Raw genomic sequence first — 72,089 nt, 5'->3', positions numbered from 1 at the left:
ATCTCTCAGTCAAAATCTCTCATAGTCAAAATCTCTCCGTGTGTATGCACCTTAAAGGTCTTAAAGGTTAGAGTCTAGCCATCATAGATGTACTGTAACCTACCAACATAGTGATTAAGGCAAAAATCAGACTTAGGGTGTGTACACACGGTGAGATAAATCTGTGAGATTTTGACTATATAGTCAAAATCTTATGAAAAGTTAGTGCATATCTCATGGTGCTAGGCAGCTTGCGATACAGATTCGATCCCGATGCTCGCTCCCGTGGGGTCGGTATCGTAAGGCTAGATAGACTGTGCAGGCAAGTCAATCTTGACTATCTAGTGTACAATCTAGTACAAAGTATAGTCAAAATTGGCACTTAGTCAAAATCGTACGTAGACAAAATCTCAACCACAGATAGTCAAAATCTGTACAATCTGTGCTATCTGGGCTCTGGGGGAGTTCAAGGGAAATAGCATAGTCAAAATCGAACATAGCAGGGATCTAACCGTGTGTACACACCTTTAGGGTGTGTACACACGGTGAGATCCTTGCTATGCCTGATTTTCCCTTGCGATTTCCCTTGAACTCCCTGGAGCCCAGCACCACCGATTTTGATTTATTTTTCTTGAGATATGGACTATGTGTGCTTACGATTTTGGCTTATGTGAGATGTCATTGACATGTAAGATGAACTAGATAGTACACCGATCTAGCAAGGATTGACTTGCCTGCACAGTCTATATTTTCTTGCGATACCGACCTGGCGGGACCGCGCATCGGGATCGAATCGGGATCGCAAGGTGACTTTCACCTTGCGATCTGCACTAACTTTTCTAGCGATTTTGACTATATAGTCAAAATCGAAAGAAAATATCTGTCAGAATCCGTTTGGATTTCCCTTTGTGAGAACATATTAGCAGGGACTGATGTTCATGGTACAATAGCAAGTTTATTAAAGCAGTGTACAACTGTAAACAATAAGAATAAACCAGGAATAATTAGAAAACACAAAATGAAAGGGAGAACTGAGGGGACATGGGATGCCAGGAGACTGAGTACATAAAAACTGTGTAGACTGTGGAAACACTTGAGACACTGTGGACTGTGAAGGCACTGTAGCAGGATCACAGGATAGCACTGTGGTAGAGCATGCAACGTAGCAGGATAACAGGATTGCACTGTAGCAGGATCACAGGATAGCACTGTGGTAGAGTATGCAACGTAGCAGGATAACAGGATTGCACTGTAGCAGGATCACAGGATAGCACTGTGATAGAGTATGCAACATAGCAGGATAACAGGATTGCACTGTAGCAGAATCACAGGATAGCACTGTGGTAGAGTATGCAATGTAGCAGGATAACAGGATTGCACTGTAGCAGGATCACAGGAAAGCACTGTGGTAGAGTATGCAACGTAGCAGGATAACAGGATTCCACTGTAGCAGGATCACAGGATAGCACTGTGGTAGAGTATGCAACGTAGCAGGATAACAGGATTGTACTGTAGCAGGATCACAGGATTGCACTGTAACAGGATCAGAGGATAGCACTGTGGTAGAGTATGCAACGTAGCAGGATAACAGAATTGAACTGTAGCAGGATCACAGGATTGCACTGTAACAGGATCAGAGGATAGCACTGTGGTACAGTATGCAACATAGCAGGATAACAGGATTGCACTGTAGCAGGATCACAGGATAGCACTGTGGTAGAGTATGCAACGTAGCAGGATAACAGGATTGCACTGTAGCAGGATCACAGGATAGCACTGTGGTAGAGTATGCAACGTAGCAGGATAACAGGATTGCACTGTAGCAGGATCACAGGATTGCACTGCAACAGGATCAGAGGATAGCACTGTGGTAGACTATGCAACGTAGCAGGATAACAGGATTGCACTGTAGCAGGATCACAGGATTGCACTGTAACAGGATCAGAGGATAGCACTGTGGTAGAGTATGCAACGTAGCAGGATAACAGGATTGCACTGTAGCAGGATCACAGGATAGCACTGTGGTAGAGTATGCAATGTAGCAGGATAACAGGATTGCACTGTAGCAGGATCACAGGATTGCACTGCAACAGGATCAGAGGATAACACTGTGGTAGAGTATGCAACGTAGCAGGATAACAGGATTGCACTGTAGCTGGATCACAGGATAGCACTGTGGTAGAGTGTGCAACATACCAGGCTAACAGGATTGTACTGTAGCAGGATCACAGGATAGCACTGTGGTAGAATATGCAACGTAGCAGGATAACAGGATTGCACTGTAGCTGGATCAGAGGATAGCACTGGGGTAGAACCTGGCAGTTCTATGGATGATTTAGCAGTAGAGACCAGCATAACCAGGACCAGGAACTGAGACAACCTTGACACGATGAACTGGCAACAGGGAGCCTGTGTGGCTGGCCTAAGTAGTGAGTTCAGGTGCTGCTCACAGCTGTGGTAACAGCTAATAATCAAGCTGTAGATACAGAGCAGAGTGCTGAGCACCAGAGCAGAGAGCGCCACCCCAGGCATGGAGGAGAAACGGCATGGATCGTGACAGTACCCCCTCCCTAAGGAGTGGATTCCAGATGCTCAACACATGCCAGAGTCTGAATCAAAAGGTAGAGGGCATATCAGGGTATGCTCATGCTGCCAAGGAAGTCCAACAGAGGCTTTCAACTTAGACTTTCCCTTTTTCTTCTTTCTCCTTTTTGTAGATTTCCCAGCAGGAACAGTAGACTGAAGCTGAAGAAAACCAACAGGTAAGCTGATTGGGGCTGGGCAGCGCTTTGTAGACTCTCGGGCTGGGCAGCACTCTGTAGACTCTCGGGCTGGGCAGCACTCTGTAGACTCTCGGGCTGGGCAGCACTCTGTAGACTCTCGGGCTGGGCAGCACTCTGTAGACTCTCGGGCTGGGCACTCTGAACCCCTCACTGGGGCTGGACACTCTGAAGAACCCCCTCCTGGGGCTGGACACTCTGAAGAACCACCTCCTTGGGCTGGACACTCTGAAGAACCCCCTCCTGGGGCTGGACACTCTGAAGAACCCCCTCCTGGGGCTGGACACTCTGAAGAACCCCCTCCTGGGGCTGGACACTCTGAAGAACCCCCTCCTGGGGCTGGATACTCTGAAGAACCCCCTCCTGGGGCTGGACACTCTGAAGAACCCCCTCTTGGGGCTACAGGCTCAGAAACTCCTCCTGGGGCAACAGGCTCGGAAACTTTAGGTGGAAGACCAGTTTTGAGACAGATGGTATTTAAAGATTGGAGATGCACTCTGCCCCCATTTCTTGGTTTTCGAATGGGACAAGTTAGAATAAAATGTCCTTGACCCCCACAATACAGGCAAAGTTTATTGTCTCTGCGATGCTGGCGTTCTGTTTCTGAGAGGCTAGGTCGAGGGAAACTTTGGAACCTGCCTCTTGTCTGTGGAAGAAAGGTGCCCCTAGCATGCCTAGTCCATGGGTCAGAAGAAAACTCCTTTTCTGGAGCTATTTTACTGGGGTCCACCAGTCTCCCCAGGAATTCAGGTAGAATGCATAGAATACTGGATACTAAAGTCTGTAGCTGGTCTAACTTTTCCTTTAAAATCCCCAGTCGTAATGAATCTAAAGAAGGTGATGGTTTGGGAGCTGTGGGGTTAACGAGCTGTGAGAAAACTCCCTCAGGCAAATTGCAATTATCTTCCCTGTTTGTTTTGGGCCAGTTCATACTGTCAGAATCCGTTTGGATTTCCCTTTGTGAGAACATATTAGCAGGGATTGATGTTCACGGTACAATAGCAAGTTTATTAAAGCAGTGTACAACTGTAAACAATAAGAATAAACCAGGAATAATTAGAAAACACAAAATGAAAGGGAGAACTGAGGGGACATGGGATGCCAGGAGACTGTGAATACACGGGATGCCAGGAGATGGAGTACATGAAAACGGTGTAGACTGTGGAAACACATGAGACACTGTGGACTGTGAAGGCACTGTAGCAGGATCACAGGATAGCACTGTGGTAGAGTATGCAACGGAGCAGGATAACAGGATTGCACTGTAGCAGGATCACAGGATAGCACTGTGGTAGAGCATGCAACGTAGCAGGATAACCGGATTGCACTGTAGCAGGATCACAGGATAGCACTGTGGTAGAGTATGCAACGTAGCAGGATAACAGGATTGCACTGTAGCAGGATCACAGGATAGCACTGTGGTAGAGTATGCAACATAGCAGGATAACAGGATTGCACTGTAGCAGAATCACAGGATAGCACTGTGGTAGAGTATGCAACGTAGCAGGATAACAGGATTGCACTGTAGCAGGATCACAGGATAGCACTGTGGTAGAGTATGCAACGTAGCAGGATAACAGGATTGCACTGTAGCAGGATCACAGGATTGCACTGTAACAGGATCAGAGGATAGCACTGTGGTAGAGTATGCAACGTAGCAGGATAACAGGATTGCACTGTAGCAGGATCACAGGATTGCACTGTAACAGGATCAGAGGATAGCACTGTGGTACAGTATGCAACGTAGCAGGAAAACAGGATTGCACTGTAGCAGGATCACAGGATAGCACTGTGATAGATTATGCAACGTAGCAGGATAACAGGATTGCACTGTAGCAGGATCACAGGATAGCACTGTGGTAGAGTATGCAACGTAGCAGGATAACAGGATTGCACTGTAGCAGGATCACAGGATTGCACTGTAACAGGATCAGAGGATAGCACTGTGGTAGAGTATGCAATGTAGCAGGATAACAGGATTGCACTGTAGCAGGATCACAGGATTGCACTGTAACAGGATCACAGGATAGCACTGTGGTAGAGTATGCAACGTAGCAGGATAACAGGATTGCACTGTAGCAGGATCACAGGATAGCACTGTGGTAGAGTATGCAACGTAGCAGGATAACAAGATTGCACTGTAGCTGGATCACAGGATAGCACTGTGGTAGAGTGTGCAACATACCAGGATAACAGAATTGTACTGTAACAGGATCACAGGATAGCACTGTAGTTGAATATGCAACATAGCAGGATAACAGGATTGCACTGTAGCAGAATCACAGGATAGCACTGTGGTAGAGTATGCAACGTAGCAGGATAACAGGATTGCACTGTAGCAGGATCACAGGAAAGCACTGTGGTAGAGTATGCAACGTAGCAGGATAACAGGATTCCACTGTAGCAGGATCACAGGATAGCACTGTGGTAGAGTATGCAACGTAGCAGGATAACAGGATTGCACTGTAGCAGGATCACAGGATTGCACTGTAACAGGATCAGAGGATAGCACTGTGGTAGAGTATGCGACGTAGCAGGATAACAGGATTGCACTGTAGCAGGATCACTGGATAGCACTGTGGTAGAGTATGCAACGTAGCAGGATAACAGGATTGCACTGTTGCAGGATCACAGGATTGCACTGTAACAGGATCACAGGATAGCACTGTGGTAGAGTATGCAATGTAGCAGGATAACAGGATTGCACTGTAGCAGGATCACAGGATAGCACTGTGGTAGAGTATGCAATGTAGCAGGATAACAGGATTGCACTGTAGCTGGATCACAGGATAGCACTGTGGTAGAGTGTGCAACATACCAGGATAACAGGATTGTACTGTAGCAGGATCACAGGATAGCACTGTGGTAGAGTATGCAACGTAGCAGGATAACAGGATTGCACTGTAGCAGGATCACAGGAAAGCACTGTGGTAGAGTATGCAACGTAGCAGGATAACAGGATTCCACTGTAGCAGGATCACAGGATAGCACTGTGGTAGAGTATGCAACGTAGCAGGATAACAGGATTGCACTGTAGCAGGATCACAGGATTGCACTGTAACAGGATCAGAGGATAGCACTGTGGTAGAGTATGCAACGTAGCAGGATAACAGAATTGCACTGTAGCATGATCACAGGATTGCACTGTAACAGGATCAGAGGATAGCACTGTGGTAGAGTATGCAACGTAGCAGGAAAACAGGATTGCACTGTAGCAGGATCACAGGATTGCACTGTAACAGGATCAGAGGATAGCACTGTGGTACAGTATGCAACGTAGCAGGAAAACAGGATTGCACTGTAGCAGGATCACAGGATAGCACTGTGATAGATTATGCAACGTAGCAGGATAACAGGATTGCACTATAGCAGGATCACAGGATAGCACTGTGGTAGAGTATGCAACGTAGCAGGATAACAGGATTGCACTGTAGCTGGATCACAGGATAGCACTGTGGTAGAGTGTGCAACATACCAGGATAACAGGATTGTACTGTAGCAGTATCACAGGATAGCACTGTGGTAGAATATGCAACGTAGCAGGATAACAGGATTGCACTGTAGCTGGATCAGAGGATAGCACTGGGGTAGAACCTGGCAGTTCTATGGATGATTTAGCAGTAGAGACCAGCATAACCAGGACCAGGCAGGAACTGAGACAACCTTGACACGATGAACTGGCAACAGGGAGCCTGTGTGCCTGGCCTAAGTAGTGAGTTCAGGTGCTGCTCACAGCTGTGGTAACAGCTAATAATCAAGCTGTAGATGCAGAGCAGAGTGCTGAGCACCAGAGCAGAGAGCGCCACCCCAGGCATGGAGGAGAAACGGCATGGATCGTGACAATATCTCACCGTGTGTACACACCCTAACACAGGGATTGACCTTTAAAATGTTATTTAACATCATGTTTGGCCTTAAGGTTGTGTACCAAAATATTTAGATATAAATGGATAAATAGGGCAGGTCATAATGGGAAGGCAAAATGTATGCTTATGTAGGTATGGACTTGGCATCAATATGTTTGTTGCATGTTGTTTTTTTAAAACAAGTTTAGAAAAATATCTATATAAAAAAAAAGACGAATTTAAATTTTACCCCAATCAAACACACACAGACAAAGGCAGCATGACGCCCGCACAACAGATGATATGGAGGAACCTTATGTGCTTAACCTGCAGCCCGGTAGACCCGACCACAACAAGTACGCCACCTATGGCTCTGCCTCCGCCACCAACTACTCCAATACCACAAATGAGCCCAGCCACACCACCGCCACAAAACCCAGAGCAGGCCTACCCAGCTGCTCTCAAGTCTGTCACATTACATGCCCCGAATAAGTTGCACTATGAGCAGACAAAATTCTGAACTCAGCAGAATTGGTACTTGCATGGAACAAATGCGGGCTGACAACAGCCACATGATGCAAACCTTGGCCAGGATTATGGACGACCAAATGAGGCAGCATCAGAACTACCTCAATCTTCTTGAAACAAACAATCGCCTTTGTGAAAGTCTAGGAAGAATCATAAAAAACAACACGGCATCAAACTACCAACTTAATGCCACACTAACCAACCTCAGCCACAATATCTCTAACCTACACACCCAACAAGTGAGCACCAGCTCAGAAACAACAACCCCTTTAAATACACCTATTTCATCCCCAGTAAGAAGATCCAGAAGAAGAGGATCGAATGTCCCTGGCCCAGACTCTGCCGGCTCTAAGGGCCCACAAAACAAACAAAAAAATGTTTTCCACAACAGGTGTTTGTTTCTTAGGGGGGTAAAGATTATCAGGTTGATTAAAAAGCTAATTTTCACTCCAAAAAATATAATAAACATATTTGTTTGAACAAGATTCATCTGATTTGTGTCTGAAATCAATATAGTTATATTGAGTTAATTTAGATTATGTTATTATTGTGAAAATGTGTTACACAACCCCCCCCCCCCCAAAAAAAAATGTCTTTACATAATGGGTGGCCATGAATAGGCCACATACAGAAGTAGCCACCTTTATCTTGAGTGGCTGAGGCGTTTGTCCCGATCGAGCATATGCAGCGTAGGGAGGCGCGCCTAGTCACAGAGAGGCGTACCTAATCGCACGGAGGCAGACAGAGCGTTTGGCGTTACCTTTACGTGTAATACCTGCGATCAGCCACCAGATGTCACTTTTTACAATCACCACTGCGCATGCGTGTGGTCTCCCGTAAAATACAATACTGAAATATATAATAAGGAAGGACTACTTTACTAAGGCGTCTCATTACGCTGCATACAGTAAATACTCATTACGCTGCATTATTTAATACAGTACTGTATATACGACACAGACGCAAATAGTACAGCATACAGTATATGATCCATCTACAATACTTTATGAATACTGTACTGTATGTGAGCGTCCAAGTCCCGCAGACAAAACATAAAACCAGTAGTGTACACTGTCGCAAATGGATGTGTGTTAGAAGTTCACTATTGCCTCTCAAGATTAGGAATTTTGTACAGTATGTTATCGTCCTAATCCCGTAGCCATTACAGCATAATCAAAACCAATGGATTTATACATTTGTCTGCGGCGAAGTGGGGAAGTGTTTCGCTTCCTATACTCAGAGTCCCGGGTTCGATTCCTTAAGTACGAATGCATGTTAGTTTTTTTCAGACACTTTATTATTTTTTTTATTCACATAAACCAGGGCAAAGCTGCATGAGCGGTTCTAATGTTAAGGTTCTATGCTCCGTACAGTACACATACAATTCTGTAGCTGGGCAGACTGAATAGAAATGGCTACCACCTATGACTCCTTGCCCCACAGAGGCCCTAGGCTACGGAGCAAGTAATAGTCCAGATTGTACAGACTATGGGGCAATGCTGAAGGAGCGTCACAATCCCCTAGCTAAAATACACAGTATGCACATTATGGTACACCGGACTCGATCGCATAGCACACTGGCAAAATGGCCGCCGCCCCTGAACCCTTGTGCAGGTTATGGGGCAATGCTGAAGGAGCGTCACAATCCCCTAGCCAAAATACACGGGCGATGGGGATAAGCTACTGTAGGATTGCATACAGTATTACGGTACACCGGACTCAATCGCATAGCACACTGTCAAAATGACCACTACCCCTGAACCCCCACCTCGTGGCAGGCAGCAGTCGGGTATGGAATGAGAAATGGCATAAGTTGTGCAGGCTACGGGGCGATGCTGAAGGAGCGTCACAATCCCCTAGCCAAAATACACAGAGATAAGCGAGGTCTATGCACATTACAGTACTGTACGTTACACCGGGCTCGATCGCATAGCAAACTGACAAAACACAAGTTTTACATAAAGCAGGCCAAAGCTGCAGGAGAGTTTCTACTTTAAAGGTTCTATGCACCGTACGGTACTGTACACATACAATTCTATAGCAGGGCAGACTCAATTGAAATGGCTACCGCCTGTGACCCCTAGCTCCTAGGACGCACTCAGCTATGGAGCAAATAACAGCACAGATTTTGCAGGCTACGGGGCAATGCTGAAGGAGCGTCACAATCCCCTAGCTACAATACACAGGGGCGATAGAGATAATCGAGTGGCTGGAGGGGGGTCCCCTTGATTTAAGGGGTCCCCACTCCTCCAGGGTACCCCGGCCAGGTGTGACTAGTTGGGTATTTAATTCCATGGCCGCAGGGACCGGTATAAAAGTGTCCCCCGGCTGTGCATTATCTGTCCAGCTAGTGGAGCCCAGTGCTGGTTCAAAAAATACGGGGAACCCCTACGCTTTTTTGTCCCCCTTATTTTTTGCACCAGGACCAGGCGCAGAGCCCGGTGCTGGTTCTAAAAAGATGGGGGATCCCGTGTCCATTTTTTCCGTATTCCTGCCGTAATTCGACCGCAATTGCATATACTGTACCCCTTAATGTCACTGCTTACAGTATACAGTATTTAGACATGAGCTTGTGTACAGTATCTGTCATGAGGTGCTTTTTTCACTGACACTATAACTTTTTTCTATTGTAATATACTGTACAGAGGCGGCAAACTAGCCAAACGGGAATAATCAGCTTCTGCTGAATAAAATGAGATGCTACAGTACATGCCTATATTCTGTGAGTGACTGCGGCTCTATGAAATTAAATCAGAAAATGTAAATGTGAAATGCATTACTAATGTGTGGCATTACTGTACTGTATGTGTATAAGGTGTACTACAATATTTTCTGGTGTAACATAAGGAAAGGGCACTACTGCATGGTCTAATGCAGTGGTTCTCAAACTCGGTCCTCAGGACCCCACACAGTGCATGTTTTGCAGGTAAACCAGCAAGTGCACAGGTGTATTAATTACTAACTGACACATTTTAGAAGGTCCATACAGTAGGTGGAGCTAATTTTTTCAATTGTGATTCTGTGAGACCTGCAAAACCTGCACTGTGTGGGGTCCTGAGGACTGAGTTTGAGAACCTGTGGTCTAATGTAAATAAAGATGAATGTGGTGGGGTGTAATGTGAATAAGGGGCAATACTGTTAGGAGTAATGTGGTACTATGATATGATGTAATGAGAATAAGAGACACCACTGCATGATATAATGTGAATAAAGTTGCAGTACTGTGTTGTGTCATTTCATCTTCGGGTATTATTGTGTTACCATGCCCCTTCCCAGCAAGAACATACTGTACACTGTTTTGGGCTGGCACTAAATGTGCACATTGTTCTTATTTAGATTATAGGGGGTAGGAGTGCCAAAATGGGTGATGGTGCTGGGAAAGGGGTGCAGGGTTAGAGGCGGAACTACGTAGCATCTGTGCAAGAGGGCATCAGCCAAAATCTAGCCTAGGGCATCATGTTGGTCAGGTATGGCTCTGATAATACTGTATACTGTACTCTTACTGTACTTTGCATTCAATACAGATACTGTTTGCACACAGGTTTTACATGAATCATTGGCAATGCTGCAGGAGTGTCTCATTAGGCAATCTAAAATATACCACGACTATGGGTGGGGATACAGTAGGGAAGTTCTGTCACCATAAGCTGTCTGCTGTGTATAGCATATTTCCATCTGAGATGCATTTGTGTGTTTGTAATAAGAAAAAAACATTTTACTGTACATTTAGTGGATACAGTATTTCTCCCCCACAATGACGTATCATACTGTACAGGTACCCTCATGTACTGTACCGTACCATACTGTAAAATTGAATATTTATTGGAAAAGCATCAATATTAATGTAAAAAAAAGTATTTATTACAACATCCGATTCCATGTACTGCACTGATCAAAATGTACAGTACTCTTATTCAGGACTTATAAAACTGAAAATAACTGTTCATACACATCAATAACATTACTACTGTATAATATTCTACATTAGTTTATGCAATAATCAGACAAAGGCAATTTTATAATTTTTTTTAATAATGCACCAATTTAAAATTTTAAACAGAAAATACAGTACAGAACTACATATTTGTGGCTTGACCATTTCTTTCGACTACAACAGGTAATACTTTATACAGGTGATTTATATAATTATTACAATGTTCAGGTGTGAGTACTTCTAGCCAAAATTTCTTTATCCCATCCAACAGTTGCTGTTTTGTTGTTGGCTTTGCAACACTCCTAATGTACCTCTTCAATTGAGCCCACACTAATTCGATTGGGTTCATGTCTGGTGATCTATATAAAAATAAAAATAAAGCGTATAGAAAAAATTAATGACATTACAGTAAATAGAGAAAATTAAACATACAATATTGTACTGTTTATTAAACAAAAAAATAAATTTACAGTACTAGAGTGCTATCCAAAATTTTACTTGTACACTGTTGAAAGAATACTCACTCTGGTGGTGTGCGTTCCCAATTCATACCTTTCTCTTCCATAAATTTGGCTGAGGCGGAGTGTTTAGGATCATTGTCTTGGAATATCCTATGGTGAGTTGGGTAATATTTATTCACAAATGGCACCATACATTCCTCTACTATTGTTTCTTGGAAAAATTTCTTATCCATGATCCCTACAGAAATCAAAAAATGTTGTTCATTAATAAGCAACTCCTTTTATTGTGCAGTTACATGTACTCTACAGTACAGCATGTATTTTTACAGAACACAGGCACAGAATAAAGTATAGTACTGTACCTTCGAAAAATAATAGGGGACCAGCTCCTAATCGTGATATGCCTCCCCATACATGGACTTTCAATGGATGCTTTGGGCGTGGTTTTAATGAGATATGGTTACGTTTCCGGAATGACATTCTGGAGAACCGCTCAAGGGCAACAGACGATTCATCTGTGAAAATTACATCATCAAATGTTTCACCACTCTCAATCCATCGCCGTGCCTGTTCCACTCTCTTTTCTTTATTCACATCTCTTATCATTGGAGATATCCTGTGAAGAGCCAAAAATAATGAAATCAGATACAGTTATGAAATTACAGATTTACAGATTACTGTATATACAGTAGACTGTATGTGCAGTATACTGTATTATATACCTACTGTATACATTAAACTGTACATACATTAAGGTACATACAGAGTAATATATATACACATACTGTTCATACACACACACACACACACACACACACACACACACACACACTATACAGTATGTAATCATCACAATAAGCCGGCAATGCTTCATTGCTGTCTCTGAGTGCCTATACAGTAGGTATCTCTTTTGGGATAGAATATATACAGTATATACACACACACATACTGTATATAGTATAAAGTACACACTCTGTATAATGATTTATGGCATTGTTATATCACGTATCAAGGGATTATTAACAGTGCATTTACTGTATGGTTTATACTGCTTTCAGTATTTTACCTTGTTGCGCCAAAGGTCCATCCCATTTTCCGTCGCATCCTTCTGATGCTGGTGGCCGATATGTCCAGGTCATACTTGGAATGGAGAATTCGTTTTATTTGCAAAGCAGTACGCTCATCATCCTCACGAGTTAGTTCCTCCACAATTTGTTGCACTCTCCTACAGTACAATACAGTATGAAAAATATGAATTAATGAACAGCACAATCACAGTTACAATAGATGAAGTTTTTTTTTTATTTCCAAAAAATTGTCTATGGTATAAAGCAAGTCATTTAAACATTACAGTAGTGTACAGTACGTACCATGTGCATTTTGTAGGAAATACAAATCTGGGCGTTGTTCTCTCGAATGCATGATAGCGCACCGTTTCTAAAGTGACTATAATGCCACTTTCCTTGAGCCATGCATGGATCTCTTTGATGGTTTTATTTTCTTTTTTCATGTTGGCGATTATCTTGCTCATCGTTTTGTTGATAGTTACTGGCATGTTGTCCAACTATAATTCCTGTATGGAGAAAAAACATTTGTGAATACTGTAGTCTAAAATTTACACATCTGAAAATGCATAAGAGTTTTATGATAGAAGTTAATACTGTACATGTTTACTATCCAGTACCTGATGTTCAAATTTAAGTATTGTATACTGTCCAGTACTGAAAATACCACTTCAGTGTTATGGACTGCAATTAGTTTCCTGTATGAAACAGATACAGTACAGTAAATAACCCTCCTTGGAAGTGCATGGGCCCTGTGAGACTTACAATAGTGTACAGCATAAGGGTCGACTGACATGATGTACAAGCATTACATACAGTACATATCAGTACTGTATGTAAATTCTTCAATTATTGCCTAACAACAATGCTGCTTACTGTATATTAAATACTGTAGGCCTAGAAATGTGCATCTCAATATAGTAGTTAAAAACACAGGGGCCTATGTGGATAAGCGAGTTCTATGCATACTAAAAATGGCCACCGACCGTGAACCCCCAGCACGTGGCAGCGCTTGGATATGGAGTGAGATACAGTATGGTATACATTTTACAGTCCAGGGGGCAATGCTGAAGGAGCGTCACAATCCCCTAGCTCAATTACACCGGGATAAGCGAGGTCTATGCACATTACGTTATACCGAGCTCGATCGCTGAGCAACCTGACAAAATGGCCGCCGACCGTGAACCCCCAGCACGTGGCAGCGCTCGGATATGGAGTGAGATACAGTATGGTATACATTTTACAGGCCAGGGGGCAATGCTGAAGGAGCGTCACAATCCCCTAGCTCAATTACATTGGGATAAGCGAGGTCTATGCACATTACGTTATACCGAGCTCGATCGCTGAGCAACCTGACAAAATGGCCACCGACCGTGAACCCCCAGCACGTGGCAGCGCTCGGATATGGAGTGATATACAGTATGGTATACATTTTACAGGCCAGGGGGCAATGCTGAAGGAGCGTCACAATCCCCTAGCTCAATTACACCGGGATAAGCGAGGTCTATGTGCCTTAGAGGACTCGGACGCTCGCATTTGTAAAGCACGGTACAGTATTTTCCACCGCCTCCTGCTAGCCTGTTGCCCTTCCCCCCTGGGAGCCTGCACAGATCATGCAAGAGACAGGGAGGGAATTCAGGTCATGTGCAATACACAAACGCCGAATATCTACTGTATACTGTAGTACTGTTTTGCTCACTTAGTAGCGTCAGAATACACTCATTCCTACTCATTGCCGCTGTGCAGTTGCATTTAGCGTAAAGAATCGCTCCTGCAGATGTACTTTGATTTATGTGAAACCTGTGTTCATCCTTCCATTGGATGTATTAGAGAGAAAAAATACTTTTTTTAAATGAATGTCACGGGAACACATAAAAAAAAAAGGTTGGCATTTCCTTCCCATTGGTGTTGGGTTACAGTATGCCGTAGTGGACTCGGGCGCTCATGTAATTGCATTTCAAAGGCACAGTATTTTCCATCGTCTCCCCCTACCCCCATCGCCCTTCCCCCCTGGGAGCCTGCACAGGGAGGGAATTCAGGTCATGTGCAATACACAAACGCTGAAGATCTACAGTACTGTTTTGCTCAGTTAGTAGCGTCAGAATACACTCATTTCATTCACGCTGTTTAGGTGCATTTAGCGTAAAGAATCGCTCCTGCAGATGTACTCTGATTTATATGTAACTTGTGTGCACCTTTCCATTGACTGTCTTACAATGTAAATAAAATAATACAGTGTATTTTTACAATTAAAAAAAAAAAAAAGAAAGAAAGCACATCAGGTCTCGAACCCTGGACCCCCAGCGTGGGAGGTGGGAGCCTTCACCCCTAGCCCACGACGCCTCATGAGAGATTCCCAATTTCATGTGTGAAAGTACTGCACACAGCGCCCGGCCCCCACCCCATTGGTGTTGGTTTATGCCTTAGAGGACTCGGACGCTCGCATTTGTAAAGCACGGTATTTTCCACCGCCTCCTGCTAGCCCTCCATTCCCATTATGCATTAGCGAACTCAGACGCTCATGTACAGTATTTTAAAAGCACGGTGTTTATACATTGTCCTGTACATTCTTCCTTTTACACAATTACTGTAGTTGCGTCTCCATACACATACAGTACATACAGTACTGTAGGTCACCATCTTTTTCCACCGCCTCCCGTTACGCCTACAGTATTGCCAGAGCTGTAGATCAATCCGCCGCTATACTGTACGATCGAAAGTACTGGATTAGTGGAGCATTAGCCACACAGTGGTGGAGATGTGTAATGCATGATGAGTATCTAGATCGCCTCAACGTGCCTACCTGTGGTTAAACTCAGCTATCGCCTTAGCGTGACTAAACGCCCGTCTCGGCAGAGAAACAGTCAAGATAAAGGTGGCTACATCTGTATGCTGAACCTATTCTGGGCAAGACATTACTGTATGCCAGTGACACTCCTGGTTCAGCCACCATAGTGTACAATCTCATTTGCTATGCAATGCACAGAACACAAGTGTGTCTAAATTAAAGAATAATGTGAGTGAGGTCAGTAAAATTATTCTACAATGTGTGTTAAGTCACATTACACATGTATTTTTAGATTTTAACTAGTGATGAGCGGGTTCAGTTTCTCGGGAACCGAACCCCCCCGAACTTCACCCTTTTTACACGGGTCCGAGCAATACTCGGATTCTCCCGTATGGCTCGGTTAACACGAGCGCGCCCGAACGTCATCATCCCGCTGTCGGATTCTCGCGAGATTCGGATTCTATATAAGCAGCCGCGCGTCGCCGCCATTTTCACTCGTGCATTGGGAATGTTAGGGAGAGGACGTGGGTGGCGTCCTCTCCGTTATTGTTGAACTTGATTGTGCATTATTGCTTAATTGTGGGGAGGGCTGGGGAGCAGCTGTATAATATAGGAGGAGTACAGTGCAGAGTTTTGCTGATCAGTGACCACCAGTTATCCGTTCTCTGCCTGAAAAAAACGCTCCATATCTGTGCTCAGTGTGCTGCATATATCTGTGCTCACACTGCTTAATTGTGGGGACTGGGGAGCAGCTGTATTATATAGCAGGAGTACAGTGCAGAGTTTTGCTGACAGTGACCACCAGTATACGTTGTCTGCCTGAAAAACTCGCCATATCTGTGCTCAGTGTGCTGCTTTATTGTGGGGACTGGGGACTACCAGTATAATATTATATAGGATGAGTACAGTGCAGAGTTTTGCTGACCAGTGACCACCAGTATATAATATATAGCATTACGGTACAGTAGGCCACTGCTGTACCTACCTCTGTGTCGTCATTAAGTATACTATCCATCTAAATTCTATACCTGTGGTGCATTTCAGTTGTGCAGTTTGCTGACACAGTGACCACCAGTATACTATATATAGCAGTACGGTACGGAAGGCCACTGCTGTACCTACCTCTGTGTCGTCATTAAGTATACTATCCATCTACATTCTATACCTGTGGTGCATTTTAGTTTTGCAGTTTGCTGACACAGTGACCACCAGTATACTATATATAGCAGTACGGTACGGAAGGCCACTGCTGTACCTACCTCTGTGTCGTCATTAAGTATACTATCCATCTACATTCTATACCTGTGGTGCATTTTAGTTTTGCAGTTTGCTGACACAGTGACCACCAGTATACTATATATAGCAGTACGGTACGGAAGGCCACTGCTGTACCTACCTCTGTGTCGTCATTAAGTATACTATCCATCTACATTCTATACCTGTTGTGCATTTTAGTTTTGCAGTTTGCTGACACAGTGACCACCAGTATACTATATATAGCAGTACGGTACGGAAGGCCACTGCTGTACCTACCCCTGTGTCGTCATTAAGTGTACTATCCATCTACATTCTAAACCTGTGGTGCATATTAGTTTTGCAGTTTGCTGACACAGTGACCACCAGTATACTATATATAGCAGTACGGTACGGAAGACCACTGCTGTACCTACCTCTGTGTCATCATTAAGTATACTATCCATCTACATTCTATACCTGTGGTGCATTTTATCTTTGCAGTTTGATGACACAGTGACCACCAGTATACTATATATAGCAGTACGGTACGGAAGGCCACTGCTGTACCTACCTCTGTGTCGTCATTAAGTATACTATCCATCTACATTCTAAACCTGTGGTGCATATTAGTTTTGCAGTTTGCTGACACAGTGACCACCAGTATACTATATATAGCAGTACGGTACAGAAGACCACTGCTGTACCTACCTCTGTGTCGTCATTAAGTATACTATCCATCTACATTCTATACCTGTGGTGCATTTTAGTTTTGCAGTTTGCTGACACAGTGACCACCGGTATACTATATATAGCAGTACGGTACGGAAGGCCACTGCTGTACCTACCTCTGTGTCGTCATTAAGTATACTATCCATCTACATTCTATCCCTGTGGTGCATTTTAGTTTTGCAGTTTTCTGACACAGTGACCACCAGTATACTATATATAGCAGTACGGTATGGAAGGCCACTGCTGTACCTACCTCTGTGTCGTCATTAAGTATACTATCCATCTACATTCTATACCTGTGGTGCATTTTATCTTTGCAGTTTGCTGACACAGTGACCACCGGTATACTATATATAGCAGTACGGTACGGAAGACCACTGCTGTACCTACCTCTGTGTCGTCATTAAGTATACTATCCATCTACATTCTATACCTGTGGTGCATTTTAGTTTTGCAGTTTGATGACACAGTGACCACCAGTATACTATATATAGCAGTACGGTACGGAAGGCCACTGCTGTACCTACCTCTGTGTCGTCATTAAGTATACTATCCATCTACATTCTATACCTGTGGTGCATTTTAGTTTTGCAGTTTGCTGACACAGTGACCACCAGTATACTATATATAGCAGTACGGTACGGAAGGCCACTGCTGTACCTAGCTCTGTGTCGTCATTAAGTATACTATGCATCTACATTCTATACCTGTGGTGCATTTTAGTTTTGCAGTTTGCTGACACAGTGACCACCAGTATACTATATATAGCAGTACGGTATGGAAGGCCACTGCTGTACCTACCTCTGTGTCGTCATTAAGTATACTATCCATCTACATTCTATACCTGTGGTGCATTTTAGTTTTGCAGTTTGCTGACACAGTGACCACCAGTATACTATATATAGCAGTACGGTACGGAAGGCCACTGCTGTACCTACCTCTGTGTCGTCATTAAGTATACTATCCATCTACATTCTATACCTGTGGTGCATTTTAGTTTTGCAGTTTGCTGACACAGTGACCACCAGTATACTATATATAGCAGTACGGTACGGAAGGCCACTGCTATACCTACCTCTGTGTCGTCATTAAGTATACTATCCATCTAAATTCTATACCTGTGGTGCATTTTAGTTTTGCAGTTTGCTGACACAGTGACCACCAGTATACTATATATAGCAGTACGGTACGGAAGGCCACTGCTGTACCTACCTCTGTGTCGTCATTAAGTATACTATCCATCTACATTCTATACCTGTGGTGCATTTTAGTTTTGCAGTTTGCTGACACAGTGACCACCAGTATACTATATATAGCAGTACGGTACGGAAGACCACTGCTGTACCTACCTCTGTGTCGTCATTAAGTATACTATCCATCTACATTCTATACCTGTGGTGCATTTTAGTTTTGCAGTTTGCTGACACAGTGACCACCAGTATACTATATATAGCAGTACGGTATGGAAGGCCACTGCTGTACCTACCTCTGTGTCGTCATTAAGTATACTATCCATCTACATTCTATACCTGTGGTGCATTTTATCTTTGCAGTTTGCTGACACAGTGACCACCGGTATACTATATATAGCAGTACGGTACGGAAGACCACTGCTGTACCTACCTCTATGTCGTCATTAAGTATACTATCCATCTACATTCTATACCTGTGGTGCATTTTAGTTTTGCAGTTTGCTGACACAGTGACCACCAGTATACTATATATAGCAGTACGGTACGGAAGGCCACTGCTGTACCTACCTCTGTGTCGTCATTAAGTATACTATCCATCTACATTCTATACCTGTGGTGCATTTTAGTTTTGCAGTTTGCTGACACAGTGACCACCAGTATACTATATATAGCAGTACGGTACGGAAGACCACTGCTGTACCTAACTCTGTGTCGTCATTAAGTATACTATCCATCTACATTCTATACCTGTGGTGAATTTTAGTTTTGCAGTTTGATGACACAGTGACCACCAGTATACTATATATAGCAGTACGGTACGGAAGGCCACTGCTGTACCTACCTCTGTGTCGTCATTAAGTATACTATCCATCTACATTCTATACCTGTGGTGCGCCTCTTTTTTTCTTTGCATCATGTGCTGTTTGGGGACAATTTTTTTGAAGTGCCATCCTGTCTGACACTGCAGTGATACTCCTAGATGGGCCAGGTGTTTGTGTGGCCACTTGTGTCGCTTAGCTTAGTCACACAGCGACCTTGGTGCGCCTCTTTTTTTCTTTGCATCATGTGCTGTTTGGGGACAATTTTTTTGAAGTGCCATCCTGTTTGGCACTGCAGTGCCACTCCTAGATGGGCCAGGTGTTTGTGTCGGCCACTTGTGTCGCTTAGCTTAGTCACACAGCGACCTTGGTGCGCCTCTTTTTTTCTTTGCATCATGTGCTGTTTGGGGACAATTTTTTTGAAGTGCCATCCTGTCTGACACTGCAGTGCCACTCCTAGATGGGCCAGGTGTTTGTGTCGGCCACTTGTGTCGCTTAGCTTAGTCACACAGCGACCTTGGTGCGCCTCTTTTTTTCTTTGCATCATGTGCTGTTTGGGGACATTTTTTTTGAAGTGCCATCCTGTCTGACACTGCAGTGCCACTCCTAGATGGGCCAGGTGTTTGTGTTGGCCACTTGTGTCGCTTAGCTTAGTCACACAGCGACCTTGGTGCGCCTCTTTTTTTCTTTGCATCATGTGCTGTTTGGGGACATTTTTTTTGAAGTGCCATCCTGTCTGACACTGCAGTGCCACTCCTAGATGGGCCAGGTGTTTGTGTCGGCCACTTGTGTCGCTTAGCTTAGTCACACAGCGACCTTGGTGCGCCTCTTTTTTTCTTTGCATCATGTGCTGTTTGGGGACAATTTTTTTGAAGTGCCATCCTGTCTGACACTGCAGTGCCACTCCTAGATGGGCCAGGTGTTTGCGTTGGCCACTTGTGTCGCTTAGCTTAGTCACACAGCGACCTTGGTGCGCCTCTTTTTTTCTTTGCATCATGTGCTGTTTGGGGAATATTTTTTTGAAGTGCCATCCTGCCTGACACTGTAGTGCCGCTCCTAGATGGGCCAGGTGTTTGTGTCGGCCACTTGTGTCGCTTAGCTTAGCCATCCAGCGACCTCGGTGCAAATTTTAGGACTAAAAATAATATTGTGAGGTGTGAGGTGTTCAGAATAGACTGGAAATGAGTGGAAATTATGGTTACTGAGGTTAATAATACTATGGGATCAAAATGACCCCCAAATTCTATGATTTAAGCTGTTTTTTAGGGTTTTTTGAAAAAAACACCCGAATCCTTAACACACCCGAATCCGACAAAAAATTTTCAGGGAGGTTTTGCCAAAACGCTTCCGAATCCAAAACACGGCCGTGGAACCGAATCCAAAACCAAAACACAAAACCCGAAAAATGTCCGGTGCACATCACTAATTTTAACTAGAGATGAGCGCCTGAAATTTTTCGGGTTTTGTGTTTTGGTTTTGGGTTCGGTTCCGCGGCCGTGTTTTGGGTTTGAACGCGTTTTGGCAAAACCTCACCGAATTATTTTTGTCGGATTCGGGTGTGTTTTGGATTCGGGTGTTTTTTTCCAAAAACACTAAAAAACAGCTTAAATCATAGAATTTGGGGGTCATTTTGATCCCAAAGTATTATTAACCTCAAAAACCATAATTTACACTCATTTTCAGTCTATTCTGAATACCTCACACCTCACAATATTATTTTTAGTCCTAAAATTTGCACCGAGGTCGCTGTGTGAGTAAGATAAGTGACCCTAGTGGCCGACACAAACACCGGGCCCATCTAGGAGTGGCACTGCAGTGTCACGCAGGATGTCCCTTCCAAAAAACCCTCCTCAAACAGCACATGACGCAAAGAAAAAAAGAGGCGCAATGAGGTAGCTGTGTGAGTAAGATTAGCGACCCTAGTGGCCGACACAAACACCGGGCCCATCTAGGAGTGGCACTGCAGTGTCACGTAGGATGTCCCTTCCAAAAAACCCTCCCCAAACAGCACATGACGCAAAGAAAAAAAGAGGCGCAATGAGGTAGCTGTGTGAGTAAGATTAGCGACCGTAGTGGCCGACACAAACACCGGGCCCATTTAGGAGTGGCACTGCAGTGTCACGTAGGATGTCCCTTCCAAAAAACCCTCCCCAAACAGCACATGACGCAAAGAAAAAGAGATAGTATACTCGTAACTAGTATGTATGTATAAAGAAAGAAAAAAAAACCACGGTTAGGTGGTATATACAATTATGGACGGGCTGCCGAGTGCCGACACAGAGGTAGCCACAGCCGTGAACTACCGCACTGTACTGTGTCTGCTGCTAATATATAGACTGGTTGATAAAGAGATAGTATACTCGTAACTAGTATGTATGTATAAAGAAAGAAAAAAAAACCACGGTTAGGTGGTATATACAATTATGGACGGGCTGCCGAGTGCCGACACAGAGGTAGCCACAGCCGTGAACTACCGCACTGTACTGTGTCTGCTGCTAATATATAGACTGGTTGATAAAGAGATAGTATACTCGTAACTAGTATGTATGTATAAAGAAAGAAAAAAAAACCACGGTTAGGTCACTGGTATATACAATTATGGACGGGCTGCCGAGTGCCGACACAGAGGTAGCCACAGCCGTGAACTACCGCACTGTACTGTGTCTGCTGCTAATATATAGACTGGTTGATAAAGAGATAGTATACTCGTAACTAGTATGTATGTATAAAGAAAGAAAAAAAAACCACGGTTAGGTGGTATATACAATTATGGACGGGCTGCCGAGTGCCGACACAGAGGTAGCCACAGCCGTGAACTACCGCACTGTACTGTGTCTGCTGCTAATATATAGACTGGTTGATAAAGAGATAGTATACTCGTAACTAGTATGTATGTATAAAGAAAGAAAAAAAAACCACGGTTAGGTCACTGGTATATACAATTATGGACGGGCTGCCGAGTGCCGACACAGAGGTAGCCACAGCCGTGAACTACCGCACTGTACTGTGTCTGCTGCTAATATATAGACTGGTTGATAAAGAGATAGTATACTCGTAACTAGTATGTATGTATAAAGAAAGAAAAAAAAACCACGGTTAGGTGGTATATACAATTATGGACGGGCTGCCGAGTGCCGACACAGAGGTAGCCACAGCCGTGAACTACCGCACTGTACTGTGTCTGCTGCTAATATATAGACTGGTTGATAAAGAGATAGTATACTCGTAACTAGTATGTATGTATAAAGAAAGAAAAAAAAACCACGGTTAGGTCACTGGTATATACAATTATGGACGGGCTGCCGAGTGCCGACACAGAGGTAGCCACAGCCGTGAACTACCGCACTGTACTGTGTCTGCTGCTAATATATAGACTGGTTGATAAAGAGATAGTATACTCGTAACTAGTATGTATGTATAAAGAAAGAAAAAAAAACCACGGTTAGGTCACTGGTATATACAATTATGGACGGGCTGCCGAGTGCCGACACAGAGGTAGCCACAGCCGTGAACTACCGCACTGTACTGTGTCTGCTGCTAATATATAGACTGGTTGATAAAGAGATAGTATACTCGTAACTAGTATGTATGTATAAAGAAAGAAAAAAAAACCACGGTTAGGTCACTGGTATATACAATTATGGACGGGCTGCCGAGTGCCGACACAGAGGTAGCCACAGCCGTGAACTACCGCACTGTACTGTGTCTGCTGCTAATATAGACTGGTTGATAAAGAGATAGTATACTACTAATATTATATACTGGTGGTCAGGTCACTGGTCACTAGTCACACTGGCAGTGGCACTCCTGCAGCAAAAGTGTGCACTGTTTAATTTTAATATAATATTATGTACTCCTGGCTCCTGCTATAACCTATAACTGGCACTGCAGTAGTGCTCCCCAGTCTCCCCCACAATTATAAGCTGTGTGAGCTGAGCAGTCAGACAGATATATAATATATATAGATGATGCAGCACACTGGCCTGAGCCTGAGCAGTGCACACAGATATGGTATGTATGTGACTGAGTCACTGTGTGCTGTGTATCGCTTTTTTCAGGCAGAGAACGGATTATAAATAAAAGTGGTGGTCACTGGTCACTATCAGCAAAACTCTGCACTGTACACTACTGAGTACTCCTAATGCTCCCCAAAATTAGTAAATCAAGTGTCTAAACGGAGAGGACGCCAGCCACGTCCTCTCCCTATCAATCTCAATGCACGTGTGAAAATGGCGGCGACGCGCGGCTCCTTATATAGAATCCGAGTCTCGCGATAGAATCCGAGCCTCGCGAGAATCCGACAGCGTCATGATGACGTTCGGGCGCGCTCGGGTTAACCGAGCAAGGCGGGAAGATCCGAGTCGCTCGGACTCGTGAAAAAAAACATGAAGTTCTGGCGGGTTCGGATTCAGAGAAACCGAACCCGCTCATCTCTAATTTTAACAAAGTCTATTTGTGACTAATCAACAATTTTAACTTTTTAAAAAGGTGGCCTGTAAGCTTGGATTCTAAGGTAACTTCAAAATAGGAAAAAAAACTGTGTTCCCTAATGCACACCGAGTGAATAATATTACTATATAATAATCAGATAATACGGAGATCTTAGTTGCGTATATCTGCAGATATAGGGTTAAGCCCCCAGGCCGATCGACAAGGCTTCTCCGTCACTGGGGGTCCCTAATACTAGGTATGGGCCCGGGGCGCAGGACCCCATTACCATGTGGCCTTACACTGGGAATTTAACCCAGATATATATATGTAATTATTTATGGGGTGGGTGTGGGGTGCAGTGGCCCCTGTGTCGGTATGGGTGGGCTGCTGCAGGTCGGCACACCCTAACACTTTATTAACACTTATTATTTTTCCTATCACTTTGTATATATTATTTTAATCACACCACTTACATAGCACTTCTGTGCTTCTTATTAACCCCTATTAATTTTCACCTGTGTGCTGGCCTGGGGTGGCCGGCCTGTGCCGACATTGTGGGGTCCTGCGCCCCGGGCCCATACCTAGTATTAGGGACCCCCAGTGACGGAGAAGCCTTGTCGATCGGCCTGGGGGCTTAACCCTATATCTGCAGATATACGCAACTAAGATCTCCGTATTATCTGATTATTATATAGTAATATTATTCACTCGGTGTGCATTAGGGAACACAGTTTTTTTTCCTACACAGAATTACCCCTCCCCTTTTAGCACCTGAGTGACATTACAATCTGATTGAGCAGCTTCCCACCTTGTGTATTGTATATAGAGAGGCACAAATGGGTCAGCATTAGGAGGGATTGCTGACTCTAGTAGTGCCATAGGGGAAGTCAGGGGTATCCCCAGGTAAGCTGGCTCTCAGATGCTGTAGGTGCCATTACCATGTGGCCTTACACTGGGAATTTAACCCAGATATATATATGTAATTATTTATGGGGTGGGTGTGGGGTGCAGTGGCCCCTGTGTCGGTATGGGTGGGCTGCTGCAGGTCGGCACACCCTAACACTTTATTAACACTTATTATTTTTCCTATCACTTTGTATATATTATTTTAATCACACCACTTACATAGCACTTCTGTGCTTCTTATTAACCCCTATTAATTTTCACCTGTGTGCTGGCCTGGGGTGGCCGGCCTGTGCCGACATTGTGGGGTCCTGCGCCCCGGGCCCATACCTAGTATTAGGGACCCCCAGTGACGGAGAAGCCTTGTCGATCGGCCTGGGGGCTTAACCCTATATCTGCAGATATACGCAACTAAGATCTCCGTATTATCTGATTATTATATAGTAATATTATTCACTCGGTGTGCATTAGGGAACACAGTTTTTTTTCCTACACAGAATTACCCCTCCCCTTTTAGCACCTGAGTGACATTACAATCTGATTGAGCAGCTTCCCACCTTGTGTATTGTATATAGAGAGGCACAAATGGGTCAGCATTAGGAGGGATTGCTGACTCTAGTAGTGCCATAGGGGAAGTCAGGGGTATCCCCAGGTAAGCTGGCTCTCAGATGCTGTAGGTGCCATTACCATGTGGCCTTACACTGGGAATTTAACCCAGATATATATATGTAATTATTTATGGGGTGGGTGTGGGGTGCAGTGGCCCCTGTGTCGGTATGGGTGGGCTGCTGCAGGTCGGCACACCCTAACACTTTATTAACACTTATTATTTTTCCTATCACTTTGTATATATTATTTTAATCACACCACTTACATAGCACTTCTGTGCTTCTTATTAACCCCTATTAATTTTCACCTGTGTGCTGGCCTGGGGTGGCCGGCCTGTGCCGACATTGTGGGGTCCTGCGCCCCGGGCCCATACCTAGTATTAGGGACCCCCAGTGACGGAGAAGCCTTGTCGATCGGCCTGGGGGCTTAACCCTATATCTGCAGATATACGCAACTAAGATCTCCGTATTATCTGATTATTATATAGTAATATTATTCACTCGGTGTGCATTAGGGAACACAGTTTTTTTTCCTACACAGAATTACCCCTCCCCTTTTAGCACCTGAGTGACATTACAATCTGATTGAGCAGCTTCCCACCTTGTGTATTGTATATAGAGAGGCACAAATGGGTCAGCATTAGGAGGGATTGCTGACTCTAGTAGTGCCATAGGGGAAGTCAGGGGTATCCCCAGGTAAGCTGGCTCTCAGATGCTGTAGGTGCCATTACCATGTGGCCTTACACTGGGAATTTAACCCAGATATATATATGTAATTATTTATGGGGTGGGTGTGGGGTGCAGTGGCCCCTGTGTCGGCATGGGTGGGCTGCTGCAGGTCGGCACACCCTAACACTTTATTAACACTTATTATTTTTCCTATCACTTTGTATATATTATTTTAATCACACCACTTACATAGCACTTCTGTGCTTCTTATTAACCCCTATTAATTTTCACCTGTGTGCTGGCCTGGGGTGGCCGGCCTGTGCCGACATTGTGGGGTCCTGCGCCCCGGGCCCATACCTAGTATTAGGGACCCCCAGTGACGGAGAAGCCTTGTCGATCGGCCTGGGGGCTTAACCCTATATCTGCAGATATACGCAACTAAGATCTCCGTATTATCTGATTATTATATAGTAATATTATTCACTCGGTGTGCATTAGGGAACACAGTTTTTTTTCCTACACAGAATTACCCCTCCCCTTTTAGCACCTGAGTGACATTACAATCTGATTGAGCAGCTTCCCACCTTGTGTATTGTATATAGAGAGGCACAAATGGGTCAGCATTAGGAGGGATTGCTGACTCTAGTAGTGCCATAGGGGAAGTCAGGGGTATCCCCAGGTAAGCTGGCTCTCAGATGCTGTAGGTGCCATTACCATGTGGCCTTACACTGGGAATTTAACCCAGATATATATATGTAATTATTTATGGGGTGGGTGTGGGGTGCAGTGGCCCCTGTGTCGGTATGGGTGGGCTGCTGCAGGTCGGCACACCCTAACACTTTATTAACACTTATTATTTTTCCTATCACTTTGTATATATTATTTTAATCACACCACTTACATAGCACTTCTGTGCTTCTTATTAACCCCTATTAATTTTCACCTGTGTGCTGGCCTGGGGTGGCCGGCCTGTGCCGACATTGTGGGGTCCTGCGCCCCGGGCCCATACCTAGTATTAGGGACCCCCAGTGACGGAGAAGCCTTGTCGATCGGCCTGGGGGCTTAACCCTATATCTGCAGATATACGCAACTAAGATCTCCGTATTATCTGATTATTATATAGTAATATTATTCACTCGGTGTGCATTAGGGAACACAGTTTTTTTTCCTACACAGAATTACCCCTCCCCTTTTAGCACCTGAGTGACATTACAATCTGATTGAGCAGCTTCCCACCTTGTGTATTGTAACTTCAAAATAGTCAGGAGTGTGGTCAAGGCTAAGACAGAGTGAGAGTGTGTTTGTTTTTACAGGTTGTAATTCAACATAGAAAAGGACACATACCCGGTTAATGTATATTCTATGTAGTCTGGATGAGCTGTATGGCCTCTTAATAGTTCACATAAACCAAAACGCACTGCGCAACTTACGCAAAGCCTATTCAACCTGGTAACATCGTCAGTTTCATGGCCCTGGTTTATTTGAAAATGATGGAGCAGTGTCAAGAATACATCTGAACACATACAATTACTGCAACACAGGACAACAGCCATTTGTGTGTGTGGGTTTGTAATCATGTAGTTATGTTCTTTTTTTATGTTGTAAAAAATGTAGGCTGAACTTAGGTTTAACATGAAACACATCTAAACACGATTCTCAAAAGCAGGTCTATTTGAAAATCGTAACTTTTTACGAATCTCTAAATTTCACGTCCGAAATGGTACTTTCACGGTGGTAATTACTACAGATGTGCACCGGAAGTTTTTCGGGTTTTGTGTTTTGGTTTTGGATTCGGTTCCGCGGCCGTGTTTTGGATTCGGACGTGTTTTGGCAAAACCTCCCTGAAAATTTTTTGTCGGATTTGGGTGTTTTTTTTAAAAACCCCTCAAAAACAGCTTAAATCATAGAATTTGGGGGTAATTTTGATCCTATAGTATTATTAACCTCAATAATCATAATTTACACTCATTTCCAGTCTATTCTGAACACCTCACAATATTATTTTTAGTCCTAAAATTTGCACCGAGGTCGCTGGATGACTAAGCTAAGCGACCCAAGTGGGCGGCACAAACACCTGGCCCACCCTTATGTTGTATAAACAGGACATGCACACTTTAACAAACCCATCATTTCAGCCACAGGGTCTGCCACACGACTGTGGCTGAAAAGACTGGTGGGTTTGGGCCCCCACCAAAAAAAGAAGCAATCAATCTCTCCTTGCTCAAACTGGCTCTACAGAGGCAAGATGTCGACCTCATCATCATCCTCCGATTCCTCACCCCTTTCACTGTGTACATCCCCCTCCTCACAGAGTATTAATTCGTCCCCACTGGAATCCACCATCTCAGGTCCCTGTGTACTTTCTGGTGGCAATTGCTGGTGAATGTCTCCACGGAGGAATTGATTATAATTAATTTTGATGAACATCATCTTCTCTACATTTTCTGGAAGTAACCTCGTACGCCGATCGCTGACAAGGTGACCGGCTGCACTAAACACTCTTTCGGAAGTACACACTGGAGAGGGGGCAACTTAGGTAAAATAAAGCCGGTTTTTGCAAGGGCCTCCAAATTGCCTCTTTTTCCTGCCAGTATACGTACGGACTGTCTGACATGCCTACTTGGATGCTGTCACTCATATAATCCTCCACCATTCTTTCAATGCTGACAGAATCATATGCAGTGACAGTAGACGACATGTCAGTAATCATTGGCAGGTCCTTCAGTTCGGACCAGATGTCAGCACTCGCTCCAGACTGCCCTGCATCACCGCCAGCGGGTGGGCTCGGAATTCTTAGCCTTTTCCTCGCAGCCCCAGTTGCGGGAGAATGTGAAGGAGGAGCTGTTGATGGGTCACGTTCCGCTTGAGTTGACCAGTGTCTCACCAGCAGGTCTTTGAACCTCTGCAGACTTGTGTCTGCCGGAAAGTGAGATACAACGTAGGCTTTAAACCTAGGATCGAGCACGGTGGCCAAAATGTAGTGCTCTGATTTCAACAGATTGACCACCCGTGAATTCTGGTTAAGCGAATGAAGGGCTCCATCCACAAGTCCCACATGCCTAGCGGAATCGCTCCGTTTTAGCTCCTCCTTCAATCTCTCCAGCTGCTTCTGCAAAAGCCTGATAAGGGGAGTGACCTGACTCAGGCTGGCAGTGTCTGAACTGACTTCACGTGTGGCAAGTTCAAAGGGTTGCAGAACCTTGCACAAAGTGGAAATCATTCTCCACTGCGCTTGATTCAGGTGCATTCCCCCTCCTTTGCCTATATCGTAGGCAGATGTATAGGCTTGAATGGCCTTTTGCTGCTCCTCCATCCTCTGAAGCATATAGAGGGTTGAATTCCACCTCGTTATCACCTCTTGCTTCAGATGATGGCGGGGCAGGTTCAGGAGTGTTTGCTGGTGCTCCAGTCTTTGGCACGCAGTGGCTAAATGCCGAAAGTGGCCCGCAATTTTTTGTGCCACCAACAGCATCTCTTGCACGCCCCTGTCATTTTTTAAAAAATTCTGCAACACCAAATTCAATGTATGTGCAAAACATAGGACGTGCTGGAATTTGCCCACATGTAATGCACGCACAATATTGGTGATGTTGTCCGATGTCACAAATCCCCAGGAGAGTCCAATTGGGGTAAGCCATTCTGCAATGATGTTCCTCAGTTTCCGTAAGAGGTTGTCAGCTGTGTGCCTCTTATGGAAAGCGGTGATACAAAGCGTAGCCTGCCTAGGAACGAGTTGGCGTTTGCGAGATGCTGCTACTAGTGCCGCCGCTGCTGTTGTTGCTGCGGGAGGCAATACATCTACCCAGTGGGCTGTCACAGTCATATAGTCCTGAGTCTGCCCTGCTCCACTTGTCCACATGTCCGTGGTTAAGTGGACATTGGGTACAACTGTATTTTTTAGGACACTGGTGAGTCTTTTTCTGGCGTCTGTGTACATTCTCGGTATCGCCTGCCTAGAGAAGTGGAACCTAGATGGTATTTGGTACCGGGGACACACTACCTCAAGAAATTCTCTAAGTCCCTGTGAACTAACGCCGGATACCGGATGCACGTCTAACACCAACACAGCTGCCAAGGCCTGAGTTATCCGCTTTGCAACAGGATGACTGCTGTCATATTTCATCTTCCTCGCAAAGGACTGTTAGACAGTCAATTGCTTATTGGAAGTAGTACAAGTGGTCTTCCGACTTCCCCTCTGGGATGATGATCGACTCCCAGCAGCAACAACAGCAGCGCCAGCAGCAGTAGGCGTTACACTCAAGGATCCATCGGAGGAATCCCAGTCAGGAGAGGACTCGTCAGACTTGCCAGTGACATGGCCTGCAGGACTATTGGCGTTCCTGTCTAAGGAGGAGGAAATTCACACTGAGGGAGTTGGTGATGTGGTTTGCGGGAGCTTGGGTACAAGAGGAAGGGATTTAGTTGTCAGTGGACTGCTTCCGCTGTCACCCAAAGTTTTTGAACTTGTCAATGACTTCTGATGAATGCGGTCCAGGTAACGTATAAGGGAGGATGTTCCTAGGTGGTTAATGTCCTTACCCCTACTTATTACAGCTTGACAAAGGCAACACACGGCTTGACACCTGTTGTCCGCATTTCTGTTAAAATAATTCCACACCGAAGAGGTGATTTTTTTTTGTAATTTGACCAGGCATGTCAATGGCCATATTCATCCCATGGTCAACAGGTGTCTCCCCGGGTGCCTGACTTAAACAAACCACCTCACCATCAGAATCCTCCTTGTCAATTTCCTTCTCAGCGCCAGCAACACCCATATCCTCATCCTGGTGTACTTCAACAGTGACATCTTCAATTTGACTATCAGGAACTGGACTGTGGGTGCTCCTTCCATTACTTCCAGGGGGCGTGCAAATGGAGGAAGGAGCCACCTCTTCCCGTCCAGTGTTGGGAAGGTCAGGCATCGCAACCGACACAATTGGACTCACCTTGGGGATTTGTGATTTAGAAGAACGCACAGTTCTTTGCTGTGCTTTTGCCATCTTAACTCTTTTCAGTTTTCTAGCGGGAGTATGAGTACTTCCGTCCTCATGTGAAGCTGAACCACTAGCCATGAACATAGGCCAGGGCCTCAGCCGTTCCTTGCCACTCCGTGTCGTAAATGGCATATTGGCAAGTTTTACGCTTCTCCTCAGACGCTTTTAATTTAGATTTTTGGGTCATTCTACTGAACTTTAGTTTTTTGGATTTTACATGCTCTCTACTATGACATTGGGCATCGGCCTTGGCAGATGACGTTGATGGCATTGAATTGTCTCTGCCATGACTAGTGGCAGCAGCTTCGGCACTAGGTGGAAGTGGATCTTGATCTTTCCCTATTTCACCCTCCACATTTTTGTTCTCCATTTTTTAATGTGTGGAATTATATGCCAGTAATATTATTATATCAATAGCAATGGCCTACTGTACTGTACAACTATATACTGTTGGTCACCAAAATGCTGCACTGTACTACTATATATACTGCTCACAAAAATGCAGCACAGATATGGAATGGATACTTGCAGTGACACAGAGCTGCAAAATACAGCAATGGCCTACTGTACTGTACAACTATATACTGTTGGTCACCAAAATGCTGCATTGTACTACTATATATACTGCTCACAAAAATGCAGCACAGATATGGAATGGATACTAGCAGTGACTGTGGGACAATTGTGAGTTCATCTTCTCATCTACAAACACTTAAAAAATCGAACAGAATTACCATTGCTTCTTAACCCTCTCACAATCCTTTAATTTCTTACAGCCCAAATACATTTCTGCACCTACTTTATCTACGCTTTTGACTCATTTCATACTAAATCTACACCCATTGACCCTACACTGCTTTTCTCACCTGCATTTTTGCAATTCTTCTGCTCTAATTAACTCACAGTCTCCTCTCCTACTTCCACTTTCCCTCAACCTATTTACCTACTTAACACTATGTCAAGGCTTCCTTATACTCCCCACATCAGTGTCTACCTAATAATGTATCTTTATCCTTCCACCCTAGTCTCCTACACCTCCTCCTCTGTCTCCCCTCCATCCCTCTGTTTCCTTCCCCCTTCTTTCCTGTTACCCCCACTTTCATTCACCTCTGCCCCAAGGTCCTGCTACCCCACAACTCAGCCCTGCTCCCTCTCTCCCTTCCCTGTCACCTCCCCACACCCCCATCCACATAACACTGACCTCCCTGACTGCCCACCTCCTGCAGTTTCCCCTCCTAGCTCAGGCACCCGTACCATCACTACTCTCTCATCATCCCTGCCCTCAAAGTTAATCTCACCTCATCGCTACAGCAACCCTGATAATCTCATCCACATCTCTCCCACAAACTCATACCCCCTATCCTGTGCCTTCTGGAATGCCAGATCTGTTTGTAACAAACTTGTCCCCACTCATGACCTTTTCATTTCCAACTCCCTAAATGTTATGATTCCAGTACTCAGGTCTGGGGAGATCTTATAGCAAAGGACCTGAGTACCAGAACGTAATGCTGGGAAAGGGGGTAGGAACAGGAATAGCCCCTGGCACCCTATCTCCGTTGTCTCGCCCGTGCTGTCAGAACTCTCTTGCGAGACTATGGTTGCTTGAGCCCATGGCAGCCGCGTTTGAAGGGCGGATTACGTCTGCCCAACTCCGATGCCCCCTCAGGTCTTAATGGGAGACAAAGAGAGAACCGAGACAGGGTGATAACAAGGGGCCCTCTAACTGAACAACAAGGCCAAGGGCTAATAACTAACCTAAAACCAAGTATGCGCGGATTACCGCCAGGGAAAAGGACAACCAAAATACCCACTTGTCCACTCTCCTAAACGGCACCGCCGAGTTCCGGAGAGGACTGTGGGAGCGGAAACCTCCGCAAATGCTCCAAAACCAGAATACAAAATTAAGCGGCCTAGGCCGCAGCACACGGCAGAGCCGCCACTCACGAAACCAAATGAGATCCTCAAACGACTGTTGCAGGTAAATGAGGAACAGAATAACTCCTTGGGATGAGATGACAGACACCAAAACTCGGGAACTCTGAGGACAGGAACGACCGGACACAGCAGACCAGGAACAGATCAGCAAACATGAACAGCATGCAGGAAGCTATAACTGGCGTCTGTGTGAGGCACTGAGAAGGCTTTAAGCAGTGAATCCCCCAATCAAAGTACAGAATCTAATTACCATGAATGTCGTGCAGCTGCCTTGCTGCACGACCAGAAGACATGTGTGTCTAGTTCAGTAATCATCCCTGCAACGGGGAACGCGGTCCGCCCGTGGCGTCCCCGTTGCTAGGGTCCCGGCGGCTCGGCGCGCCCGGCGTCCTAGCATTGCTAGGGAGCCGGCGGCTCAGCGCGCACGGTGTCCTAGCGTTGCTAGGGACCCGGCGGCTCAGCACGCTAGGCGTCCCTAGTTGCTAGGCGCCGGGCCGGGCGGAAGTCTCGGACCGCGGCGCCTAACACTAAACCTACTAGCATTTACTGAAACTTGGATTACGCCCTCTGACACTACTTCTCCTGCTGCTCTCTCTGCTGGGGGCCTCACATTCACACACACCCCCCAACCTGGGGGTCGCCATGGGGGTGGTGTTGGGGTCCTTTTACCTTCTAGTTACTCCTACCAACTCATACCACCAGAACCATCCCTTACATTCTCTACATTTGAGGTCCATGCCATACGCCTCTTCCAAACAATCCATCTTAGAGTAGCTGTCATTTACCGCCTCTGTGGCACTGCTTCCAAATTCATCGACAACTTTGCTTCCTGGCTTCCTCACTTCCTCTCTTCTGGCATTCCCTCCATTATCCTAGGCGATTTCAACATCCCTATTGACATCTGTGACAGGACGGTCCCGTACGAAAGCACTCGACGCTTTCGCGTTCCGTTGGCTGCGCACAGAATGGAAGGTCAAGTCACACGAGGCCTGACCACATAGGGGATTCCCGCTTACCGTCAGTAACCGCCTGTTACTGACTCCACCCACTGCGTTGTGGGCGGGTTTATGCTGCCACCACCAAACTCCTAACCTGCCGTGGCGTTTGGAAGCACGGTTCTGCTCTGTATGTGCCGACGCACTGCCTTACCACACCTGTGTGGTGTTGATGAATCCCCACTAGCCACTTGCTAGGCCTCTACCGGTAGCTGGCGGAAGGCGGAACTTGGAGACGTTAGGTGCTTCCCTGGACAGCCGGAGGACGAGGCTATGGTTGGCATAAGATCCCACTAGCTAGAGAGAGTTGTGTGCAGAAATAGCGCAGTACCTCACCCTCCACCTTCCATATGGTTGGCATAACCCTGTAGGTCACAAGATGAAGCAGTCTTCTTGAGGCAATGATGTTTATTTGCTCAATAATAACCTTTAAAAAGGCTCCTCCCTATTGCTAGGGGCAACAGCATACAATCAGATGTTTCAGCAGAATAAAGATGGTACAATACAATTTCCATGGGCCAACTGCCCTCCTTTTAGCCCACTCCAATACACATTACCACAGGGGGTAAGCCCGCCCTGTGGTGTACAACCAATCAATGTTTACCCATGAGCTGTGCATGCCTTGGTCACATGCACAGCTAACATTGTTCCCTATGGACAGTGGGGAGTGGTCGTTCTCCTTTGACTGTCCCATCCTGGAGGATCAGGATACGCCCCGGTGCCGTTCAGTCTAGGCTGGGGGAAGTTTTCCCTCCTAAACTGACTTCCAGAAACCTGCCCGGGACCCAGCCCACTGCCTGCAGCCTGGATTTGGGCTCCAGAGCTGGGCAGCCTGGCTCCCCGGTCCAGGTTTCCGGGCCACTACGGGTGATCTCCATGGAGCTCCAGAAAACCACTCAGCTTGTTTCACAGCTGAGCTTCTTCTCTTTCTCCCAATGCCCCTTTAAAGTGTGAGGCTGGATGGGAAAGTATTCCGTTTTTGGGAAAAAGGTCTGGGAGAATCCATCAGCCTGCACAGCCATGGATTCCCCCATCCTGGGACACACAACCAAGTAAGTGCAATTTACCTTTAAATACATCACATTTAAATACATGTGTTTCTCTTTAAATACACTCTGAGCCTGCACAGGCTCCACATACCTAGGCACTGCAGTGCCTTACAACACTCTAGATATGTTATACATTTAAAACAATGTGCTTATTCTGCCCAGCGCTGGGCTACCTTAATCCTGCAGCCTGGGGGACCACTGGGCTCTCCCCAGGGGCAGCAGGACACACTGGGAGCTAGAAGCACGCTGGGGTGTTGGCTGCAGCAGGGGCTAACTTCCACATGCCCTGCTGCTGCCCTCCGTCCCCCAGCGTGGCTGAAATCGCCGCCTCGCCGCAGCCCCCCGATCCAGGGCTGCGGCGCACCCCCCTTCTAAAACCAGGTGGCTCGGGACGCTGATCCCGGCCGCCGTGGCTCTGTGCCGCTGGAGCGCTGAGGTGCAGGGAGCTACGCTCCCTGTCCCCTGCGTCCAGTTGCCCTCACATGCCTGAGCCGCTAGGGAGCCGGCTAGCCCAGGTCCCCGTGTGCGGCGCACCCCTCAGCATCGCAGTAGCCCGGGACGAGCTCGTCACGGCGGCTGCGCTCGGCCAGTCATGTAGCGCTGAGGCACCAGGAGCAGAGCTCCCGTCCCCCAGCGACGGCACCCACAGAGAGCGCTGCAGCGGGAGTGGATCTCCCGCCTGCAGCGGCTCTCCCTTCTCCCCGGCGCGCACACAGCTAGTGCGCCCGGGGCTGCACGGACCGCTGCCGGGAGCGGAGCTCCCAGACTCTGGCGGTCAGCAGCTCCCCTCTCCCCCACACACTGCTCAGCGCGCCGGGGGCTGCCCTCACTGCCGTGGTCTCCGGAGAGGTCCGGGACCACGGCACACATAAAAAATACATTTTTTAAACATTTATAAAACACGGCGCCTAGCGCCCACAATATTTTAAACCTGGCGCCAAGCGCCCATTGTCTTTAAAATGGCGCCGGCACTAGGGGTTAACCCCTTCAGTGCCGCGGCGGCCATTTTTCACGTGGCTGGGGCCTCTCCGGCCACAACATCCCAACACAATCCCCTGCCTTTAAACTCCTTAACATCACCTCTTCAATTGGTCTCTCCCAGTGGACCTCCTCACCCTCCCATGTGAAAGGGAGCTCACTGGATCTGGTCTTCACTAACCGCTGTGATATTTCTGATTTTTCCAACTCCCCATTTCCCCTCTCTGACCACCACCTGCTCTCCTTTAACCTATCTCTCTCGACTTCCCCATCACTACCTTTTAAGGCTACCACCACTAAGCGTAACATTGAAGCTATTGATACCACATTCCTTTCCTCCCTGTTTGACTCACTTCTCTCTCCTATTCTCTCTCTCTCATGCCCTGAACAAGCCACTTCCACATACAATGCATCCCTTACTTCTGCTCTTGACTCTGTTGCTCCACCAACCACTATTCACCCTCGCAAATTAACACCTCAACCCTGGCACACCAAATGCACCAGATACAGTATCTGCAAAAATGCTCACGTACTGCTGAGCGACACTGGAGGAAATCATGCTCTAAGGCAGACTTCCTCCATTTCAAACTTATGCTCTCATCCTTCAGTGCTGCCCTTTCTCTTGCTAAACTAAGAACCTCATCTCCTCCCAGTCTTCCAACCCCCGGCACCTCTTTGCCACTCTCAACTCACTCCTCTGCCCACCTCCACTTCGTCTCCCTTCCTCACTCTCTGCTCTTGACTTTGCCCCTTACTTCACATCCAAAATTGACTCCATACGTTAGGACATCACATCACACCAGACCATCAGTAACCAGCCTTCTCCCATCCCTTACCAACCCTCCCCATCCCTCGAACCTACTCTTACATCTTTCTCCCATGCATCTGGAGAGGAAGTCATGGCCCTCATTCGTTCCTGTCCCCTCACCACCTCCCCACTTGACCCTATCCCCTCCCGCCTCCTCCGCTACCTCTCTCCTTTTGCTTGTTCCCATCTTTCCCACCTTCTCAATCTCTCCCTCTCATCAGGAACTGTCCCCTCTGCCTTCAAGCATGCACTCATCTCTCCTATTCTTAAAAAACATACCCTTGATCCAAACACTCTCTCCAACTACCGACCCATCTCTCTCCTCCCTTTTGCCTCCAAACTCCTTGAGCGTATTGTCTACAGCCGCCTTACTTCCTTTCTTTCCTCACACTCACTGCATGACCCATTCCAGTCTGGCTTCCGTCCTCTCCACTCCACTAAAACTGCCCTTACAAAAGTATGCAATGACCTCCATGCTGCTAAATCTAAGGGACACTACTCTCTACTTATTCTACTTGATCTCTCTGCTGCTTTTGACACCGTGGACCACCCTCTCCTACTGCAAATCCTTCACTCCATTGGTCTGTGTGACACTGCCCTCTCTTGGCTGTCCTCCTACCTTTCTGACCGTTCATTCTCTGTCTCCTCTCATGACTCCACCTCCCCCTCACTTCCACTAACTGTAGGGGTAGCCCAAGGTTCTGTCCTTGGTCCTCTTCTCTTCTCTCTCTATACGTCCTCATTAGGTAAGCTCATTAGTTCTTTTGGTTTCCAATATCATCTCTATGCTGATGACACCCAAATCTATCTTTCCTCTCCAGACCTCTCCCCTGCTCTCCTCACTCGTATCTCCAACTGTCTCGCTGCTACCTCTTCCTGGATGTCCCAGCGCTTTCTTAAACTTAACATGTCTAAGACCGAGCTGATCATCTTCCCTCCCTCCCGCATAACCTCACCTCCCACAATCTCATTATCTATTGATGGCACTACTATCTCCTCTAGCCCCCAAGTGCGCTGTCTTGGAGTAATCCTTGACTCCTCCCTCTCCTTCAAACCACACATTCAGCACCTCTCACAAACCTGCCGTTTTCATCTAAAAAATATTTCCAGGATCAGACCCTTTCTGACCCAGGATGCTACTAAGACTCTTATCCACTCACTGATCATCTGGACTACTGTAATCTCCTTCTGACTGGCATTCCTAACAAATACCTCTCTCCACTCCAATCTATCCTCAATGCTGCTGCCCGGCTCATCTTCCTCAGCAAACGCACTACGTCCACCTCTCCTCTCTTACTAGACCTTCACTGGCTCCCTTTCCCTTTCAGAATCCATTTCAAGCTTCTCACACTCGCTTACAAAAGCCCTCACCCACTCCTCTCCCATCTACATCTCTGACCTTATCTCCCTTTATACTCCCACCCATCCTCTTCGCTCTGCTAATGCACGCCGACTCTCCTGCCTACGGATTACTTCCTCCCACTCCTACCTCCAAGAGTTTTCACGTGCTGCATTACTTCTCTGGAATTTCCTACCTCTCCCCCTCAGACTCTCCACCTCTCTACAAAACTTCAAACGGCTCTCAAGACCCACTTCTTCACCAAACCCAGCCAAATCTCATCCTAACCCTCTGTTCTACACTCTCTATGTACCCCATCTGTGTCACCCCTGTCTGTCTACCCCTCCCCTTTAGAATGTAAGCTCTCATTAGCAGGGCCCTCTTCCCTCATGTGCTTATCCTTTCTTACTTTAATATTCTTCAACTGCACCAAATCCAGCAGTCTTCCGCCACCTGAAACTTATTCCAGTGTCATCTGCTGATGTAACTATGTTTATTTACCCTGTGCTTGTCCTATACTGTCATCAACTGTAAATTGCTGTTTTCCTGTTTGATTCTTTGTTTATGTACTCTGTAATTGGGCACTGCGGAACCCTTGTGGCGCCATATAAATAAAGGATAATAATAATAATAATAATAATAATAATAATAATACAGCAATGGTCTACTGTATTGTACAACTATATACTGTTGATCACCACAATGCTGCACTGTACTACTATATATACTGCTCACAAAAATGCAGCACAGATATGGAATGGATACTTGCAGTGACACAGAGCTGCAAGATACAGCAATGGACCTCTGTACTGTACAACTATATACTGTTGGTCACCAAAATGCTGCACTGTGCTACTATATATACTGCTCACAAAAATGCAGCATAGATATGGAATGGATACTTGCAGTGACACAGAGCTGCAAGATACAGCAATGGCCTACTGTACAACTATATATTGTTGGTCACCAAAATGCTGCACTGTACTACTATATATACTGCTCACAAAAATGCAGCACAGATATGGATACTTGCAGTGACACAGAGCTGCAAGATACAGCAATGGCCTACTGTACTGTACAACTATATACTGTTGGTCACCAAAATGCAGCACACTGAGCACAGATATTTGCAGCACACTGAGCACAGATATGGAGCTTTTCAGGCAGAGAACGTAGATATTTGCAGCACACTGAGCACAGATATTTGCAGCACACTGAGCACAGATATTTTCAGCACACTGAGCACAGATATGGAGCTTTTCAGGGAGAGAACGTAGCCACGTCCTCTTCGTTCAATCTCCAATGCACGAGTGAAAATGGCAACGACGCGCGGCTCTTTATATAGAATATGAATCTCGCGAGAATCTGACAGCGGGATGATGATGTTCGGCCGCGTTCGGGTTAACCAAGCAAGGCGGGAAGATCCGAGGCTGCCTTGGAACCGTGTAAAATAGGTGAAGTTCAGGGGGGTTCAGATCTCGGAGAACCGAACCCGCTCATCTCTAGTAATTACAAATACGAATTTTTAGTAAATTACCGAGTTGTATAAAATAACAGACGTGTTTGACTGATGGTGTATTCATTCGTATTTTTTTACTCTGACTTCGAAAAAAATACGAATGCCCTCATCACTGCCGAGATTTGATGACACTTTGAAGAAAAAACACCAAATCGGTCAAAATCAGGAGCTTAGTAAATATACCCCACTGTGTCCTGGGGGGAGGGGGGGCATGATGACAAACGCACACACACGCATGCACACACTGCGTCCCAGGGGGGCATGATGACACACACACACTGCGTCCTGGGGGGGAGGGGGAGGCCTGATGACACACACACTCACATGCACACACTGCGTCCTGGGTGGGAGGGGGGCATGATGGCACACACACACACACACACACACACACACACACACAAACACACATGCACAACCCTTTTGCTAGCCACCGCAGCCCCTGCAGAGGATTGAGAAGCGCTGGGGGCTGTGGAAAGGCTTCCGTACAGTGCAGTATAAAAAAAGCCCTTAAAAATGCCCGCCGCCGGGGAGACAGGCGCTAGAGGTCAAATGTGACCTCTAGCACCTGTCTCCTCCTTGGCGGTGGCCATTTTTGGTGTGTTTTTTATACTGCACTGTACAGAAGCGTTTCCACAGCCCCCAGCGCTTCTCAATCCTTTACGGGGGGCTGCGGTGGCTAGCAGTAACAGGGGCAGCGGCTCAGCTGGTTCTGTGGGTGCTCCTGATTGTCCGTGAGTGCTCGGGCCCGGGAGCACCAACAGAATCTGCGCCTATGCATAGAACTGATCAAGTGTAGTTCATCCACAAGTATTTTTTTTTTTACGCTATTTTTCATGGAACCCTAAAGATTACTATATACTGAGGACTTTAAAAGGGGAAATATAATTATTTTATTAAAACTTTAAACAGGCTCTCAAGACCGACTTCTTCACCAAACCCAGCTGTCTCTCATCCTAACCCTCTGTTCCATGCTCACTGTCTACCCCATCTTTCTCACCCCTGTCTGTCTACCCCTCCCCCTTAGAATGTAAGCTCTCACGAGCAGGGCCCTCTTCCCTCATGTGCTTATCCTTCTCTTACTTAGACTATCTTCTACTCCATACTCCCTGCAATGGCATCTAGCCCTAGTTTCTACCACCCTGATGCTTATTTCAGTGTTATGACCCAGATGCAGCAATGTTAATATACCATATATTTGTCCTGGATTGTCTTGTACTGTAAGTCATTGTTTCCTTGTTTTTCTCATTTGTTTATGTACTTTGTTAGGCGCTGCGGATCCCTTGTGGCGTCATATAAATAAACAATCATCATCATCTTTATCTATATACTGTACAGTATATTTGGCTAGGATATAGTTGCAATATGTGGGAGTCTCCTTGTGGTGATCCCTACTATTTCATTACCCATAGGAATATTCTCCACTTGGCTGTGGTGCACTTTTATATTATGGCTTTTATGACCTAATTTCGGGTTTTCAGTCCATGGTGTTATGTTGATCACTTACATTACTGCCTGTTTGAGTTTGGTTATACTCCTGGCACTAACCATGTAGGATATTTATAAGGGAGTAGTTGTCATGTACCTTTGGCACCTGGTCCTGTCCCATGGTGGATGTAGTTTTGTGTGTGTGTGTGTGTGTGTGTGTGTGTGTGTGTGTGTGTGTGTGTGTGTGTGTGTGTGTGTGTGTGTGTTGTACACAAGACATTTTCCTCTGCCTTATAATACACTATTGTGCCAGCTCACCTTTACCATGTCGCGCTGTGGGCATCTGTATTGTGTCTGTGTTTATTTAATTCAGAAGCTCATGTTTATTTGTCACCTTTTTCCTCATTTTATTTTACTTTCCTTATCAGTCAGACTAAAGGTGCATACACACGGTGCGATGTAACCTTACGATTTTGGCTATATAGTAAAAATCGTACAGAAAGTTAGTGCAAATCGCACCGTGTGTATATAAACCTCCTATTGGCTGATAATTGCCCAGTATTCATTAATTATAAAACCAACATAATACTTAAATATTAAATAAAGACACGGAGACATGGATTTGGCAGAAAATTGTCAGCTATTTATTTAAATAAACTAATGTAATTTAATAACTGCGTGAATATAAAAACTTAAAGTATGGTGGCACGAAAGAACGGCTAAAACAACCCTGACCCACGAACAAATCCTACTCTATAGAACTGAAGCAACCATCTAAAACACAAAACGTATCCGCTCAACCTTCTTCTTGACTACCCACCCGTAAAGGTGATCAGGCTGCCCCCGTGAAGGCGGTCCAGCAGATGTATACCAGTCAACGAAGGTGAGCGCACCTAAAATCAACCACCAGTCGAACTCCAAGCAATTTTCTAATCCAACAAACAGGTAACTTGCCGTTCTTTCCGCCAAGACAATAGTTCTGCTGACCGAAACCCATACACAAAAATAGCCAACGAAGAAACCCACAACAAACTGCCACCAAAATTAGGGAGGGAGGGTGGGAAGATTAAAACAAAAGAGGCTGATCCAGCCCCCTCACCAGACTCAAAATACCCCTGACCACCCTCACCCTCTATTCCCATAGGACACAAAACAACAACCCATAATGCCTCTTACTGGCCTGCCCCCAGCCTATGAGGTTTAACCCACTCCTTTCCTATTCAGTCAATTCATTTTCTTACAGCTTTCAATACCGATGCGCATTCCTGTGGGATCCGTATTGCAAGAAAAAATAGGCTGTGCAGGCAAGTCAATCTTGACTGTCTAGTTCAAAGTATGCTATAGTCAAAATCGCACCGTGTGTATAGACAATGGGGGTACTTCCAAGTTGACCACAGCAGGAATTTTGTTAGCAGTTGGGCAAAACCATGTGCACTGCAGGGGAGGCAGATATAACATGTGCAGAAAGAGTTAGATTTGGGTGGGTTATTTTATTTCTGTGCAGGGTAAATACTGGTTGCTTTATTTTTACACTGCAAATTAGATTGCAGATTGAACACACCACACCCAAATCTAACTCTTTCTGCACATGTTATATCTGCCTCCCCTGCAGTGCACATGGTTTTGCCCAACTGCTAACAAAATTCCTGCTGCGATCAACTTGGAATTACCCCCAGTATCAGTGCCTCTGGGCTCTGGGGGAGTTCAAGGGAAATCGCATAGTCAAAATCGGGCATAGACAGTATCTCACTGTGTGTGTGTATCTTTAGTTGCTAATGTGTACGGGGTTTGGTATTTCCCCTCCATCAGCAACTGCATGGCCTTGACGCACTGCAGTGTGCAGACACGTCACAAGCCAGGACTCCCGTTGGGGCTTCTCTAGTCAGAGCGCCCAGACGCTTGGCCCCACCCACACAGCTGCTTCCCCTTGTACTAATGAGTAGGCATGGTCAGGGACTTCAGTGCAGCTGGTGTACATTAACTAGTCACCTTGGCGCCTTCCAACCTATTTATTCCGGCTTCCGGGTGAACGCAAAAAGTCCCTAATTTGGAGTTGGGAGGGGGAAGCCCAAAGCATTTTGTTGCCCCTGGGCCCACCACTCACTAGTTCCGCCACTGAACCTGATGGTTAAAGTACTGTGCATAAGCAGAACAGGCCCTACGTTGTTGCATGCATTGCCCCAAGTCACAGCATGATGGCCATTTGGGGGAGGGGAGGGGGCAGCCATGGAGACAGTTGTACAAAAAAAGGTGTTATCCCCCTTTTGTAGATGCCCTGAGCCAGGGTCTTTCGATGCAGATTTCCTGGCCTGGATGCATGGATTCCACAGCCATCCTGAGTAACCTGAGGGGTACTCAGATATCCAATGTCCACGCAGAGTGATCTACAAAATACAAATGCAGCAGCGGATCACTGAATATGGCAGGAGGCGTCTATTTACACAGGCGTCTATTTCCAAAGACAGCTGGTGTACAAATTGCATCCACCTCTAACTCAGATCCTATGTTATATAGTGTTTCTAATGATTTTCTAAGTGAATAGCAAAGTTGAATGCTATATTTCAACTAAAACATAGTACACTACAAAATGCAATAATTTAACCTAAAAAGACAACATTCTATAGCTTATTTTAATATCTTTGGGTTTAACAAAGAGCTGTGACTTTAAACCTCAAGCTCAAACTTTAAACCGCAAATTTGAGCGAAGCAGCTGAACTCTGATATAGCCATCCCAAATATCAGATTCATATCTTGAGCAACCTATAGGCCAGTGATGGCTAACCTTGACACTCCAGCTGTTGTTGAACTACACATCCCAGCACGCCCTGCATCAGTTTTAGCATGGCCAAATAGCAAAACTGTAGCAAGGCATGCTGGGATGTGTAGTTCAACAACAGCTGGAGTGTCAAGGTCAGCCATCACTGCATAGGCCTTTGTAATGGACACATGCAATCGAATTTAGAACCAATTTGTGTAATTCAAACATCTCTTAATGGGCCTAATTTAGACCTGATCGGTGCTGTGCGTTTTCGGCGGTTGCTGGGACAGCCGGCGGCATCTGGCCACCGTTTAGGTGGCGCAGTCCGGGCAATGCAGGCATGCCCGGACCGTTGGGGGGGAACGGGCTGCAGCGGCTGCGTTACGTCACACGCAGCCGCTGTGACCCTCACAGCGACAAGTAGCTCCCTGCCAGCGCGCAGGAGCTGCGCTGGTGGGGAGCTACTCTTCAAGTACAAAAGCATCGCCGCTGTGCGATACTTTTGTACTTGTGCGACGGAGCAGGGCCTGACATACGGGGTGGACTAGCCCTGTGCTGGGCATCCCCCCGCATGTCAGGGAAGCTGATCGTAGATGTGCTAAATTTAGCACATCTACGATCAGGTCTGAATTAGGCCCAATGGCAGTATAATAAAGGACAAAGTGGAGAGGAGAAAGTCTTCAGCTATGACTACAGTGGTCAATGCAGAATATTAAGGCAAGGTGGATATAGTAGCTTATGGGATCCTATCTAGGGTAGAGGATAATGATGTAATGGTGCAGACAAAGGGATTTGAATGGATTGAATGTGTGAGTGAAGGATGGAATGCAAAATACAAATAAATGAAATATGAATGTGGCTGTTACAAGCCGACATATCAGCTGGTCATGCTCCTGTGCTGTGTGACCAGAGCGGAAGGAAACAGCAGAACAACCATCCTCTCTGAACAGGTCTATGAGATCACCATGGTCACACAGTGTCGGACTGGGGCATGAAGGGCCCACCAGGGGGATGCAGTTATAGGAGCCCATACTTAGGGGTGTCACCAACCTGCAAAGGGGGTGTGGCCAACCCCCAAAGAGGCTTGAAATACACAATAGACTTGTGCAGTGTAATGCAACATATCTACCATGTATAATACAAGTGCACAGTCTGGAACCTGATCCCTAGAGGAAGGAGTGGGCCACCAGGCAGTGGGACCACTGGTGATTTCCCCTGTACCCCTGTGGGCCAGTCCGACCCTGGTCACACACCAATGGAGTTTACTTTATCTGGATACACAGAATGAAAATAAATTGTGGTCAGGAATCAGGATCAGATAAAACGAAGCACTGAGTCTGATACACACATAATTTTCAATAAGGTATCTCGTCCCAGAAAATCCCCAAATGCCTATAGGCTAGGACTAGTTCCAATAAACCTGTGCCCTGAGCCGTCCTAGCTATTTTAAAAATGTACTGTTGTAGCACCCTGCAGTGCACCTAGATCCCAAAGCACATATTGCATCTGTTCCATCAATGCCACAGCCCTAAGTTTACCCATATAAATGTGTAAATCAGACACACAGAAGGTTGGGGCGCTATGCTATGTGTGCTGTCTGGCTAGGTTCAAGAAACCTAGGGGACAAATTAATCATGCTTTCTGAAAAGGACAAGTAGAGGTATTACCCATAACAACCAATCAGATTCTACCTAACATTATTCAAGTATAGTCAATAAAATGTTATCTAGATTCTGATTGGTTGCTAAGGAGAACACCTCCACTTGTCCTCTTTAGAAGGTTTGATAAAGTTCTCCCCCAGTGCTGTCACATGTAATTAATTATACAAGGGCAGGGAAAAGGTGACGTGGGTGGAGTTAAACACAACATGCAGCCAGTCAGAGCAGTCAAATATTAACAGCAATAATATACATAACCATAGGTCAGCTTTTAAAGGGGAAGGCTAGGTCAAGATATAGCCAATCCAAACATGTAATTCCAATTGACAATTGACACAGGGTAGTAAAGTGAGGCTCTTGGCACAATTGTTATTGTACGGGAGGACTGTGGTATTAAACTGGGTTTAAAACATAAATTCATACATTCAACTTGTTTACTAATTACTAGTTGCAACAAAATTAATTAAGATTCAATGCTCCAAAATTCTCACATAATTACCATAACTAACCCCATCCAGATGATAATTTAATTAATTTTGTGTGAATTTAATGTTGCACAATTGAAAGATTGTAAGGTTTCACATCCTTGAAATAGTCACTTTAGAAATCTTAGTCCAGAATGATCCATTAGAAAGGCTTTATTTTCACTGGACAGCGGCCAACAACAATGGCAGGATCAAAAAGAAAGATAAAAAATATTCCTCTGACTAGGCCTCTGTGATGTCCGGCCAAGATACAGACAATAATATCACTGATAGATTTTCAGCAGCGACACAGAAAATCTCTTCTCTCCTTCTGTCCCTGCGCAGTGCGCCGAGTTCCTGAATGTTTTATAGGCTACGGTTTGGATATGGAAATTGTAAATGAAGAGAACCCCAGCTTAGTGTATGTGTGTGTGTTAGTCTCCTTTAGGACACTTTGCTTTGATTTCTCTTCATCATGTAAAAACATGTTCCAGTGTTTTGTACAGGGGTGAAGCTGTTCCTCTTGTGATAGGAACGTTCTGCCTGATTGAGGGAAACTGTGGCCTTCTGAGAGTTCCCATCATCTCCCCATCTTGGCTTCTCTGCTCTCGGTCTATCTGTCTATAACACACTTAGGGGGTAATTCAGATCTGATCGCTGGGCTGCTTTTTTTGCTGTCCTGCGATCAGATAGTCGCCGCCTCCAGGCGGAGTGTATTTTCGCTATGCAAGTGTGCGATCCCATGTGTAGCTGAGCTGCAAAAATCACTTTGTGCAGTCTCTGCGCAGCCCAGGACTTACTCTTCCAGTGCGATTGATTCCTACTGATCGGGGCCAGAGCTGACGTCAGACACTCCCTCAAAGCTCTTGGACACGCCTGCGTTTTTCCGGACACTCCATGTAAAGGGTCAGTTGCCACCAACAAACAGCCTCTTCCTGTCAATCACCTTGCGAACACCCGTGCGAATGGATCCTTCGCACCATCCCGTCGCTGACTGGCGATGCCTGTTGCAGCTGTCCGACACGCTTGCACATTGCAGTGCATACGTATGCGCAATTTGGACTTGATCACCCGCTGTACGAAAACGCAAAGCAGCGATCAGATCTGAATTACCCCTATGATTCTGATCTGTGCTTTGTTGCTGGCAGTCCTCATGTTTTGCTGGCCTGAGAACTAGTGATGAGCACCGTAAATTTTTCGGGTTTTGTGTTTTGGTTTTGGGTTCGGTTCCGCGGCCGTGTTTTGGGTTCGACCGCGTTTTGGCAAAACCTCACCGAATTTTTTTTGTCGGATTCGGGTGTGTTTTGGATTCGGGTGTTTTTTTCAAAAAACCCTAAAAAACAGCTTAAATCATAGAATTTGGGGGTCATTTTGATCCCAAAGTATTATTAACCTCAATAACCATAATTTCCACTCATTTTCAGTCTATTCTGAACACCTCACACCTCACAATATTATTTTTAGTCCTAAAATTTGCACCGAGGTCGCTGGATGGCTAAGCTAAGCGACCCAAGTGGCCGACACAAACACCTGGCCCATCTAGGAGTGGCACTGCAGTGTCACGCAGGATGGCCCTTCCAAAAAACACTCCCCAAACAGCACATGACGCAAAGAAAAAAAGAGGCGCAATGAGGTAGCTGTGTGAGTAAGCTAAGTGACCCTAGTGGCCGACACAAACACCTGGCCCATCTAGGAGTGGCACTGCAGTGTCACGCAGGATGGCCCTTCCAAAAAACACTCCCCTAACAGCACATGACGCAAAGAAAAAAAGAGGCGCAATGAGGTAGCTGTGTGAGTAAGCTAAGCGACCCTAGTGGCCGACACAAACACCTGGCCCATCTAGGAGTGGCACTGCAGGGTCACGCAGGATGGCCCTTCCAAAAAACACCCCCCAAACAGCACATGACGCAAAGAAAAATGAAAAAAAAAGAGGTGCAAGATGGAATTGTCCTTGGGCCCTCCCACCCACCCTTATGTTGTATAAACAGGACATGCACACTTTAACCAACCCATCATTTCAGTGACAGGGTCTGCCACACGACTGTGACTGAAATGACGGGTTGGTTTGGACCCCCACCAAAAAAGAAGCAATTAATCTCTCCTTGCACAAACTGGCTCTACAGAGGCAAGATGTCCACCTCATCATCATCCTCCGATATATCACCGTGTACATCCCCTCCTCACAGATTATCAATTCGTCCCCACTGGAATCCACCATCTCAGCTCCCTGTGTACTTTGTGGAGGCAATTGCTGCTGGTCAATGTCTCCACGGAGGAATTGATTATAATTCATTTTAATGAACATCATCTTCTCCACATTTTCTGGATGTAACCTCGTACGCCGATTGCTGACAAGGTGAGCGGCGGCACTAAACACTCTTTCGGAGTACACACTTGTGGGAGGGCAACTTAGGTAGAATAAAGCCAGTTTGTGCAAGGGCCTCCAAATTGCCTCTTTTTCCTGCCAGTATAAGTACGGACTGTCTGACGTGCCTACTTGGATGCGGTCACTCATATAATCCTCCACCATTCTTTCAATGGGGAGAGAATCATATGCAGTGACAGTAGACGACATGTCCGTAATCGTTGGCAGGTCCTTCAGTCCGGACCAGATGTCAGCATCAGCAGTCGCTCCAGACTGCCCTGCATCACCACCAGCGGGTGGGCTCAGAATTCTGAGCCTTTTCCTCGCACCCCCAGTTGCGGGAGAATGTGAAGGAGGAGATGTTGACAGGTCGCGTTCCGCTTGACTTGACAATTTTGTCACCAGCAGTTCTTTGAACCCCAGCAGACTTGTGTCTGCCGGAAAGAGAGATCCAAGGTAGGTTTTAAATCTAGGATCGAGCACGGTGGCCAAAATGTAGTGCTCTGATTTCAACAGATTGACCACCTGTGAATCCTTGTTAAGCGAATTAAGGGCTCCATCCACAAGTCCCACATGCCTAGCGGAATCGCTCTGTGTTAGCTCCTCCTTCAATGTCTCCAGCTTCTTCTGCAAAAGCCTGATGAGGGGAATGACCTGACTCAGGCTGGCAGTGTCTGAACTGACTTCACGTGTGGCAAGTTCAAAAGGTTGCAGAACCTTGCACAACGTTGAAATCATTCTCCACTGCGCTTGAGACAGGTGCATTCCACCTCCTATATCGTGCTCAGTTGTATAGGCTTGAATGGCTTTTTGCTGCTCCTCCAACCTCTGAAGCATATAGAGGGTTGAATTCCACCTCGTTACCACTTCTTGCTTCAGATGATGGCAGGGCAGGTTCAGGCGTTTTTGGTGGTGCTCCAGTCTTCTGTACGTGGTGCCTGTACGCCGAAAGTGGCCCGCAATTCTTCTGGCCACCGACAGCATCTCTTGCACGCCCCTCTCGTTTTTTAAATAATTCTGCACCACCAAATTCAAGGTATGTGCAAAACATGGGACGTGCTGGAATTTGCCCAGATTTAATGCACACACAATATTGCTGGCGTTGTCCGATGCCACAAATCCACAGGAGAGTCCAATTGGGGTAAGCCATTCTGCGATGATCTTCCTCAGTTGCCGTAAGAGGTTTTTAGCTGTGTGCGTATTCTGGAAAGTGGTGATACAAAGCGTAGCCTGCCTAGGAAAGAGTTGGCGTTTGCGAGATGCTGCTACTGGTGCCGCCGCTGCTGTTCTTGCGGCGGGAGTCCATACATCTACCCAGTGGGCTGTCACAGTCATATAGTCCTGAGTCTGCCCTGCTCCACTTGTCCACATGTCCGTGGTTAAGTGGACATTGGGTACAACTGCATTTTTTAGGACACTGGTGAGTCTTTTTCTGAGGTCTGTGTACATTTTCGGTATCGCCTGCCTAGAGAAATGGAACCTAGATGGTATTTGGTACCGGGGACACAGTACCTCCAACAAGTCTCTAGTTGCCTCTGCAGTAATGATGGATACCGGAACCACGTTTCTCACCGCCCAGGATGCCAAGGCCTCAGTTATCCGCTTTGCAGCAGGATGACTGCTGTGATATTTCATCTTCCTCGCAAAGGACTGTTGGACAGTCAATTGCTTGGTGGAAGTAGTAAAAGTGGTCTTACGAGTACGACTTCCCCTCTGGGATGACCATCGACTCCCAGCAGCAACAACAGCAGCGCCAGCAGCAGTAGGCGTTACACGCAAGGATGCATCGGACGAATCCCAGGCAGGAGAGGACTCGTCATAATTGCCAGTGACATGGCCTGCTGGACTATTGGCATTCCTGGGGAAGGAGGAAATTGACACTGAGGTAGTTGGTGGGGTGGTTTGCGTGAGCTTGGTTACAAGAGGAAGGGATTTACTGGTCAGTGGACTGCTTCCGCTGTCGCCCAAAGTTTTTGAACTTGTCACTGACTTATGATGAATGCGCTGCAGGTGACGTATAAGGGAGGATGTTCCGAGGTGGTTAACGTCCTTACGCCTACTTATTACAGCTTGACAAAGGCAACACACGGCTTGACAAATGTTGTCCGCATTTCTGTTGAAATACTTCCACACCGAAGAGCTGATTTTTTTGGTATTTTCACCAGGCATGTCAATGGCCCTATTCCTCCCACGGACAACAGGTGTCTCCCCGGGTGCCTGACTTAAACAAACCACCTCACCGTCAGAATCCTCCTGGTCAATTTCCTCCCCAGCGCCAGCAACACCCATATCCTCCTCATCCTGGTGTACTTCAACACTGACATCTTCAATCTGACTATCAGGAACTGGACAGCGGGTGCTCCTTCCAGCACTTGCAGGGGGCGTGCAAATGGTGGAAGGCGCATGCTCTTCACGTCCAGTGTTGGGAAGGTCAGGCATCGCAAACGACACAATTGGACTCTCCTTGTGGATTTGTGATTTCGAAGAACGCACAGTTCTTTGCTGTGCTTTTGCCAGCTTGAGTCTTTTCATTTTTCTAGCGAGAGGCTGAGTGCTTCCATCCTCATGTGAAGCTGAACCACTAGCCATGAACATAGGCCAGGGCCTCAGCCGTTCCTTGCCACTCCGTGTGGTAAATGGCATATTGGCAAGTTTACGCTTCTCCTCCGACAATTTTATTTTAGATTTTTGAGTCTTTTTTTTACTGATATTTGGTGTTTTGGATTTTACATGCTCTGTACTATGACATTGGGCATCGGCCTTGGCAGACGACGTTGCTGGCATTTCATCGTCTCGGCCATGACTAGTGGCAGCAGCTTCAGCACGAGGTGGAAGTCGATCTTGATCTTTCCCTATTTTTGGAACCTCAACATTTTTGTTCTCCATATTTTAATTAGAGATGAGCGGGTTCGGTTTCTCTGAATCCGAACCCGCCAGAACTTCATGTTTTTTTTCACGGGTCCGAGCGACTCGGATCTTCCCGCCTTGCTCGGTTAACCCGAGCGCGCCCCGAACGTCATCATGACGCTGTCGGATTCTCGCGAGGCTCGGATTCTATCGCGAGACTCGGATTCTATATAAGGAGCCGCGCGTCGCCGCCATTTTCACACGTGCATTGAGATTGATAGGGAGAGGACGTGGCTGGCGTCCTCTCCGTTTAGAATAGATTAGAGAGACACTTGATTTACTAATTTTGGGGAGCATTAGGAGTACTCAGTACAGTGCAGAGTTTTGCTGATAGTGACCAGTGACCACCAGTTTTATTTATAATCCGTTCTCTGCCTGAAAAAAGCGATACACAGCACACAGTGACTCAGTCACATACCATATCTGTGTGCACTGCTCAGGCTCAGGCCAGTGTGCTGCATCATCTATTATCTATATATAATATTATATATATCTGTCTGACTGCTCAGCTCACACAGCTTATAATTGTGGGGGAGACTGGGGAGCACTACTGCAGTGCCAGTTATAGGTTATAGCAGGAGCCAGGAGTACATAATATATTATATAGTGAGTGACCACCAGACACACAGTGCAGTTTATTTAATATATCCGTTCTCTGCCTGAAAAAAGCGATACACACAGTGACTCAGTCAGTCACATACCATATCTGTGTGCACTGCTCAGGCTCAGGCCAGTGTGCTGCATCATCTATATATATTATATATCTGTCTGACTGCTCAGCTCACACAGCTTATAATTGTGGGGGAGACTGGGGAGCACTACTGCAGTGCCAGTTATAGGTTATAGCAGGAGCCAGGAGTACATAATATTATATTAAAATTAAACAGTGCACACTTTTGCTGCAGGAGTGCCACTGCCAGTGTGACTAGTGACCAGTGACCTGACCACCAGTATATATAATATTAGTAGTATACTATCTCTTTATCAACCAGTCTATATTAGCAGCAGACACAGTACAGTGCGGTAGTTCACGGCTGTGGCTACCTCTGTGTCGGCACTCGGCAGCCCGTCCATAATTGTATATACCACCTAACCGTGGTTTTTTTTTCTTTCTTTATACATACATACTAGTTACGAGTATACTATCTCTTTATCAACCAGTCTATATATTAGCAGCAGACACAGTACAGTGCGGTAGTTCACGGCTGTGGCTACCTCTGTGTCGGCACTCGGCAGCCCGTCCATAATTGTATATACCACCTAACCGTGGTTTTTTTTTCTTTCTTTATACATACATACTAGTTACGAGTATACTATCTCTTTATCAACCAGTCTATATTAGCAGCAGACACAGTACAGTGCGGTAGTTCACGGCTGTGGCTACCTCTGTGTCGGCACTCGGCAGCCCGTCCATAATTGTATATACCACCTAACCGTGGTTTTTTTTTCTTTCTTTATACATACATAGTAGTTACGAGTATACTATCTCTTTATCAACCAGTCTATATATTAGCAGCAGACACAGTACAGTGCGGTAGTTCACGGCTGTGGCTACCTCTGTGTCGGCACTCGGCAGCCCGTCCATAATTGTATATACCACCTAACCGTGGTTTTTTTTTCTTTCTTTATACATACATACTAGTTACGAGTATACTATCTCTTTATCAACCAGTCTATATATTAGCAGCAGACACAGTACAGTGCGGTAGTTCACGGCTGTGGCTACCTCTGTGTCGGCACTCGGCAGCCCGTCCATAATTGTATATACCACCTAACCGTGGTTTTTTTTTCTTTCTTTATACATACATACTAGTTACGAGTATACTATCTCTTTATCAACCAGTCTATATATTAGCAGCAGACACAGTACAGTGCGGTAGTTCACGGCTGTGGCTACCTCTGTGTCGGCACTCGGCAGCCCGTCCATAATTGTATATACCACCTAACCGTGGTTTTTTTTTCTTTCTTTATACATACATACATACTAGTTACGAGTATACTATCTCTTTATCAACCAGTCTATATTAGCAGCAGACACAGTACAGTGCGGTAGTTCACGGCAGTGGCTACCTCTGTGTCGGCATTCGGCAGCCCGTCCATAATTGTATATACCACCTAACCGTGGTTTTTTTTTCTTTCTTTATACATACATACTAGTTACGAGTATACTATCTCTTTATCAACCAGTCTATATATTAGCAGCAGACACAGTACAGTGCGGTAGTTCACGGCTGTGGCTACCTCTGTGTCGGCACTCGGCAGCCCGTCCATAATTGTATATACCACCTAACCGTGGTTTTTTTTTCTTTCTTTATACATACATACTAGTTACGAGTATACTATCTCTTTATCAACCAGTCTATATTAGCAGCAGACACAGTACAGTGCGGTAGTTCACGGCTGTGGCTACCTCTGTGTCGGCACTCGGCAGCCCGTCCATAATTGTATATACCACCTAACCGTGGTTTTTTTTTCTTTCTTTATACATACATACTAGTTACGAGTATACTATCTCTTTATCAACCAGTCTATATATTAGCAGCAGACACAGTACAGTGCGGTAGTTCACGGCTGTGGCTACCTCTGTGTCGGCACTCGGCAGCCCGTCCATAATTGTATATACCACCTAACCGTGGTTTTTTTTTTTTTCTTTATACATACATACTAGTTACGAGTATACTATCTCTTTATCAACCAGTCTATATATTAGCAGCAAACACAGTACAGTGCGGTAGTTCACGGCTGTGGCTACCTCTGTGTCGGCACTCGGCAGCCAGTCCATAATTGTATACTAGTATCCAATCCATCCATCTCCATTGTTTACCTGAGGTGCCTATTAAAATATGGAGAACAAAAATGTTGAGGTTCCAAAATTAGGGAAAGATCAAGATCCACTTCCACCTCGTGCTGAAGCTGCTGCCACTAGTCATGGCCGAGACGATGAAATGCCAGCAACGTCGTCTGCCAAGGCCGATGCCCAATGTCATAGTACAGAGCATGTCAAATCCAAAACACCAAATATCAGTAAAAAAAGGACTCCAAAACCTAAAATAAAATTGTCGGAGGAGAAGCGTAAACTTGCCAATATGCCATTTACCACACGGAGTGGCAAGGAACGGCTGAGGCCCTGGCCTATGTTCATGGCTAGTGGTTCAGCTTCACATGAGGATGGAAGCACTCAGCCTCTCGCTAGAAAAATGAAAAGACTCAAGCTGGCAAAAGCAGCACAGCAAAGAACTGTGCATTCTTCGAAATCCCAAATCCACAAGGAGAGTCCAATTGTGTCGGTTGCGATGCCTGACCTTCCCAACACTGGACGTGAAGAGCATGCGCCTTCCACCATTTGCACGCCCCCTGCAAGTGCTGGAAGGAGCACCCGCAGTCCAGTTCCTGATAGTCAGATTGAAGATGTCAGTGTTGAAGTACACCAGGATGAGGAGGATATGGGTGTTGCTGGCGCTGGGGAGGAAATTGACCAGGAGGATTCTGATGGTGAGGTGGTTTGTTTAAGTCAGGCACCCGGGGAGACACCTGTTGTCCGTGGGAGGAATATGGCCGTTGACATGCCAGGTGAAAATACCAAAAAAATCAGCTCTTCGGTGTGGAGGTATTTCACCAGAAATGCGGACAACAGGTGTCAAGCCGTGTGTTCCCTTTGTCAAGCTGTAATAAGTAGGGGTAAGGACGTTAACCACCTCGGAACATCCTCCCTTATACGTCACCTGCAGCGCATTCATAATAAGTCAGTGACAAGTTCAAAAACTTTGGGTGACAGCGGAAGCAGTCCACTGACCAGTAAATCCCTTCCTCTTGTAACCAAGCTCATGCAAACCACCCCACCAACTCCCTCAGTGTCAATTTCCTCCTTCCCCAGGAATGCCAATAGTCCTGCAGGCCATGTCACTGGCAATTCTGACGAGTCCTCTCCTGCCTGGGATTCCTCCGATGCATCCTTGCGTGTAACGCCTACTGCTGCTGGCGCTGCTGTTGTTGCCGCTGGGAGTCGATGGTCATCCCAGAGGGGAAGTCGTAAGCCCACTTGTACTACTTCCAGTAAGCAATTGACTGTTCAACAGTCCTTTGCGAGGAAGATGAAATATCACAGCAGTCATCCTACTGCAAAGCGGATAACTGAGTCCTTGACAACTATGTTGGTGTTAGACGTGCGTCCGGTATCCGCCGTTAGTTCACAGGGAACTAGACAATTTATTGAGGCAGTGTGCCCCCGTTACCAAATACCATCTAGGTTCCACTTCTCTAGGCAGGCGATACCGAGAATGTACACGGACGTCAGAAAAAGACTCACCAGTGTCCTAAAAAATGCAGTTGTACCCAATGTCCACTTAACCACGGACATGTGGACAAGTGGAGCAGGGCAGGGTCAGGACTATATGACTGTGACAGCCCACTGGGTAGATGTATGGACTCCCGCCGCAAGAACAGCAGCGGCGGCACCAGTAGCAGCATCTCGCAAACGCCAACTCTTTCCTAGGCAGGCTACGCTTTGTATCACCGCTTTCCAGAATACGCACACAGCTGAAAACCTCTTACGGCAACTGAGGAAGATCATCGCGGAATGGCTTACCCCAATTGGACTCTCCTGTGGATTTGTGGCATCGGACAACGCCAGCAATATTGTGTGTGCATTAAATATGGGCAAATTCCAGCACGTCCCATGTTTTGCACATACCTTGAATTTGGTGGTGCAGAATTTTTTAAAAAACGACAGGGGCGTGCAAGAGATGCTGTCGGTGGCCAGAAAAATTGCGGGACACTTTCGGCGTACAGGCACCACGTACAGAAGACTGGAGCACCACCAAAAACTACTGAACCTGCCCTGCCATCATCTGAAGCAAGAAGTGGTAACGAGGTGGAATTCAACCCTCTATATGCTTCAGAGGTTGGAGGAGCAGCAAAAGGCCATTCAAGCCTATACAATTGAGCACGATATAGTAGGTGGAATGCACCTGTCTCAAGTGCAGTGGAGAATGATTTCAACGTTGTGCAAGGTTCTGATGCCCTTTGAACTTGCCACACGTGAAGTCAGTTCAGACACTGCCAGCCTGAGTCAGGTCATTCCCCTCATCAGGCTTTTGCAGAAGAAGCTGGAGGCATTGAAGAAGGAGCTAAAAGGGAGCGATTCCGCTAGGCATGTGGGACTTGTGGATGCAGCCCTTAATTCGCTTAACAAGGATTCACGGGTGGTCAATCTGTTGAAATCAGAGCACTACATTTTGGCCACCGTGCTCGATCCTAGATTTAAAGCCTACCTTGGATCTCTCTTTCCGGCAGACACAAGTCTGCTGGGGTTGAAAGACCTGCTGGTGACAAAATTGTCAAGTCAAGCGGAACGCGACCTGTCAACATCTCCTCCTTCACATTCTCCCGCAACTGGGGGTGCGAGGAAAAGGCTCAGAATTCCGAGCCCACCCGCTGGCGGTGATGCAGGGCAGTCTGGAGCGACTGCTGATGCTGACATCTGGTCCGGACTGAAGGACCTGACAACGATTACGGACATGTCGTCTACTGTCACTGCATATGATTCTCTCAACATTGATAGAATGGTGGAGGATTATATGAGTGACCGCATCCAAGTAGGCACGTCACACAGTCCGTACTTATACTGGCAGGAAAAAGAGGCAATTTGGAGGCCCTTGCACAAACTGGCTTTATTCTACCTAAGTTGCCCTCCCACAAGTGTGTACTCCGAAAGAGTGTTTAGTGCCGCCGCTCACCTTGTCAGCAATCGGCGTACGAGGTTACATCCAGAAAATGTGGAGAAGATGATGTTCATTAAAATGAATTATAATCAATTCCTCCGCGGAGACATTGACCAGCAGCAATTGCCTCCACAAAGTACACAGGGAGCTGAGATGGTGGATTCCAGTGGGGACGAATTGATAATCTGTGAGGAGGGGGATGTACACGGTGATATATCGGAGGGTGAAGATGAGGTGGACATCTTGCCTCTGTAGAGCCAGTTTGTGCAAGGAGAGATTAATTGCTTCTTTTTTGGGGGGGGTCCAAGCCAACCCGTCATATCAGTCACAGTCGTGTGGCAGACCCTGTCACTGAAATGATGGGTTGGTTAAAGTGTGCATGTCCTGTTTTGTTTATACAACATAAGGGTGGGTGGGAGGGCCCAAGGACAATTCCATCTTGCACCTCTTTTTTCTTTTCTTTTTCTTTGCATCATGTGCTGATTGGGGAGGGTTTTTTGGAAGGGACATCCTGCGTGACACTGCAGTGCCACTCCTAGATGGGCCCGGTGTTTGTGTCGGCCACTAGGGTCGCTAATCTTACTCACACAGTCAGCTACCTCATTGCGCCTCTTTTTTTCTTTGCGTCATGTGCTGTTTGGGGAGGGTTTTTTGGAAGGGACATCCTGCGTGACACTGCAGTGCCACTCCTAGATGGGCCCGGTGTTTGTGTCGGCCACTAGGGTCGCTAATCTTACTCACACAGCTACCTCATTGCGCCTCTTTTTTTCTTTGCGTCATGTGCTGTTTGGGGAGGGTTTTTTGGAAGGGACATCCTGCGTGACACTGCAGTGCCACTCCTAGATGGGCCCGGTGTTTGTTTCGGCCACTAGGGTCGCTAATCTTACTCACACAGCTACCTCATTGCGCCTCTTTTTTTCTTTGCGTCATGTGCTGTTTGGGGAGGGTTTTTTGGAAGGGCCATCCTGCGTGACACTGCAGTGCCACTCCTAGATGGGCCCGGTGTTTGTGTCGGCCACTAGGGTCGCTAATCTTACTCACACAGCTACCTCATTGCGCCTCTTTTTTTCTTTGCGTCATGTGCTGTTTGGGGAGGGTTTTTTGGAAGGGACATCCTGCGTGACACTGCAGTGCCACTCCTAGATGGGCCCGGTGTTTGTGTCGGCCACTAGGGTCGCTTATCTTACTCACACAGCGACCTCGGTGCAAATTTTAGGACTAAAAATAATATTGTGAGGTGTGAGGTATTCAGAATAGACTGAAAATGAGTGTAAATTATGGTTTTTGAGGTTAATAATACTTTGGGATCAAAATGACCCCCAAATTCTATGATTTAAGCTGTTTTTTAGTGTTTTTTGAAAAAAACACCCGAATCCAAAACACACCCGAATCCGACAAAAAAAATTCGGTGAGGTTTTGCCAAAACGCGTTCGAACCCAAAACACGGCCGCGGAACCGAACCCAAAACCAAAACACGAAAAATTTCAGGCGCTCATCTCTAATTTTAATAGGCACAACTAAAAGGCACCTCAGGTAAACAATGGAGATGTCAGGTAAACAATGGATACTAGTATACTTATGGATTGACGAGCGACTGCCGACACAGAGGTAGCTACAGCCGTGGACTACCGTACTGCGTCTGCTGCTAATATAGACTGGATGATAATGATATAAAAAATATATATATATATATATCACTACTGCAGCCGGACAGGTATATATTATATAATGACGGACCTGCTGGACACTGTCAGCTCAGCACTGCAGACTCCTAAAGTAAGCTACTAGTAGTATCAAGAAGATAGAAAAAAAAAAAAACACCACAGGTAGGTGGTATACAATTATGGATGGACGAGCGACTGCCGACACAGAGGTAGCTACAGCCGTGGACTACCGTACTGCGTCTGCTGCTAATATAGACTGGATGATAATGAGATATAAAATATATATATATCACTACTGCAGCCGGACAGGTATATATTATATAATGACGGACCTGCTGGACACTGTCAGCTCAGCACTGCAGACTCCTAAAGTAAGCTACTAGTAGTATCAAGAAGATAGAAGAAAAAAAAACACCACAGGTAGGTGGTATACAATTATGGATGGACTAGCGACTGCCGACACAGAGGTAGCTACAGCCGTGGACTACCGTACTGCGTCTGCTGCTAATATAGACTGGATGATAATGAGATATAAAATATATATATATCACTACTGCAGCCGGACAGGTATATATTATATAATGACGGACCTGCTGGACACTGTCAGCTCAGCACTGCAGACTCCTAAAGTAAGCTACTAGTAGTATCAAGAAGATAGAAGAAAAAAAAACACCACAGGTAGGTGGTATACAATTATGGATGGACTAGCGACTGCCGACACAGAGGTAGCTACAGCCGTGGACTACCGTACTGCGTCTGCTGCTAATATAGACTGGATGATAATGAGATATAAAATATATATATATCACTACTGCAGCCGGACAGGTATATATTATATAATGACGGACCTGCTGGACACTGTCAGCTCAGCACTGCAGACTCCTAAAGTAAGCTACTAGTATCAAGAAGATAGAAAAAAAAAACACCACGGGTAGGTGGTATACAATTATGGATGGACGAGCGACTGCCGACACAGAGGTAGCTACAGCCGTGGACTACCGTACTGCGTCTGCTGCTAATATAGACTGGATGATAATGATATAAAAAATATATATATATATCACTACTGCAGCCGGACAGGTATATATTATATAATGACGGACCTGCTGGACACTGTCAGCTCAGCACTGCAGACTCCTAAAGTAAGCTACTAGTAGTATCAAGAAGATAGAAAAAAAAACACACCACAGATAGGTGGTATACAATTATGGATGGACTAGCGACTGCCGACACAGAGGTAGCTACAGCCGTGGACTACCGTACTGCGTCTGCTGCTAATATAGACTGGATGATAATGATATAAAAAATATATATATATATCATTACTGCAGCCGGACAGGTATATATTATATAATGACGGACCTGCTGGACACTGTCAGCTCAGCACTGCAGACTCCTAAAGTAAGCTACTAGTAGTATCAAGAAGATAGAAAAAAAAAACACCACAGGTAGGTGGTATACAATTATGGATGGACTAGCGACTGCCGACACAGAGGTAGCTACAGCCGTGGACTACCGTACTGCGTCTGCTGCTAATATAGACTAGATGATAATGATATAAAAAATATATATATATATCACTACTGCAGCCGGACAGGTATATATTATATAATGACGGACCTGCTGGACACTGTCAGCTCAGCACTGCAGACTCCTAAAGTAAGCTACTAGTAGTATCAAGTAGATAGAAGAAAAAAAAACACCACAGGTAGGTGGTATACAATTATGGATGGACTAGCGACTGCCGACACAGAGGTAGCTACAGCCGTGGACTACCGTACTGCGTCTGCTGCTAATATAGACTGGATGATAATGAGATATAATATATATATATATCACTACTGCAGCCGGACAGGTATATATTATATAATGACGGACCTGCTGGACACTGTCAGCTCAGCACTGCAGACTCCTAAAGTAAGCTACTAGTAGTATCAAGAAGATAGAAAAAAAAAACACACCACAGATAGGTGGTATACAATTATGGATGGACTAGCGACTGCCGACACAGAGGTAGCTACAGCCGTGGACTACCGTACTGCGTCTGCTGCTAATATAGACTGGATGATAATGATATAAAATATATATATATATATATATCACTACTGCAGCCGGACAGGTATATATTATATAATGACGGACCTGCTGGACACTGTCAGCTCAGCACTGCAGACTCCTAAAGTAAGCTACTAGTAGTATCAAGAAGATAGAAAAAAAAAACACCACAGGTAGGTGGTATACAATTATGGATGGACTAGCGACTGCCGACACAGAGGTAGCTACAGCCGTGGACTACCGTACTGCGTCTGCTGCTAATATAGACTGGATGATAATGATATAAAAAATATATATATATATCACTACTGCAGCCGGACAGGTATATATTATATAATGACGGACCTGCTGGACACTGTCAGCTCAGCACTGCAGACTCCTAAAGTAAGCTACTAGTAGTATCAAGAAGATAGAAGAAAAAAAAACACCACAGGTAGGTGGTATACAATTATGGATGGACTAGCGACTGCCGACACAGAGGTAGCTACAGCCGTGGACTACCGTACTGCGTCTGCTGCTAATATAGACTGGATGATAATGAGATATAAAATATATATATATCACTACTGCAGCCGGACAGGTATATATTATATAATGACGGACCTGCTGGACACTGTCAGCTCAGCACTGCAGACTCCTAAAGTAAGCTACTAGTATCAAGAAGATAGGAAAAAAAAAAAACACCACGGGTAGGTGGTATACAATTATGGATGGACGAGCGACTGCCGACACAGAGGTAGCTACAGCCGTGGACTACCGTACTGCGTCTGCTGCAGTGCTAATATAGACTGGATGATAATGATATAAAAAATATATATATATCACTACTGCAGCCGGACAGGTATATATTATATAATGACGGACCTGCTGGACACTGTCAGCAGAATGCGTTTATAGAATAAAAACACCACACGACGAGTGTTTAACTTTTTCAGGCAGACAATCACAATATACTGGTGGTCAGTGGTCACTGGTCAGTCACACTGGCACTGGCAGTGGCACTCTGGCAGCAAAAGTGTGCACTGTTAAAATATGTACTCCTGCTATAACTGCTCCCCAGTCTCCCCCACAATTAAGCTGTGTGAGCAGTGAGCACTCAGCACAGTCAGATATACAGTATTACATAGATGATGCAGCACACTGAGGGCACACTGAGGCTGAGCACAGATATGGTATGTGACTGTGTCACACTGTGTATCGTTTTTTTTCAGGCAGAGAACGGATTAATTAAACTGGTGGTCACTGGTCACACTATCAGCAAGTAGTACTCCGTCCTAATATGCTCCCCAAAATTAGTAAATCAAGTGTCTCTACTCTCTACTACTCTCTAGTCTACTCTAAACGGAGAGGACGCCAGCCACGTCCTCTCCCTATCAATCTCAATGCACGTGTGAAAATGGCGGCGACGCGCGGCTCCTTATATAGAATCCGAGTCTCGCGATAGAATACGAGCCTCGCGAGAATCCGACAGCGGGATGATAACGTTCGGGCGCGCTCGGGTTAGCCGAGCAAGGCGGGAAGATCCGAGTCTGCCTCGGACCCGTGTAAAAAGCGTGAAGTTCGGGGGGGTTCGGTTTCCGAGAAACTGAACCCGCTCATCACTACTGAGAACCCTGAATACAAAAACTTTTAGATTGATTATTTGTGTGCAAAATTCTTAGTAGACAATTCCTAACTTTCCATATCTTACTCAGCAATTACTATACCATCATATCTAGTAAATTACCATCATTTTGCAACGAGCAATGAATCAGGACAGGGATTGATTATAGGTAGAGTAGCCCAGGTGCCCCCACACTGCGGCAAACATTACCATGGCACAGCCCACTTAGCACCCTACCTGCCTGGCTCCTGGCAGCAGTGCAGTACTGTGATTCACTGGTGTATGGGGAAAGGAGCGAGTCCTAATGCTGTGAAATGCCCACTCCCATCAGAGACCTGTGCTGTAGTCAGGCTGTAACAGGTAGTGGGTCCATATAAAAAAATATTTGCGGGGGTCAGCTGCAAATATTAGGTATCCCCTAAATATATGTAGGAGAGACCACAGCACATATCTCTGATACCTGTTGTGATCCCTCTATTCCAGTGCCAGATTAAGGTCCACATGGGCCTGGAGCTGAAATGTATGAATGGCCTTTTTTGTGCCTTGGCAGGATGTGTGACAAGCGCTGCGGCGGTATGACTAGTCATGTGGGTGTGTGACCAGTGTGGTGTGGGTGTGGTTTACATAAGGGGCGTGGCTATCTCCATGATGAACATAGCTTGTGCCTACCTTCAACCACTTAATAGTGCAGCTATAACAAGAAAATATTTGTGACCACCATATAATACAAAGAATCGGTGAACGCCATATGATACATAGAGCATCACAGTGATCACCGTATAATACAAAGTGCATCACACCGACTGCCTTGTGACAAAGAGAGCATTGCAGTGAATGTCATATAATACAGACCGCATCACAGTGACTGCCACATAAAGAAATGAGTTATAGTGACCAAATTATAATACATTAAATGTCACTTAAAGAAAATAGTTACAGGGTCCAAATTATAATACATAGAGCATTGCAGTGACTGCCGTATAATACATCAATTATTACAGTGACCTCCATTGCAATGAATGCCATATTATATACAGAACCCCCAAGACCTATTACTCCACATCCACAGGCACCTTTACTAGAAGGAATCCCCAGTCTCCCCCTAGCTGCAGGGGGCGAAGTACCTCTGAGTATAGCGAGGCCTAGGTCTGATCACGTGACTGCACACCCGGAAGCATCAGCCGTTCCAGGTCGGCAGCGATGAATCATCGGCACCCCCCCCCTTCCCCCCAAATACAAAATAGGGAAAGTGCTCCAAAAATATAGGGGCGTGGCTTCATGGGGAAGGGGTGTGGCCACAGAGCACCCTTTTACACATTACATCAGGCAGAGCTCCCTTTTACATATTATGGCAGGCAGAGTCCCCTTTTACACATTACGGCAGGTAGGATCCTCTTTTCTACACATTAGACAGGCACAGTCCCCCTTTTTACCCATTAGGCAGGCAGAGTCCCCCTTTTTTACACATTACAGGAGCAGAGTCCCCCTTTTTTTTTTTTACACATTACACAGGAGAGTCCCCATTTTTTACACATTAGGCAGGCTGAGGCCCTCTTTTTACACATAAGGCAGACAGAGTCCCCCTTTTTACACATTATGCAGGCAGTCCCTCTTTTACACATAAGGCAGACTGAGACTCCCTTTTTTTTTTACACATTACGCAGCAGAGTCCCCCTTTTTTACACATTAGGCAGGTTGAGATAGGCAGGAGCTAGGCGGCGGCAGTCAGGAGATAGGCTACGTTGGCAGTAAGTAGTGAGAAAGCGGCCGTACGGGTAGGGGGTGTGATGCCAGATGGTGCGCCCTCAGTGCATCTGCGCTGTGGGCAAGACACCAATGGCACACACCTAGTTACGGCCCTGCTGAAAGCACTTACGGCACTTACTGACACACACAGACAGGTAATTTACGGACACAGACAACTTACTGACAGACATTACTTACTGACACACACACAGACAACTTAGTGACACAGACCACCTACTGACAGTCATTACTTACCGTCACACACAGACAACTTACTGACACAGACCACTTACTGACAGACATTACTTACTTACTTACACACACACACAACTTACTGACACAGACCACTTACTGACAGAAATTACTTACACACACACACACCTTACTGACACAGACCACTTACTGACAGACATTACTTACTGACACAGACCACTTCCTGACAGACATTACTTACCGACACACACACAACTTACTGACACAGACCACTTACTGACAGCCATTACTTACCGACACACACACACACACAGACAACTTACTGACACAGACCACTTACTGACAGACATTACTTGCCGACACACAGACAACTTACTGACACAGACCACATACTGACAGAAATTACTTACCGACACACACACACACACACACACACACAGACAACTTACTGACACAGACCACTTACTGAAATAGGGGGGAGAGGGAGATCCTGGTGTGTTCTGCAACTCGCCAGGTGTTGCACGTCTGCTCCAAAATACACGACCATGCTTTTCTCACAGATAGTGGCCTACTCCCCCAGGACAGGTCTTTCCCCTTTTTCATTGTGCATCACACACTTCAGACAAGTCAGAGAGCGATGCTTGCATTGATCTATGAGGATGAACTGAAGCTTGAGACTGTCCAGGGGCGGAGCTTCGGAAAGTCCGGGGACGAAGCTTCAATTGAAAAAGGAAAAAGCTTCTGACTGGTTTGGGGGAGGAGCTTCTGTGGGTCCCTGGGGAGGAGCTTACACAGGCCTGGGGGCAGGGCTTTTGTTGTAATGAGGACTTCACTTTGACTAGTCTGGGGGCGGAGCTTAGGCGGGTTTGGGGGCGGAGCTTCGGGTGGGTCCATTCAGCAGACTGAGCAGAGTATCAGAAAGGCCATGGGGTGTAGGCAGTTTGGCCAGCTGGTGCTACAGTACAGTTGGGCACCTGGGAGGTGAGTGCGGTTGCTGCGCTGGGGTGACAGGATTTTATTTTTTCCTGTCTACACTGGCTGCACTGCATTGGATCCTGTGGGCCTATTTTCAGTGGGGGGCCTGGAGCTGCAGCTCCATCCGCCCCATTGTTAATCCGGCTCTGCTCTATTCCCACCAGCAGCAGCATCCACCATAAGTTTCTATGGGTGATGTGATGCTGCCAGATTTATACATTTCTGAAGATTGACCCATGTTGCCGTTGTAGCCTATGGGCTACTCACCACATATGTCGTTTCGGAGGGTTCCCCCTGACCCCTCCACATCCTCCAAGGAAATGGCCGCTGTGCATGTGCGGTCAGGACTGAGCTCACCGCAGGGATGGGCTCCTTTCAGAGCCCTTGTCCATAGGGATACTTATTAATACATTCATCCAAAGTGATTGCGTATTGCAATGTGATCCTGAATGCTAATATCGCCCCAACATCGCACTGAATATGCAGTCAAAGATAAATGGGCCCCAGTGTCTCTCCAGCTCGCTCACCCTCCATCTCTCTCTCCCTCTTGCTCCTCTCTCTCTCTCTGTCTCTCCCTGACACCCTATCTCTCCTGCTCGCTCCCTCCCTCTCTCCCTCACTGACACCCTTTCGCTCCCTCTCTTTATTTATTACTTATTGTCTCTCCCTCTTTCTCTTCCTAACACGCTCTCCTTCTCTGACACCCTTTCTCTTTCTCCCGCTCACTCCCACTCTCCCTGACAAGCTCTCTCTCGCTCCCCTCTCTCTCTCTCTGTCTCTCTACCTGACACCATATGTCTCACTCCCGCTCGCTCCCCCTCCCTCTTGCTCATTCTCCCCTCTCTCGATCCCTTGCCTCATCCCCTATCTCTCTTCCCTCCCTCTTCTCTCTCTTCCCTCCCTCTTCTCTCTCCTGCTCACTCCCCCTCCATCTCCAACACCCTCTCTCTCTCTGTCTCTCTCCCTCTTTTTGTCTCACCCTCTTTCTCTCCCTGACATGCTCTCTTTCTCTGACAACCTCTCTCTCCCGCTCGCTCCCCCTCCCCCTGTCTCTTCCCTCTCTCTCCCTGACACACTCTCTCTTTTTCTCACCTAAGGGCATAATAGTGACAGCAGAGGTGGGCAGAGTCAATTTTATTGGTGGGGGCCCACACTAGCTTTAATCTTGCCCTGAACCAAGACACTCATCTCCACTGCTTTCTCCCTCTGTTGACAGTATCACAGTCACCTCTGTCCCTTAAGTCTGCTGCCTAGGAATAATCCTCAACTCCTCTCTCTCTTTCACTCCCAAAATTTAGTATATCTTTAATTCTTGACACCTCCACCTTTGCAATGACTCTGGAATCAGAACTGTCCTCATACCGCAAACCAACAAAACTCTCATTAATGTACTTGTCATATCCTACCTAAGCTACGGTAACCTCCAACTGCTATCTATCACTAACACCTCTGTACAGGGCTGCCATCAGAAATTATGGGGCCCGGGACTGACGAAATAGACAGGGCCCCTCCCTCCCCAAAAAAATTCTGCCGCTCCTCTCTACCCCTATGTGATGTCATACATTGTGATATTACATATAGGTGGAATGTTGCAGAACTACAGGAACGGTTCACAGAGATCTAATGCGCAGGGAAGGCTTGTTCTAAGAAGTACTTCCTGTGCATCAACCTGTTGTTGATTCACAGACTGGTGCAGCTCTCCAGGTATTGGTGGTAGGAGCTAGGGGTGGGCCCCCCTCTCTGTAAGGGCCCCGGGACATTAGTCCCCACAGTCCCCCACTGATGGCTGCCATGCCTCTGCATCTCACTAATTTAACTCATTTGCCCCTTTTGTTTAGGCCTCCCCCCTCTGACAACTGTTTCACTGGGTCCGGATCCTCACTGATAAAGCCCTTTAGATCTTTAGTCCTTCCTACATCTCATAACTCATTTGATTTCTGTCCACACGTTTTCCTTCCTTTCCTGTGTTGGTATAGGAGTGTGCTACTGCTCATGCTTCAAGATGTTTTTTTCCTGGGATACTTCATTTCATAACCAAGTACACTGTAGATAGTAGTGCACATGCTCAGCTCTATCTTGTTACCATGTAGCTCCAGGGGGATCCACATTACCTGCCTTTTACCACTGTTCTTGCAACCCTGAGCCGCTACCGATTACATGTACAGACACCAATTGGTGATCTGCTTCAACCCGGCTCTGCTTCATAACTTAACCAGTGTAACCACAGTGAGTACGGCTGTACCTACTATCCTCAATAAGCCACACTACTGGTTAAGCCACTGGACTGCTAATTGGGTCAATACATTCCACTGGTGGTACATACCACTGCCTTACCACCACATGCACACACATATTTCCTACACTCTAACCTCTGTCTCACCTCCTCTCCACATTCAAGATTCCTCCTGTGCTGCCCCTCTACTCTGAAACTCACTCATTCACTCAAACTGACTTTCTTCCAGCCTCCACTCCTTCAAAGGAGCCATCAAGGCTCACTAATTTATACAAGTCTGTCAGCCTTCATAACTCAGCACCTTTAAACTGTAAGCCCTCAATGACAGGGTGTTCTCCCTTCGTTCTCTCCTCCTGGCACTATCCCTGTGCACTTTTGCCCCCCTGTGCTAAGTTTCCTCACAGATGACTTTGATCCTGCCTGTTTGCCTACTTAGTGGGTACAGGTTCAGTGAGTGCTGTTTGTTCACTACTGCCACCTGTGCAAACCATCATTGCTGGCTTCTACATGCCAAAACAAGTCTATTTATCCTAACCTCTACTCCCCCTAAAGCTCCACTGGCTAAACTCTGGTTTAAACGTAAGTATGACAGGAAAGGCTCTGCCTCACCTGCCTCACCCCACCGCATGTCACTGCAGGGTAATCCTACGTTTTTATGCAACTTTAATATAACGTTAATGTAATTGTGTTTTATCACTGTACAGCGCCACTGCAGACACCTTGTGGCACCCCATAAATAAAAGTAAATAATAATACACTATTATGGTAGTAAATATGTTATTTGCATTACTGTACATCATACCAGCTCTCCTTTATTTCTTCACTTCCCTATTGGTAGCTGCTGTATCCCCATACACTCAATGTGTTGTGCACCCACGTATTTTACCAGTGATCACCAGTAAAATTGCAAATGACCAACTGCAGAGTTTAGTTTACCTGCAACTTTATCATCACTCTTATGCTAGTCATACATCAAACCAACTTCAGACCAACTTTTCTCCAACCCTCCAAACGTCCAACTTATCAGCCCAACTAAAACAGTGTCCCACACATCTAACCAACTTTTCATCAGATCAGCCAACTTTTTTTTTTAACAGACCAGTCAACTACTGTCCAACTTGTGATGTCACAGATGTAGGTGGACAGTGTCTGCCTTTTTGAATATATTAAAAAACAACACTGACATCATACCTCCCAACATGACCCTCTCCAGGAGGGACAGGATGCTCTGCTTCTGGACTTCCCTCTTAATGGATGATTGCCCTCACCTGTGGTAAAACGTCTTTCTTATCCATTAACTTGTTCAACACAGGTGCTGGAATTCAGAAATTAAGAGGAAAGTTCAGGAGCAGAGCATTCTGTCCCTCCTGGAGAGGGTCATGTTGGGAGGTATGCTGACATGTCTGTTTATTTCAGTGAAACTGAGCTTTTCAAACCTCATTGTGGATACATTTTTAGTTCTAGACTTACAATGTAACAATTGAGAAAATAAATGTTTTCAGTTACTGTATGTGCAGTTAAGGAAAGGTATCCTCGATGCATCTAAATACCATTCACTATTGCACTTTTTCAGTGAGACTAAAGGGGGGTGTAATACCCTGAAGCTATTGCACCATGGGGATCCCCTTGTGATTTTTTTTTTAACTACATAGAAGAACTACAAAGCCCAGGATAGAATATGGGCTACATTTTTCTGTCCCTGTCAACCTAGGCAGGGGAATTTGGCGCCACTGCCTTCTATAATTAGTTTCCCCTCCTCAGCAACACAGAGCCCGGGAAGATGGCCCCCACACTGATTGGCCCCTTCAGGTTGCAGGGCAAAAGACACCTGGGGCGGGCTGTTGCTGGGGCTAGAGAGCCAGTGGGGACCCAGGACAGGGGAGGTACAGAGGGACACAGCCTGGTATAAGGAGCTGCCCAGCGCGGGAAGGAGAGCCCTGGTATGGGAATATTACCTGGAGGAGTTGTCAGCATGTAATCGCCGGGAGCCAGAAGTACGGGACCCCCACCCTGAAGTCTGCCTGCTTCCCAGCTGAACCGCTGCCGGGATCGTGAGGACCGTCTGCGCTGAGAGAAGCAGAGGGGAGATCTGATGACCACAGCCAGCAGCGTGCAGAGGAGTGGAGACAGCAGCGCTGAGAGGACCAAGAAGACTCCTGGGGAAGAATAAGTGCTGCCCGTGTCACTGCCTGTTGGGACGGAACGCTGGGGAGAGCCACCGCTGGAGAAGAGACTGCGTTGCCAAGCCAGAGGGTGAGCGTCAGACCAGCGGGGTTGCGGATTACCCCATTTCCGAGGAGCGACAGCGGGCGGCCAGTGATGGGGAGAGCAGGCATTGCGGAGGACTACCCCGTATGCGAGGACCCCTGCAAGGACCCCGCTCCCCCGGCTGGATGAAGAGGACAGCGCGGTACGGAGGACAGCATAAAGAGGACCTGCGACCAGGACCCCTGGCCACCTGATAGCATCGCGGCTGAAGAAGAGGACCCCGGGCTGCTGAGAAGGACGATGTGGATCGGTGCGGCGGCTGGAGGACGACGAGGACCCGGATAGCCAGTGAGAGAAGACGGCGCGGACCAGCAGTGGGAGGACAGCGCAGACCAGATCCTGCAGCAGGAAGAGGGAGGCTCCGGACAGTAGCGCCGAAGACACCAGAGGCCGGATCGTAGGTGGCAGAAGCGCCGCAGCAGGGGGTGAGATCAATGCAACCCTTTCGCTGCAACACTCTGCCCCTGTAATGCCCTCCGCTGCAAGACTCTGCAAATGGGGAACATTTTATTAAAAGGGGGTAGGCACCCCTAAGCCCCTTGGGTGCCGCAAGATAAGTTTAATGGAGGGAGTGAGCTCTCCTCATTACCTCAGTGCCCCTGCATACTGTTCAAAGGGGGTGGGCTCCCCTTGATAATCGGTACCCTCAGTTTTATTATAATTGAAGAGGGGTGTGTCTTAAGCTAATGATTATAGTAGATGAAATTATCTGCAACTGAGTTATGCTGGTATCCATAGTTCTTTCATGCAAGCTCCGCTCAGCAGTTTAAAAGTCAATGTGAATGTGCTTATCTGTAATTGAGTTATGCTGGTATCTATAGTTCTTTCATGCAAGCTCCGCCCAGCAGTTTAATAGCCAATGTGAATGTGCTTATCTGTAATTGAGTTATGCTGGTATCTATAGTTCTTTCATGCAAGCTCCGCCCAGCAGTTTAAGAGTCAATGTAAATGTGCTTATCTGCAATTGAGTTATGCTGGTATCTGTAGTTCTTTCATGCAAGCTCCGCCCAGCAGTTTAAGAGTCAATGTAAATGTGCTTATCTATAATTGAGTTATGCTGGTATCTATAGTTCTTTCATGCAAGCTCCGCCCAGCAGTTTAAGAGTCAATGTGAATGTGCTTATCTGCAATTGAGTTATGCTGGTATCTCTAGTTCTTTCATGCAAGCTCCGCCCAGCAGTTTAATAGCCAATGTGAATGTGCTTATCTGTAATTGAGTTATGCTGGTATCTCTAGTTCTTTCATGCAAGCTCCGCCCAGCAGTTTAATAGCCAACGTGAATGTGCTTATCTGTAATTGAGTTATGCTGGTATCTATAGTTCTTTCATGCAAGCTCCGCCCAGCAGTTTAAGAGTAAATGTGAATGTGCTTATCTGCAATTGAGTTATGCTGGTATCTATAGTTCTTTCATGCAAGCTCCGCCCAGCAGTTTAAGAGTCAATGTGAATGTGCTTATCCGCAATTGAGTTATGCTGGTATCTCTAGTTCTTTCATGCAAGCTCCGCCCAGCAGATTAATAGCCAATGTGAATGTGCTTATCTGTAATTGAGTTATGCTGGTATCTATAGTTCTTTCATGCAAGCTCCGCCCAGCAGTTTAATAGCCAATGTGAATGTGCTTATCTGTAATTGAGTTATGCTGGTATCTATAGTTCTTTCATGCAAGCTCCGCCCAGCAGTTTAAGAGTCAATGTAAATGTGCTTTTCTGCAATTGAGTTATGCTGGTATCTGTAGTTCTTTCATGCAAGCTCCGCCCAGCAGTTTAAGAGTCAATGTAAATGTGTTTATCTATAATTGTGTTATGCTGGTATCTATAGTTCTTTCATGCAAGCTCCGCCCAGCAGTTTAAGAGTCAATGTGAATGTGCTTATCTGCAATTGAGTTATGCTGGTATCTATAGTTCTTTCATGCCAGCTCCGCCCAGCAGTTTAAGAGTCAATGTGAATGTGCTTATCTGCAATTGAGTTATGCTGGTATCTGTAGTTCTTTCATGCAACCTCCGCCCAGAAGTTTAAGAGTTAATGTGCTTATCTACAATTGAGTTATCCTGGTTACCTGAGACTTTAGTTTAGAAGCTATAACCAGCCTGCTGCAACTGTGCACCTGTTTCCTGCTTACCTGTCGCTCGTATTGCCAAACGCTGGTTACCTGAGACTTTAGTTTAAAAGCCACAACCAGCCTGCTTCAACTGTGCACCTGTTTCCTGCTTATCTGCCATTTGGATTGCTGACGCAGGTTACCTGAGACTTTAGTTTAGAAGCCATAACCAGCCTGCTCCAACTGTGCACCTGTTTCCTGCTTACCTGTCGCTCATATTGCCAAACGCTGGTTACCTGAGACTGTAGTTTAAAAGCCACAACCAGCCTGCTTCAACTGTGCACCTGTTTCCTGCTTACCTGCCACTTGGATTGCTGATGCAGGTTACCTGAGACTTTAGTTTAGAAGCCATAAC

This window comes from Pseudophryne corroboree, chromosome 3, assembly GCF_028390025.1.
Source record: "Pseudophryne corroboree isolate aPseCor3 chromosome 3, aPseCor3.hap2, whole genome shotgun sequence".
NCBI lineage: Eukaryota > Metazoa > Chordata > Amphibia > Anura > Myobatrachidae > Pseudophryne > Pseudophryne corroboree.
This window is presented reverse-complemented; position numbering follows the sequence as displayed.